Source organism: Tamandua tetradactyla, chromosome 1, assembly GCF_023851605.1.
Source record: "Tamandua tetradactyla isolate mTamTet1 chromosome 1, mTamTet1.pri, whole genome shotgun sequence".
NCBI classification, from domain to species: Eukaryota; Metazoa; Chordata; class Mammalia; order Pilosa; family Myrmecophagidae; genus Tamandua; species Tamandua tetradactyla.
In genome coordinates, this window is record NC_135327.1 from 26160228 (window position 1) to 26232316 (window position 72089).

Here is a 72089-nt window from a genome sequence, read left to right on the forward strand (position 1 = left end):
GGCTTATCCCCCAGGGTCTGCCCTGCACAGTGAGCTCACCAGGGAAAGGTGCCTCGTCATCTCCCCCCAGTATCCTCCCAAGGCCCCTTTCATCTTGGGCAGAAGAAAGTCAGCTCAACTGATGGTCTGACTTGGTCATTTGACAAATGCTTATGGAGTGTTCAGGGATGCAGCAGTGACTGAAGCAGACCAAGGCCTGCTCTTGGGGATCATCCATTCTGGAAGGGGTGATGGACCCTGAACACATAAATACATAACGAGCCAGGTGACGGAAACGTTCAAGAAGAAAATAAAGCAGGCACATTTGAGCAGAGATCTAATGAAGGGGAGAGAGAGCCGGGGCATGTTTGAGGGAAGGAGGCAGTGTGGGAAGAGCAGAGGGAGCAAGGCGGGGGCTGGTGTGGAGGGCCTGGGTGCCGTAGAAGGAGCACGGACAATACATGGAGGGAGCGGGAAGCAGGGGAAGGTTTGCGTGAAGGATTTGCGCAGAAGGTTGGCAGCATGATTACATTTAAGTCTTAAAGGATCCTGCAGACTGCAGGGCATGGTGAGGCAGGAGAGGCGGTCGGGGACATCCATGGGGGTGACGGTGACCCAGACTCAGGCCTTGGAGGGGGTGAGGAACCATCGGATTCAAATTATGCTTCAAAGGCAGAGCCACTGGGATTTGCTGATGGAGTAGATGTAGAGCGTGAAAAAAAGGAGTGAAGGATCATTCCAGGCCAAAACGGGAAGAATGGAAGTGAAATTTACCCAAGAAGGAAATGACCAGGGGGAAGAAGCATCTCCAGGCAAGGAGTTGGGAGGCCAGTTAGAGGTGGCTGGGCAGCAAAGGGTGGACAGCCATTCGGCAGTAAAAGGTCCAAGTGGACATATCAACGTGGAGCCCGGAGCAGGCTGCTGGCATGGAGAGTCTCGCTTTCAACACCTCACCTGGGAGAGAGTCGGGGGGCCCAGCCCAAAGGCACACCCCCATTTAGGGACCCAGGAGATGGAAGACTTTGTCAAAGGAGAATGTATGTGGCCAATGAGGTTGATGGAGCACTGAGAAGAAATGAGTCCTGGATGCTGATGAAAGAGGTTTCTAGAAAAAGAAATGATAAACTGTGCCGACAGCTGCTGCTAGGTGGAGGAAGATGGAGGCTAAGGGTTGAATGAGGCAGTTGGTGACGTCAGGTCTCCAGTGAGCATCCTGGGGTGGTGGGGATGGATGCCAAATGTTGGTGAGTTTCAGGGAGGGTGGTGGACAGGTGGAAAAAGGGGAACGGTCCATGTTGAAGATAAAGGGGAGCAGAGAAACGGGGTGGTGTATGGAGGAGGCTAGGGGATCCAGGCCAGACAGCGTTTTTAAGGTGATAGAAATAATGGCGAGTCATGAACAGCTGGGGAGGGGAAGGGGGGCATAAGCAGAAGAGAAAGGAGGTAAAGTCGGAGAGAGGGGATGGAGCCCACCTCACAATGGAGAAACTGGCCGAGATGTGAATGGGTTGCTTGAGAAATTGCATTTCTTAATGAAATGCGTTACTGCCCAACACAGGTAATGATTAAAAGTAACTTTCTAACAAAGTGTTTTCTGCCAGCCGGGGACTCATGCATAAGGGACACTCAATAAATATTTGTTGATAGATTGATTTTCAAGTGTGGTTCCTGCTGTACTTGAAAACACAAAGGTCCATTTATAATTGGAAGCATCTTGTCGCATCCGCCTGGTGAGCTGGGGTCCTTAAAAACAGTTTTCTCTCAATCTCGCTCTCACTCCAGCCAGCCCCCAGGCTGGCCCCAATTTAAATTATCACTTTGAAATTGGTGAGGCCTGTCCTCGTGAGATTTTACTGTGCTCACAGCTTTAGATTAAAATCAATGCCCTACTCAAATCCAAGTTGATGAAAAATGGTTGGGTAAAGCAGAAACGAATAAACAAGTCTCTCATATTTTTCTTTGAGAGAACAGCCTAGGCCGTCCGTCTCCCTGAGCTATTTCCCCAGTGTCCTGACATAGCAGAGATGGACCTGCCGGAACCCCTAAACTCAACACCTACTATACTGTCTTGAGGGGAGATAGAGCCCATTAGTGTCAAAAGCCAACTCTTCCTCAATATGGCTTAGTGAGCAAAAGGTATACCCAGAAGGCTGGGCTTGTCAATCTTCAATTCTGTGCACAGGAATCACCTGGGGTGGGGGTGGGGGGTGCTTGTTGAAATGCAGATTCTGATGTAGCAGGTCGGGGGTGAGGCTAGTGGGGTGGGAGTTTCTGCAGCTCTCAGGAGCTCCCAGGGGACACTGCAGTTGTGTGTGGAGGGGACTGGGAGGCTTTGGGCTCATGTACCAGAAGCCAGCACTTGAAAATGACTGCTCATATAACAAAATGTCTGTTATAGTTTGCTAGCTGCCAGACTGCAATCTACCAGAAACGGAATGGCTTTTAAAAAGGGGAATTTAATAAGTTACAAGTTTACAGTTCTAAGGCTGAGAAAATGGCCCAATTAAAAGAAGTCTATAGAAACATCCAATTTAAGGCATCCAGGGAAAGATACCTTGGTTCAAGAACGTTGATGACGTTCAATATTTCTCTCTCTGCTGGAAGGGCACATGGCGAATATGGCGGTGTCTGCTGGCTTTCTCGTGGCTCTACAAAACGGACTCTCCCCAAAATGTTTCCTCTTTTAAAGGATTCCAGTAAGCAACTCCACCTTCAGTGGGTGGAGACACACCTCCATGGAAATCATCTAATCAAAAGTTACCACCCACAGTTGGTTGGGTCACATCTCCATGGAAACAATCAAAATGCTCCCACCCAGCAATATTGAATGAGGATTAAAGAACATGGCTTTTCTGGGGACACCACAGACTCAAACTGGCACAATGTCCCACAGTGGGACCAGGCACGGCAATTCCTAGCAGGGACCCCGATCCTTTCCACTGCTCTGATCTTGTGTCCCTGATGTGCCAGCTTTGTTCTGAGCACCTCGCTGTCACAAGCCACCTGATGTCATTCTGAGCATCACATGCAGCCCCGAGAACATCCAGCTAAAGGAAAGAACCACATCTTTCTTGAGCCTCTTTTGTGTGTGTGTGTGTGTGTGTGAAAAATAACATATGTTCAAAAAAAGCAATAAATTTCAAAGCACATCACAACAACTAGTTGTAGAACAGATTTCAGAGTTTGGTATGGGGTTCAATTCCACAATTTTAGAGTTTTACTTCCAGCTGGTCTAAGATACTGGAGATTAAAAGAAATATCAAGGGACTTCCGGAGAAGATGGCGGCTTAGTAAGACACGCGGGTCTTAGTTCCTCCTCCAGAACAGCAACTAAAGAAACAGAAACAATACGAAACAGCTCCCAGAGCCACGACAGAGACCAAAAGGACAGTGTACCCCATTCTGGAATGGCTGAACGGGCAGGGAGAATCCACTGCGGTGAGATACCCGAGGGGCGCGCACTTCCCCGGGCCGGGGTGGCTGGTGACCAGGGGTCCCTTCCACACACGTGGCTTCCCGGTCCGACTGGGAACATTGGATAGCGGGGCCCTCCCACCACGCTTGGCGTCTCGGGCCAGCTGGGCAATTTGGACCGGCACTCCCCCAAGCCGCGGTGGCCGGCGACACCCCCTCCACGCGCGGTTTCCCGGGCCGACTGCGAGATTCGGATTGGCAAGTTAAAGGAGCCACAGCATCTTTTACTGGTGGGACCCGCAGACAGACGAGCACCATGAGCGCCACCTACTGGGCAGGAAAAGAAAAACAGAGCCCAGAGATTTCACAGAAAAACCTTTCAACCAGCCGGGTCCCACACCCAGGGAAATCTGATCAAATGCCCAGACACCAGCAGAAAATTATGGATCATGCTCGGAAAATTGAAGATATGGCCCAGTCAAAGGAACAAACCAATAGTTCAAATGAGATACAGGAGCTAAGACAACTAATGCTGAATATATGAACAGAAATGGAAAACTTCTTCAAAAATCAAATCAATAAATTGAGGGAGGACATAAAGAAGACATGGGCTGAACAAAAAGAAGAAATAGAAAATCTGAAAAAACAAATCACAGAACTTATGGGAGTGAAGGACAAAGTAGAAAAGCTAGAAAAAACAATGGATACCTACAATGGTAGATTTAAAGAGACAGAAGCTACAATTAGTGAACTGGAGGATGGAACATCTGAATTCCAAAAAGAAACAGAAACTATAGGGAAAAGAATGGAAAAACTTGAGCAGGGGATCAGGGAACTGAATGACAATATGAAGCGCACAAATATACGTGTTGTGGGTGTCCCAGAAGGAGAAGAGAAGGGAAAAGGAGGAGAAAAACTAATGGAAGAAATTATCACTGAAAATTTCCCAACTCTTATGAAAGACCTAAAATTACAGATCCAAGAAGTGCAGCGCACCCCAAAGAGAATAGACCCAAATAGGCATTCTCCAAGACACTTACTAGTTAGAATGTCAGAGGTCAAAGAGAAAGAGAGGATCTTGAAAGCAGCAAGAGAAAAACAATCCATCACATACAAGGGAAACCCAATAAGACTATGTGTAGATTTCTCAGCAGAAACCATGGAAGCTAGAAGACAGTGGGATGATATATTTAAATTACTAAAAGAGAAAAACTTCCAACCAAGACTTCTATATCCAGCAAAATTGTCCTTCAAAAATGAAGGAGAAATTAAAACATTTATAGACAAAAAGTCACTGAGAGAATTTGTGACCAAGAGACCAGCTCTGCAAGAAATACTAAAGGGAGCACTAGAGTCAGATACGAAAAGACAGAAGAGAGAGGTATGGAGTAAAGTGTAGAAAGAAGGAAAATCAGATATGATATATATAATACAAAAGCCAAAATGGTAGAGGAAAATATTATCCAAACAGTAATAACACTAAAAGTTAATGGACTGAATTCCCCAATCAAAAGACATAGACTGGCAGAATGGATTACGACCCAGCAATACCACTGCTAGGTATCTATTCAAAGGACTTAAGGGCAAAGACACAAACGGACATTTGCACACCAATGTTTATAGCAGCATTATTTACAATTACAAAGGGATGGAAATAGCCAAAATGTCCATCAACAGACGAGTGGCTAAACAAACTGTGGTATATACATACGATGGAATATTATGCAGCTTTAAGACAGAATAAACTTATGAAGCATGTAATAACATGGATGGACCTAGAGAACATTATGCTGAGTGAGTCTAGCCAAAAACTAAAGGACAAATACTGTATGGTCCCACTGATGTGAACCGACATTCGAGAATCAACTTGGAATATATCATTGGTAACAGAGACCAGCAGGAGTTAGAAACAGGGTAAGATAATGGGTAATTGGAGCTGAAGGGATACAGACTGTGCAACAGGACTAGATACAAAAACTCAAAAATGGACAGCACAATAATACCTAATTGTAATGTAACTATGTTAAAACACTGAATGAAGCTGCACCGGAACTATAGGGTTTTTTTGTTTGTTTGTTTGTATCTTTTGTTTTTGTTTTTTTTTCTTTTTCCTTTTTTGTATATATATATATATTTTTATTATTATTATTATCTTAATTTTCTTCTCTATATTAACATTCTATATCTTTTTCTGCTGCTTTGCTAGTTCTTTTCCTAAATCGATGCAAATGTACTAAGAAATGATGATCATACATCTATGTGATGATATCAAGAATTACTGAGTGCATATGTAGAATGGAATGATTTCTAAATGTTGTGTTAATTTCTCTTCTTTTTTAATTAATAAAAAAAACTGTAAAAAAAAAAGAATAAAATAAAGTTTTGCTTTCACACACACACAAAAAAGAAATATCAATATAATGAGTCAGCAGTCATACCCATTTGTTAAAGCCTACCTTCTCTGTATAACTCCACCATCACCTTTGATCTTTCTCTCACTCTTTATTTGGGCGATGCCCATTCGAACTTTTCATGTTGGAAGGGGCTGCCAATAATATGGGATGGAGGATGGAACTAGTTGATGTTCTGGAGAGGTTGGCCCCTCCTCATTTTAGGACTTATCTGGTCCAGGGACCCATCTGGAGGTCGTAGGTTTCTGGAAGGTTACCCTAGCGTGTGGAACCTTTGTAGACTCTTATATATTTCCCTAGGTGTTCTTTAGGATTAGCTGGAAAGGTTTTTGTTGGGGTTTGGCAAGTTATGATAGGTAACAATGTCTAATTGAAGCTTGGGTAAGAGTGACCTCAGAGTCAGAATAGCCTCTTGACTCTATTTGAACTCTCTCAGCCACTGATACCTTATTTATTATACTTCATTTCCCACTTTTGGTCAGGATGGCATTTTTTTATTCCATGGTGCCAGGGCAACTTGATCCTCTTTTTAAGACAGACCTATTCCAGAAGCCCTTGGCAGACATCAGCTTGTGCCTCCCTGGCCAGACCTGAGATGCATGCTCACCCCAAACTTGGCACCAGTCGGAGGAATGGGATTGCCAGGACTGACGGAGCCATATAGAATCTCCCCTCAACTTACGGGTGGGCTCCTCCTCCCTGACCACATTCCCATCTTAGAGGAGGATGGACACCTGCACCAAATGGAGGTTCCACCTGCAAGGATGACAAGTGGGTAGCCAGCAACGCTCTACAATGGGGGCCATGATTATCCACATTGAGACTCTTAGAGGGTCCCTCCCTTTCCGTGGGCAGAAGCTGAGGCTTGGAGAAGAGTGATGGGATTTGAGTCCCCGCCTGTGAGCTCAGCGCCTCCTGTGTGACTCCACCTTGTTGGATGGTGAGCCTAGGAAAATAGTTGCTTCTGGACAAGCTGTAGCCAGGACACATCTGACCCCACTACAGAGTCTGCCCAGGTGCATCTGAATTCCCCAGCCAAGGGTTTAGAGTCAAGAAAACCTGCTCAATAGCTAATGACGGTGACAGAGCCTGAACTATCACAGATCTTGGATTGCTAATGCTGAAACAGATGGCGAGTCAGGGACACAAAAGCAAATCCTCCACGGCATTGGAGGATGTAGCTAAGGGACAAAGGAGGCAATAGTTTTATTCAAAATCAGAATCTGCATCCAGCTGTGCTTCCAACCAGTCTACACTGAGAAGAGGCCAGGTGAGGCAACCAACACGGCCACCATTTTTCTTTGCCAATGGGGCTTGAGGAATGACCCTAGAATTAGAGAACAGAAATCTGGGCAGCCCAGCAGCCTCCTCCCACGCGGAAACTTAGGAAAGGAAGTGGCCACAAGAGGAAGGTTTGTTTTTCCTGAGATGTTGGGTGATCACCCAACAAAGCCACCAAAACAGAGAAGAGTGTGTATCAGACACCCACCGTCCCACTCTCCCAACACCTGAACCAACAGCACTGACCTCCCAGGGAATGGGGACCCACTCTCCAGACAGGAGTGAGGTTTGGCTTGCCTGCTCTTACGAGCCCCAGCTAAGCCGGTAGAAGTGGAAACTTCAATCTCCCTTCGTCTGTCACCTACTTCCAATGGGCTTTGGGCTTTGCAGAGCTTTTTAATCTGGTTTTATGTTCTGTGAACAAGAAGGCTGATCAGAGCCCAGAAATGTTGCCATTAAGCAAATGCCCAGAATGGGGACACTCGCCAGCAAGGAAGACCCCCCAGCTGCTCTGCTGCCCTGGACAGTTAGAGGAATGCCACATGCCCCCAAGAATGAATGAGAAGCCCACTCCCCTCACTTCCATTTATCCTGTGGTTGAATCGCCTCCCTTCTCCCCCCACCGCCTTTGACCCCACCTCCTGCTGCGCTTGTCAAACGCAGGGGCTGCTGATTTGATCTACAAACCCACCCCTTCCCCCCAGATAACGCCCACCAGCCCGCTGTGCTCCAGCTGCGCTTGTGGCCAGGTGCGACCTCTTTGGACCTCTGTGGGGCTTTCCTATCCATCCTCCCGCAGGCAGGGTGCAGACCCCACCACAGCCAAGGCATGGGGACACGCCTCTGCCCCCCTTCAAAGCTTCTTAGAAGAGTTCAGGTGAGACAGGGTGTTCCCCTCAGCAGCGTGCCTTGGAATGTGGAGTGGGCATTTGCCCACCAGTTATTTGCCAGCCATGCATCAGATTCCCACATGCAGCTGGCAACTGGCTGTCATCAGCAGATGTCCCTAACTAACTTCCTTCCTCTCTCTCTCTCCATTAAGCCTGACATTTGGGCCTTCTGTGCAGCTGTGCTGTTCTGGGGGCGCTGTTCTAGGGGACCCGTGTCAGTGTGGGTGAAGGAAGAGGAGGTCCCTGGGCAGCTGCACCGTGGCGCCAGAGCAGACAGAAGCTTTCCCGGGGATTTTGGGCAAATCATTGAACCTCCTGGAAGGCCCCATTTCCTCCCTGAGAAAGTGAAAAAAAAAAAAAAAAGAAAGAAAGAAAAAAAAAATGAAGCTAGTGTTACCCCTGCCTGGCAGGGCTGCTATGAAGAGGAAATGAAAGGTGCAACCGCTCTGAAAATTACAAGCTGCCATATCCAACTGTGAGATACAGAAAGTAACATGGGGCATCTCAAAAGACACTATCAAGTCTCCGAAGAAGATTCTGGATCCAGTGGGTCACCCAGTCTTACTCTGATGACTAAAGAGTGGAGGCAGTATGATGTGATCATAGTAAAAATAAAAGCAAGCAATTGCTCACAAACTTATTAAAGTCTAGACACTGTGCTAAGTGTTTTTCATACATTAGCGCATTGAATTCTCAATACGCTCTGAGGTCGAAATTATTACAATCCTCGCCTTCCAGAAAAAGTCTCAGAGGCCAGCTGGCTTGCTGAGTGTCGCAAAGCGAGTAAACAGTGTCTCTAGGGTTTGAACCCAGGACTGCCAGAGCCCAGAGCCTGGGTGCTCACCCCCACTGCATGAGACTGGGATCCCAACACCATGCCAGACCTTAGGTATGTCCTTGCCCTCTCTGTGCCTCAGTTTCCTTCTCTGCAGAAGGAGACAGTGTTTAGCGACTGGCTGTTGCTAGACGCCTTCCAGCTTGGACTCTAATTCTTGGGATGGGACTTAGCCGAGAGCAAATTGCAAACTCCTACAGGAAGCACTTAAGTGCCTGTGCTTCCTGCTGCTCCCGGGCTGTGTGCTTTTCTCCTGCTGCGGGGCTCAGCCATGGAAAGAGGAGAGCTTCCTGTTGCTCATTTTATAGCTCCCAGTTCAGGCGATGCTTGCTTCCAATAGACTGACAGCTACATGGAGGCAAGGTGTTGTTTAGGAGGGGAAGGTTTTTAAGGCGAATTTCTCCCCTCCTCTTGATTCTTCCTATTTTTTATAGTCGTTTGCCTTACCAGACTCGGATTTTCAAACCCTGTTGTCAAGGCAACACTATGTTTCTCTCTTTGCACTCTAATGTCTCAATGGGGATCTCCATGGCAACAGGAATACCTTGTTCTTTCAGAGTCAGCGACCTCCCAAAGCTTTGAGGGACTTATAGAAGTAAATTACGTTAGACAACTTTTCACCACGGCAACCAAAGTAGTACCTAACAAGTGTAACTGATGATGTCTGTAACAGTTAGTTTTTGCTGAGTAACAAATAACTTTAAAACTTGGTAGCTTAAAACAATAAGCCTTTCTCATTGTTCTGAAGGTCAGGTGGGTGGGTCTTGTGGTTTCAGCTGGGCTCACTTATACCTCTGCAGTAAGCTGCAGCTGGAATACGCAGCCACCTTGGCTGGGTCTCCCTCACATCTGGGGATCTTCTCAGGCTTTTTCAAATGGAGGCAGCAACTTTCTGAGAAAGAGAGAGAGCCAGGAATAGCAGAAGCCCACCAGGCTCTGGAGGCCGAATTTTGGAACTGACAGAGTGTCATTTCTAGCACAATCCATTGGGCAAAGCAAGTCACAAGCCAGGCCAGCTTCAAGAGGTAAAAAAATAGATTCTACCTCTTGATAAGCAGAGCTGCAAAGTCACATTGCCAAGAGTGTGGATATAGGGTGGGGGGACAATTGGGGCCATTTTTGCAAACCATCTGCCACACCTCCCCACATTTCTTAAAGAAAGATTCAGTACCTCTTACTGTAAACCAAACTTCAATAGCTAAGAAGTAGCCTTGGTATAGATGAAATGGAATCCTCAGAGTTCTTGGATGCCCCCAGCTCCCCCTCTAGGAAGTGCTCTGGGGTCCCTCTTTCTCATGACCATTCAGATTTCAGCTGTAGCATTACTTCCATCTGTGCATGTTGATCAGACCACTTGAACCCCAGGGACTGAGAAGGCACTGGGTCTGCAGGGGAAAATAGAGATGTTGTCACAAGAAAAAGGGACACAAGTACTGGACAGCCCAAAGCAACAGATGATGATATTGGTCTTACCTTACCCCACAGGGAGCAGGAATTAGCCCTAGGTCTGCAGTCAGTTCTTTAGCAAGAGAAATGTAGTGATTTCTTATCACATAAAACCTGTTCCACCCATGAACCTATGGCAAATTAGGGAACTCTATCAAAACTATTTGTAAAAGAAACTCTAGAAATCTCAGCTATCCTGCTCTTAGACCAAGAAACCAGGAGCTGCTGTTCGTAGGATTCCACAGGATTCCATTTCCCTCCAGAAGCTGGTGAAGGATGCTGTGCTCCAGAACTGCTTCTCCAGAATGGTCCAGAATGGTGGATGCATGGGACTTTTCAGTGAGTCCCAATGGCAGCAGAAGATAACAGCTGCCATCCGTTAAATGCTCACCACACATAAGGAGCATTGTTGCTGAACAAATGCTAATGCCTGATAGGATTCTCTTGATGGTGACAGAAACCCAGCCCAGATTAGCTTCAATTCTGGTCAGTGAGAAGGTCAGAGTTGAGTAGGTGGCTTCAAGTCAGCCAGATCCAAGGTTTCAAATGGCATCAACACCAGCACCTCCCTGTTCCCCTCTGATCTGGAACAAGACCATTCCAATTCTAAGTTGATCAGTTGAATGTCTTGGGCCCACCAGAGTATCCCTACCATCTACAATTGTGCTGGAACCCAGCAAGTGCCTGGGAAATGAATGGCCTAGTGAACAAAAGGTGGTGAAAAAGAGTCTTCTTGTGCATCAGAATTTCTCGGGCAACACGGCATTACCACTTATACCTTGCAAACCATCCTATCCATGCACAACTCCAACAGGGAAGGGTGGGGAAGGACAAAGCTGGGAGCCCAAGGTCTCTCACGTCCCTCAGCTCCTCAGCAGAGGCTCAGAGCTGCTACTTGGTCTGCATTCTGTCACCCAGTGTCACACTTGCTGTTCTCTGTGCATCAGCTGAAATAAGTTCTTCTCCACCATTCGACCTTCAAAAGCAGAGGCACTAGCATCACATCTCAGAATAAGACAGGCGATGCGCTTCAAAGGCTTCTGTCTCTGGCAGCATGGCACCTTCTCCAAACCCGCGTGATTCACCCACTTTAAAATTCCCGCCTTCCTCCCACTGCTGGAAATCTCAGAGGTCCCATGTCGCCACATCATCAATTCCCTGATCCCCAGTTTGTAAACCAACTTTGTTTTAAAATTGGTCATTTTAAAAGAATATCAGAATGCGAAATCATGACAGTCTATGGAGGAAAAACTCCAAACACAAGAGATGACGGGTGGTATATTTTCTGGATACTTTTCTTTCAAGGTAACTTGCAAAATGTATCCGACAGCAGTGACATTTAATTCATGGTATCTCACTCACATGTGAAAAAAACCGTGGTTGGAAATCGTCACCCTAGATAAGCCCTGCATGGCCCCACATCCTGTCTGAGATTTAATTAGAACAACCCAGTCTAGTCTTTATTAATAAGGCAGCCTTTTAGGAAATAGACTTCAGATTGGTGGCAAGTACAAGGGTTACAAAGTTGACAAAAAAAGCAATATGTCAAAATCAATTCATCTCCTGCGTTTTTAATACTTTCAGATCATTTTCCAATTCACAAATGTGCTCATTTTCAACGACAACTCTCCGTTTTTATCTGAATCTAAAATGAAGACATTGGAGTAACAAGAGAATGCAGGACGTGCCACTACCTCACGGGTCTGGGACTGTTACTGGCTGTTTCCAGCAATAGTTGTTCTGACACTCGGTTATAGCTTCCTAGTTCCTTGGTTTTCATTTGTTTGTGTTTTGTTTGGTTTTGTGGTACAAGTAGTCTTTATATTTTGTAATAAATGGTGTAATAATGGGATCACCAGTTTGGGAAATGTCCACATTTATGAAGTGTGAGTCACAGCGCTAACACCGTCAGGATACTTGGGTATTGAGTGTGAAGCTCCCTGAAGGCAGCAGTGGGCTTTCTTTGTGACCGCACCCCAGCAACGGTGCAGCTCCCAACCCAAAGCCGGCTCTCAGACACCAGCAAAGGAATGGAACCTTCTTACAAAGGCTCCTTGAGTATCATTAAAAGTTGTCCTTCAGGGTGGGCCACGGTGGCTCAGCAGGCAAGAATGCTTGCCTGCCATGCCAGAGGACCCGGGTTCGATTCCTGGTGCCTGCCCATGTAAAAAATAAATAAATAATAAAAAGTTGTCCTTCAATTGATACAGTTGGGTAATCTCCAACTCTCCCGAAAGGAGCATGCCAGGGTGGGGAGCCAGCTTCTCACATTCTGGAAGGAACCAGGGCTGGGCTAGAAGGCAAACCCTTGGCACTTAAAAATGGCACCACCACAGATCACCTTTTCTACTTATTTTAACATAATATTCTCTCCATGCAACAGCCTATTGCATTAAAATAATTGCTGGATTCAGCAGTTCCTCAAAATATTAAACATGGAATTAGCAGAAGGATCGGCAATCCACTCCTAGGTATATACCTAAAAGAATTTAGAACAGAGACCCACACAGACACTTTTACACCAAAGTTCACAGGAGAATTATTCCCAACAGCTAACAAAGTGGAAACAACCCAGTGGCTCTCAACAGACGAATGGGTAAACAAAATGTGAAGACCCACATAATGAAATATTATTCAGCCACAAAATGGAATGAAGTTCTGATTCATGCTACAACGTGGACGAACCTTGAAAACATTATGAAAAGTGAAAGAATGACACAAAAGAAAACTTACATGAATCAACCAGAATAAGCAAACTCATAGAGACAGACAGTAGATCAGAGGCCATCAAGGGCAGAGGCAGGAAGAATGGGGAGTTATTGCTTAATGGGTGCAGAGTTTCTTTGTGGGGTGATGAGAAAGTTTTGTTAATGGATAATGATGATGGTAGCACAGCATCTCGAATGTAATTAATGCTACAGATTTTTATGGTTAAGATGGCAAATTTTATGTCTTATATATCCGTTATACCAGTAAAAAATTTTAAAAGAATGATAATAATTGTTGAGAAGGCATCACTTTCGGAGATGGTGCTGGAATTGTGGTGGGGGCGGATGGCGAACCTACCACCTGCTCCTTCCATCAGCCATGTCATAAATATTTTTGCTTGTGCTTCTTCTTTCTCATTTTACTTAATGTTCTCTAGACTGAATAGTGGTCCAGAATCCCACACTTGGCAATATAATGATTCTCAAAAAGCCTTTCCTCCAATTTTGCTTTCATCTATCAGAGCTACATTCCCCCACAAACAGAGTTAGCAATTCACCATCAAGAAGACGCAGCATCATTACACCTCCAGCGAGCACATAAGTCAGCTCGAGCACGCTCTAAATGCATATTGCATCCGGGCATCGAATCTGAATGCTTTATGCCCCGTTTAGGTACAGTATCCTCTGAGGATATTAAGGAAGAAAAATAATCTCTTGGTGGAAAATGGTAATTAAACCTATACGTGGCCCAGAGCTATTACTATTTATGGGCACTTATCAGAAGGCTCAAGGGTGATCTTTCCTTGGATGTGGAAGCTGGTGGAGGAGTTCAGAGAGGTTCATTTCATTTGACACGGTGCATCTTGACATTTCACATCCTTCCTTAACAAATGTCAAGGGGTAGGAACACGGAGGGGGAAGAGATGATGAAGTATCGGTCCCACTAACAATAAGATCTCCACTCCCCCCAGGGAGCCACAGCCCTCTAGAGTCAGCTCTGAAACATCAGGGAACTGAGGGCATTTGCTTTAAAGACCTACAAAGCAAAGAAACAGGGTGGGGGGCGAGGGGGCGTGCCTAGGCCATGAGTCTTTCACACAGACTCTCGGGGACATCTCATCTCTTTGCAAAGCAGATTTTGACACCCCACCTCTCAGCAGGGTAAACCTCAGAAGGACGCCCCCCCCCCCACCACGCACGCCGCCTCCAAATCAAAGTTTTCATGCACCATCTGCTTCCGGAAGGTGCACAAGCTCACTTCAACTCCTCCTTCCCCCAAGTAAATTAATTTAAAAGATTGAAGGTGCATTATCTCTACTCCTAACAACAAAGGCTTGGGTTTTTATCTGTTGTCAAGGCAACACTAGCGCCTTTCTCCCTGGCTTCTTAATGCCAAGATTTATGTTTCCATAGCTACAAGATATCCTAGTTCTTCAAGGTAACAAGCCGCTCTACCAAAACTTTTTCAGGGATCAAAATGTGGCCGCCAAAACCATGCCCACAGGAATTGAAGGTACATGTGCCTACCTGCTCACGAATCCAGGCGCTGGGAGTCAGCACCCCTTCTTGCTCTCAGGTCCTCCCTTGTACTACGAGAGGCTCTTTTAGTTACCTCCTGGGCCACTCCAGGAAACCAAGGACTCAGGAAATGAGTAGGGACCCAGGAAATAGAGCTCACTCAACCCCCAGGATGAATTTGTCAGAGACACTGATGCCAAAGAGATGGCTGAGAATTCTGCAAAGTAAAACTTACCACCCAAGGGCTTGGCAGAGCAAGGACATGGGGACAAGGTATTGGAGAAACTAAGCTATTTGGAGCCCACCACGGCACTCTTCTAGGACCTCAGCCCCGAAGTCTCAAGCTTAGTATTGTCAGTTTCTAAGACTTGAGAATTAGTTTCCTCTCAGGTGCAACCTCACATGGAACTAACCGTCCAGACATTTGTACAATGGGCTTTTGGTGCTTTGTTCAAGTGATTGTTTAGCAAACCATTTTTTTTTCACATCTCTAAGTGGCCTTGTTGGTCTGTCCTGAAGTTTTGCTGTGTAGAGAATAACCTGACAAATGGTTGAATACGATTGCTCTAAAATAGTGGATACAAAATCATGGGGTAGGAACATGGAGGGGGCAAAGATGTTGAAGTTTTCTGTCACACTAACAATAAGCTCTCCACTCCCTCCAAGTATCCACAGCCCTCTAGAGTCAATTTTGAAATGTGTGCATATGTGTATGTGTGTGTGTGTGTGTGCACGCCAGGGGTTGGCAGGGGCCCTCACCTGAGGAATTGGGAGTTAATGGTCCAGTTTTTAACCTCTTCCTTGTCAACATCCACACTCTTAAGAACAGCTTTTATCTCCCTTTGAGTCTGGAAAAGGTACTGGACAGCCGAGGAAGGTATTACATATTGAATTGCATCCCCCCAAAAGATATGTCCTGCTCCCAGTACCTTGGCGTGAAGCCTTATGTAGAAATAGGGTTGTTTCAGGTGGAATTAGGTAAGCTAAAATGAAGTCCTAGCAGAGAAGGGGTTCTTAATCCAGTATGACTGGTGTCCTTAGGAGGAGAGGAAATTTGGGCAGAGACCCACAGATCTAGAGAAAAGATGGCCATCTGATGGAGACTGAGACTGAGTTACTCTACAGGCAAAATATCACCATGGATGGCTGACAGCCACCACCGAGACACCACAGTCTTCAGGGGAGCACAGCCTGGCCAGCCCTTGGTTTGGGGCTTCTGGCCTCCAGCACCACAAGCCAATAACTCCTGCTGTCTCAAGCCCTCTGGCTTATAGGGGCTTATAGTACTTTCTACAGCAGCCATTTCGTTGAGGAACTTTGGTTCTTTTTAGTGGGAAATGATCTTTAAACACCACAATCTGGCCAGATGGGTGCTCGTTGTACTGGGTTGGTCACTGTCTCCAGGACTTTTCAAGGGACACAGTTAAGAAATATGTCTTTTCTTTAGAAAAAGAAGAAGTAACTCATGCATTCATGCTGATAATTCCAATTCCTCCTGAATCATCTTTTGACTCCATTTGATCTCTCTTGGCCACTGATGCCTTATTTCGTTACATTCCTTTTCTGCCTTATGGTCGGGAAGGTGTTGTCAATCCCACAGTGCCAGGGCCAGACTCAATGCTAGGAGCCATGCCCCATGTTGTCAGGGACATTTTACCCCTGAATGGCTTGTAGCACATAGAGGGGAAGACAAGGATTTTCCTCGCAGAATTGGGCTTAGAGAGAGAGAGGCCACATCTGAGCAACAAAGAGGCTTCCTGGAAGCAACTCATAGGCTTTTTCTTACCATTTCTGGTATTCTGGCAGCTAGCAAACTAGAACAAGAGGGTACCTGGGATTTCCCCTGTGGGAATGTTTAATACTTCCCTTTTTTTTCCTTCAGAACCTCAAGAGACTCTACCAACACTTTTTAATTATGAACCCACCATAGTCTCAGGTGTATCCTGGTATTAAATTAAACTATACAGAATTACAAGACCTTGCTCTTATTCTGGACTCCAGGAGTTTGGATTGTTTAAATGAGCTATTGAGAGAGGTTGATTTGGATTATGTGTTACAGAAAATTTAGGTTCTAGGCATAATAAAACTCTCTGCTTTTGGTCTCATACATCAGCTGAAGGTCTAGAGTACATACACTATCAGCTTTTACCCTGCATTCTAACTTACCTTAGACTCAGCCAGATTGGAGCCATTTTAAAACTCTAATTGAGGCCTGATCTCTTTTTTGGTTACTTTTACTGTTATTATATATAGTTATGCTAACGTTCAGGGCTGCAGCACTCCATTTCTGGGTCTTAGGTGTCACAGAGCTACTCAAAGTTCCAGAAAAATACCAACTGATATACACGTACAGCTCAGTGTCTCAGAATCCGGAAATACATCTATAACGTCAGACCAAATGTGGCTGCTATAAGAGCCCATAATCTACGCTTCCATTTTCTTATAAGTATTTTTTGAGAGAGACCTTAGCATATTTTTTTCTTTTGTTTCTGGCTTATTTGCACAACACATTGTCCCCAAGGTTGATCCAGTTCATTTTTTGTGCCCCTTGATATCCCTCCTTTTTGTCACCACACCAAATCCCATCATATAAATGTATCACCGTTCGCCACTGTGCTTCTCAGTCACTGTATCCCTCAGCTTCCTCCACCTACTGGGCATCATAGATAAGGTACAGAATAAACAAACCATGTCTTACAGTATCTTTGCAGCAATTTTAGACAATTTTCATTGGTCCATACTGACAAAGAACCCACAAATACAATGCCACCAACTAGCAAATCAAACCTACACGTTATCGCTTGTCCTTCCCAATTAGTTGCCTCTGTAGTGCTGTGGTACCATTGATGTCTTCCTGTTAACTCCTGGCCATAACATGCATTTTTAGTTTTCCCCCTGTATCCCTCCACTATTGGCTCTTTGTCTACTATTGAACCATTGAATAGTTAATATGAGAAATTATTTGTAATTGTAAATTTAATCAGTGGGATACAAGGCACTATACATCCCCTTTCAATCATATTCACCCTCAATATAGCAAGGTTGCTTATAAACCCACTAATTAGCTGCCATCACATCCATCCGTTCTCTTGCATTTGGATTCAACCCTTATGGTAGCCTTTCCTCAGTCTCTAGCTTTTGTGTACCTCTAGTCTATGATATTCTACAATGTAACCTCTGGATTACCTTTACCAACTTCATAATAGTGAAATCATATAGTATCTGTCTGTTTGTGTCTGACTTATTTCACTCAGCAGTATGTCCTCAAGGTTGTTATATGTGTTGGGACATCATTTCATTTTACTGCTACATAATATTCCATCATATGTTATGTACCACATTTTGTTTATTTACTCATCTGCTGATGGGCACTTGGATTGTTTCCATCTTTTGGCAATTGTAAATAGTGCCACTATGAAAATTGGTGTGCAAATGTCTGTCGATGTCACTGTCCAGTTCAAATTTTAAGATAATAAGGTTTTATTTAACTTCTTTGGCTTTTGTATGTGTCTCTCTTTATTTTTACACTGGAAATATTAGCAAAATTGCCTTTTGCTTTAACCTACATTATTCAAATAAGTATTTCAAAATAACAATACCATATCACTAAAAAATGAGACTTTTGAGTATACATTAAGATTTTTTTTAAGCTTCTTTCGCCCTTAGGATATATTCCACCAGGATGACAGAGGCAAATACTGTTTTAAAGTCACTTGTAGTAATTCTGTGCATGTGTGTGGTTGGGCATCAATCTGATATTCTGTCAGATTTGTTTATTTCAGATTATTTTCAATTTTTAGCTTATAATTTTTCTTTTCAATTACTTAAAACATGAGTAAGATTCCAAAATCAATTCTAAAAAGTAAGGTCATTCTCACAAGTTTCACTTCCATCTCTTGATCCTATTCCTTCTGTTATCCTCTAGGTATGTACATTAAGTCATTTTGGGATTTATCTTTTCATTCTTCCTTTTTTTTCTTTTTGAAAATACAAGCATATACATGTAGATTCTTCAAAGGTAGAACATTATAAATGCTCTCCTGCACATTGGTATTTTTTCCACGTAACAATATGTACCAGAAATTATTCCATATCAATAAATAAAGATAGTCATCACTTTTTAAACTGTAACATACATAGTACTCCACTATTTGACTTACCACTGTTTATTCAGCTAGTCCCCTATTGATGGACATTTGTTATATCCAGTCTTTTGCTGTTACAAATAACAATGAACCACACTGTGATGGTTGGGTTCTGGTGTCAACTTGGTCAAGTGATGATGCCCAGTTGTCTGGCCAGGCAAGCACTGGCCTGACCATTGCTGCAAGGATCTTTCATGGTTGGTTGATAACCCGGAAGGCTGATGCATAAAATCACCAGTCTGTTGATTGCACCTGTGGTTGATTACATCTGTGATCAAATAAGGCGATGTCTTCCACCAATGAGATAATCCAATCTGCTGAAGACTGTTAAGGAAGAAGAGAAATTTTCAGTGTTTCTTCAGCCAGCGAACCTCTCTTGTGGACCCTTCATTGGAGTTGCCAGCTTCAAAGCCCACCCTATGAATTTTGGACTCTTCCATTCCCACGGCTCCACAACACACCTTCATAAATCTCTTATTTATGGGTATCTCCTGTTGGTTCTGTTTCTCTAGAGAACCCTGACTAATACTCACATTAAAAATTGTGCTGTATACCTCATGAGAAAGGCATACATTTAGGAAACTTGAAGGATGCCAGTGGGAAAAACTATCCCAGTTTTCAGCCACTAAGACATTACCTTTTGGACATGCTGGAGAGATGGCAAGACAGTGGCAATTTGATTTCAAGAGGCATGACCAGGTGGTTATGAGCTCAGGCTTTGGAATCAGTGAGGCCTGGGATCCAGTCCTGACCCTATTGTGTCCCAGCTCTGACTTGGGGCTGGTGGCTCTGCTCTTTTTGAGTCTCAACTGTGAATGGGAGATGATAATACTATACATCTCCAAGGTTGAAGGTCAAGATTGGAATGCGATAGTCCCCATAGAGGGTCCTTACCACATAATAACTGCTTGGTAAAATTAACCTATTACAATCATTATTTCCTTAATTTTTCATCCAAAACAAGGAGGGCCCAGATGAAGAAGGAAACTGTTCTGTCCAGAGGAAAGCCAAGCGCATCTTAAGTAACTGTGAGTCCCCCTGGCAGCTGGAAGGGTTCAGGTGGAGAAGTAATAGGAGGTCAATGGGTAAGTGCTCCTGAAGGGGATTTATTCATCCTACCCTTATTTTGGAAGTAGAAACACCACTTCCACCTTCTTTATGCCTGCGGGGATTGATCTAAATAAAGATTGATCTTACCCCACAATTTCTTAGCTTTCAAGTCACTGGCCAACTCCATTCCCCTCATGCCCCTTCCTTTGCTCACCAATCAGAGCCAAAATCCTGAGTTAATGAGGGCAGCGGTCTGTCCCCTGACCTGCCTCCAGACATGGCCACATACGTTCAGGCCCTCAGAACCTGTTCACCCACAGTCTTGACCTCGGAGTCGCCTGGAGACACTTCCAGCTCAGGAACTTGTAACTCTACAAGAAAATAATGCTGGTTCCTGCCAAGAAAGAACACCACGTTGTCCCCTCAGCTGACCTTCAGGAGAGCTGGCGTGAAGAAGCGGTCATCAGGAGTCTCCCCTGGTTCTCATGATCTGGCAAAATGCCTCTAGAGCCTTGAACTGGACTTTTGGGCCTTTCAAAGTCACACAATCCTGCCTGCCCTGTGGGCAGGGCATTGTCCCTTGGTATGTTCATTCACACAGTGAAGGACCATGTGGGCTGCATATTCAACAGCCTACCACCCCTAAGCCAGGCCTTGCCAGTGACTGGCTGACAGAGGACACGTGACCCAATCCTGACACTGCAGGGGAAATCTGGGGAATAATTCCTCTGGAAAATAGCTGTCTGGAACAGAGGCCACCATCTTGCAGTTCATCTGAGACTGAAGCTATCATGTGGTAGAAGACACAAGCAAAGCCCAGGCTTGGACTTTCTGAGCCCAGAGTTGACCCATCTCTGGACTCCTTGTTTGGCAAGAAAATAAATTCCCTTACACCTTAGCCAATCTGAAAATCTAGGTTCTCTGATATTTAAAGTTAGAGACAAGCAACATTCACCGAAGTGTAGCCCCAGGGGTTAGGTGCCAGAGAGATGACCAAAACAGAGTTCCCTGTCCCCTATGAGGATTCAGACAAGTAAACAGGCAGCTGCAATGCAGCATTCATGCTGGAAAGATCAGAATGTGTTGAGGGCTCCTAAGAGGGGAAGCTAACTTGGTTTGGGAGAGGTCAAAGAAGGTTTCCCAGACGGAGATGCAGTTCAGCTGCCACTTTGTGTAGTGCTAGCCAACAGTCTTTGCCCCCTTCTCCTTTAACAGAACCATATTGGGATTGGGGTAGAAAGAACCGCATGATATGCCACCTTAAAAAACAAATACATTTCCTAACTCTTCTGGGTCTAATTGTGTCTCAAAAAAAGACATGTTCAAGTCCTAACCCCAATGCCTATGAATGTGACCTATTTGGAAATAAGGTCTTTGCAGATATAATCAGTTAAGATGAAGCCACACTGGACTAGGGTGGGCAATAATCCAAAGTAACTGCTGTCCTTTGAGGAAGAGGGACATTTGGACACAGGCATAGAAGGATGCAGAGGGACGATGGCTATGCAAAGAGATGGGGTTCAGTTGCCACAAACCAAGGAATTCCAAAGACTGCAGGTAAGCCCCGGAAGCTAGGAAGAGGCAAGGAAGGATCCTTTCCTTGAGCCTTCAGAGGGAGCCTCTAGAAGTGTGAGAATAAATTTCTATTGTCTTAACTCACCCAGCTTGTGTACTCTATTACAGCAGCCCTAGGAAAGGAAAAGAATACTCTTTCCCTGCAGAGTGAGGTGGCCCATGACACGGTTCTGACCAGTGAGATGTTGACAGCTGCTGGATGAGCTCCCAGGAAAGCTTCTTAAGAGAAACAGACCCATTTTGTCCTTCACCCTTTCCCCTTTTACTGTATGAATCAAAAGCTTAGTATATGTTCTAGTTTGCTAGCTGCCGGAATGCAATATACCAGAAACAGAATGGCTTTTTTAAAAAGGGGGAATTTAATAAGTTGCCAGTTTACAGTTCTAAGGCCGAGAAAATGTCCCAATTAAAACAAGTCTATAGAAATCTCCAATCAAAGGTATCCAGGGAAAGATACCTTGGTTCATGAAGGCTGATGAAGTTCAGGGTTTCTCTCTCAAGGGCACACGGTGAACACAGAGTTTCTTTCTCATCTGGAAAGGCACATGGTGAACACGGTCAGTGTTCCTCTCTCATCTGGAAGGACTCATGGCGAACACAGCGTCATCTGCTAGCTTCTTCTCCTGGCTTCCTGTTTCATGAAGCTCCCAGGGAGGCATTTTCCTTCTTCAACTCCAAAGGTTGCTGGCTGGTAGACTCTGCTTCTTGTGGCTATGTTGTTCTTCTCTACTCTCTCTGAATCGCTTTCATTCTCCAAAATGTTCTCTCTTTTACAGGATGCCAGAAACTTATCAAGACCCACCCAAATGGGTGGAGACATGTCATCACCTAATCCTGGAGAACAAGTTATCCAGACCTCCAATTGCCAACACAAAGGTCAATAGTTTTGCAAAAACCTTGGACCTGTCACCCTTGAGTTGCCACACCAATGTGTTGGCAATTGGAGGTGAGCTAGGATGCATGGATCATCCACTGAAAAGGGGACTGCTCACAGTGACTGCTACCACCCTCCACTGTCCATTCCTTGCTGCCCCCTCTGATTCTCATCCTTCCTCAATCCCTCCTTTCCCCTCTATATTATGGCTGGTCTGGAAGAGGTGTTTTCTCTCCTAAGAAGCTTAAGACGTCACTGTGGTATCTTCTTGAGCTGTTGATGAAAAGTGGCTCAGCTCCATGAGGGAAACTGAGACATGAGCTAGTAGACAAGGATAGGAGGCCATCTCGGGCATATGGCAAATTTGTCCCAGACCTGAGACCTGATTTCACTACTACTGAGGGTTCCAAGCCATCGTTTAGCACAATCTCCTTGCTCCAAACCTCAAAACATACAGGGAAATAAACATAACCAAAAAGGGAAAAAACTTAAGCCAACAAATAAAACTATAGCAGAAGGTTTCCGATAAGACCCAGAGAGAAGCTGAGGCCAGGAATGAAACCAAATAACCTTCACTGACCAGACAAAGCCACTTGTTCTTGTTGAGCCCATCATCCAGGAATCCACTTCCATCCATCAGTTTAGAGTTCTCAGCTCTCAAAAAAATTAAATCAGTGCATTTCACACACACAGCTGGGCAGTCAAGTGTCTGAGCCAAGCGGTGCCCAGCTCAGTTCGTGCCATCAGTGGGTGGTCCGCCCAGGAGAGGGTCCCAGGGCTGCGGATGCTTCAGGGAAAAGCACATGAGAGCCCCAACACTTTCCCAATCAGAAAGTTGGCCATGAGAAGAAAAGGAAATGTCTTCATATAGATTTTGGTGGCAAAGGCATGGCTATGTGATTATACCAGGAACCACTGATTTTTTACTTAGGTTGGATTATATGATGTGTAAATAAAATGGTTTAAAAATGAACAGAGAGGGCAGGCCATGGTGGCTCAGCAGGCAGAGTTCTTGAATACCATGCCAGAGACCCATGTTTGATTCCTTGTGCCTGCCCATGCAAAAATAATAATAATAATAAAAAAATAAAAAAAAAAAAAGAACAGAGGGATAAAAGTGCTAGAGAAAATGTTCTATTCACTGTTGGTAGGGAAGTTGAGAGGTGCAGCCCCTTGGAGGGCAGTGCATGGCTCCACAGGAGGCTGGGGGTGGGGTTGCCATAAGATCCTGAAACCCTGTTGCTAGGTATATACCTGGAGGAACTGAGAGTGGGGACTCGAATGAATATTTGCACACTGGTGTTTATGGCGGCAGTGTTTGCGATTCATAATGGATGGAGGTGGCCTAGGGTACAACGACTGAGGAACGGAAGGGGGAACTGTGGTGTATATATGCAACCAACTACTGAGTGGCCGAAAGAAGGAATGAAATTATGAGGCATGCAACTAGGGAAATGAACCTTAAGGATTGTATTTTGAATGAAATGGCAGAAACAAAAAGTCAAATATTATCATGCCTCACTCATATGGACTAACTATAATGTAGAAACTTGGTGAATTGAAGTCGAAAGCATGGGTTATCAGGTTGGGCCTATTGTAAGGGCCCTAGATAGTAAGCTCTTACAGCAGTCATGTGTATTCAGGGGTTGTAACTGTTATATCTAAATTCTGAGACACTGAGTTGTTTGTATATCACCTGGTTATTCCCAGAACTACAGGTATTTATGTGACACCTGAGACTCAGAGTTAAAAGTCATGAAAAGCCAGCAGTATCTGATACAGGAACTGTTTAAAAGGTTGAAAAAGTGATCCAACATTGAGTAGAGAGATGAGTAAAGCTGATCTGGATAAGACTAAGGTAAATAAAAAATAATATGGTCCATATGTGTAAAACTTCAACTTCTGTGTAAGACCAAAGGGACAGATGTTTATTTGGTACAAAATTTATATTTTGGGTAGTGCATTATCTGCTTTAACTTTGAGTTTATTTGAACACTATAATTACAAGGACTCTTGAATAGGAAGTGAGATCGTGTTAGTTTGTCCAGGTTAGTGTAATGTCCTGATACATCCCTGTGCTGGTTTGAAAGGAAGTATGCCCCCTAAGAAAAGCCATGTTTTAATATAAATCCCATTTCTTAAAGGTAGAATAGTCTCTATTCAATACTGTATGTTTGAAACTGTAATGAGATCATCTCCCTGGTTGATGTGATTTAGTCAAGAATGGTTGTTAAACTGGATTAGGGGATGACATGTCTCCACCCATTTGAGTGGGTCTTGATTGGTTTACTGGAGTCCTATAAAAGAGGAAATATTTTGGAGATTCAGAGAGATTCAGAGAGAGCAACACTACAAAGCAGAGAGTCCACCAGCCAGTGACCTTTGGAGATGAAGAAGGAACATGCCTCCCGGGGAGCTTCACGAAATAGGAAGCCAGGAGAGAAAGCTAGCAGATGATGCCGTATTCGCCATGTGCCCTTCCAGCCGAGAGAGAAGCCCTGACTGTGTTCGCCATGTGCCGTCTCACTTGAGAGAGAGACCCTGAACTTCATCGGCCTTCTTGAACCAAGGTATCTTTTACCTGGATGCCTTTGATTGGACATTTCTATAGACTTGTTTTAATTGGGACATTTTCTCGGCCTTAGAACTGTAAACTAGCAACTCATTAAATTCCCCTTGTTAAAAGCCATTCCATTTCTGGTATATTGCATTCCGGCAGTTAGCAAACTAGAACAATCCCAGAGTAATTTGGGCAGAGAATAAAATTGGGAGATGGGGGAGAAAACAAGAAACATTAAACTTCTGCATCTGGGGAATTCCTGATATTCTCACAAGTAGTGGGGACAACCAATTCAATAGGCTGAGTCCTCGATCTTAGGGCTCGCCCCTAGGAAGCTTATTCCTGTGAAGGAGAAGCTAAGCCTGCTTACAATTATGCCTAAGAGTCACCCCCCACCCCAGAGAACCTCTTTTGTTGCTCAGATGTGGCCTCTCTCTCTAAGCCACCTCGGCGAGTGAACTCACTGCCCTCCCCACCAATGCTATAAACCTCCCTGGCAACGTGGGACAGGACTCCCAGGGATGAGCCAGGACCCAGCATTATGGGATTGAGAAAGCCTTGATCAAAAGGGGGAAGAGCTCGACTTCCTGGAAGATGGCGGCTTAGTAAGACGCGCGGATCTTAGTTTCTTCTCCAGGACACCTACTAGGGGAGTAGAAACGATACAGAAAGTGCCCAAAGCCACAACAGAGATAAAAAAGACAGCGTACCCCATCCTGGAACGGCTGGCTGGCTGAGAGAAGCAGCTCGGGTGAGATCGCCGAGGCGCGCGGGCCTTACCGGGCGGGGTGGCAAGCGGCCGGAGTTACTCCCTTCCCCCTTCCCGGGCCGGCTGGGAGAATTGGAGAGGCGGTCCCCTGAAACCAAGGCGACTGGCGCCCACACCACGCGCAGCCCCCGGACCAACTGAGAGAATTGGATCGGAAACCCCCAGGCCGCGGAGAACGGTGACGGGTGGGGGAGGCCCCTTCCAAACCGTGACTCCCGGGGAACGTGCACTCTCTCGGGCGGGCGGCTGCCGCTGGCGCCCTCCCGCCACGCTTGTTGCCCAGGGCCGACTAGGAAATTCGAACGGGCTCTTTCCCTGGCTGGGGCGACCAGCAACCCTCCCTGCGTTCGGACACCCTCCCTGCGTTCGGACACCCTCCCTGCGTTCGGACACCCTCCCTGCGTTCGGACCCTGGGCCGGCTCAAGCCGCTTCGGCTAGCAAACCCCCAGGACGGTGAGAGTTTTCCAAAGTTAAAGGTCCCACAGCACCTTTTACTGGTGGGACCCGCAGACAAACGTGTGCCACGAGCGCCACCTACTGGGCAGGATAAGAAAAACAGAACCCAGAGATTTCACAGAAAAATATTACAACCTTGCTGGGTCCAACACCAAGAGAAATCTGAATAAATGCCCAGACGCCAGCAGCAGAAGATAACTGTCCACGCTCAAAAGATTGAGAATATGGCTCAGTCAAAGGAACAAACCAATAGCTCAAATGAGACACAAGAGCTGAGACAACTAATGCTGAATATACGAACAGAAATGGAAAACCTCTTCAAAAATGAAATCGATAAATTGAGGGAGGACATGAAGAGGACATGGGCTGAACATAAAGAAGAAATAGAAAAACTGAAAAAACAAATCGCAGAACTTATGGAAGTGAAGGATAAAGTAGCAAACATAGAAAAAATAATGGATAGCTACAATGATAGATTTAAAGAGACAGAAGATAGAATTAGTGATTTGGAGGATGGAACATCTGAATTCCAAAAAGAAACAGAAACTATAGGGAAAAGAATGGAAAAATTTGAACAGGGTATCAGGGAACTCAAGGACAATATGAACCGCACAAATATACGTGTTGTGGGTGTCCCAGAAGGAGAAGAGAAGGGAAAAGGAGGAGAAAAACTAATGGAAGAAATTATCACTGAAAATTTCCCAACTCTTATGAAAGACCTAAAATTACAGATCCAAGAAGTGCAGCGCACCCCAAAGAGATTAGACCCAAATAGGCGTTCTCCAAGACACTTACTAGTTAGAATGTCAGAGGTCAAAGAGAAAGAGAAGATCTTGAAAGCAGCAAGAGAAAAACAATCCATTACATACAAGGGAAACCCAATAAGACTTTGTGTAGATTTCTCAGCAGAAACCATGGAAGCTAGAAGACAGTGGGATGATATATTTAAAATACTAAAAGAGAAAAACTGCCAACCAAGACTCCTATATCCAGCAAAATTATCCTTCAAAAATGAGGGAGAAATTAAAACATTCTCAGACAAAAAGTCACTGAAAGAATTTGTGACCAAGAGACCAGCTCTGCAAGAAATACTAAAGGGAGCACTAGAGTCAGATACAAAAAGACAGAAGAGAGAGATATGGAAAAGAGTGTAGAAAGAAGGAAAATCAGATATGATATATATAATACAAAAGGCAAAATGTTGGAGGAAAATATTATCCAAACAGTAATAACACTAAATGTCAATGGACTGAATTCCCCAATCAAAAGACATAGATTGGCAGAATGGATTAAAAAACAGGATCCTTCTATATGCTGTCTACAGGAAACACATCTTAGACCCAAAGATAAACATAGGTTGAAAGTGAAAGGTTGGGAAAAGATATTTCATGCAAATAACAACCAGAAAAGAGCAGGAGTAGCTCTACTAATATCCAACAAATTAGACTTCAAATGTAAAACAGTTAAAAGAGACAAAGAAGGACACTATATACTAATAAAAGGAACAATTAAACAAGAAGACATAACAATCATAAATATTTACGCACCGAATCAGAATGCCCCAAAATACGTGAGGAATATACTGCAAACACTGAAAAGGGAAATAGACTCATATACCATAATAGTTGGAGACTTCAACTCACCACTCTCATCAAGGGACAGAACATCTAGACAGAGGATCAACAAAGAAATAGAGAATCTGAATATTACTATAAATGAACTAGACTTAATAGACATTTATAGGACATTACATCCCACAACAGCAGGATACACCTTTTTCTCAAGTGCTCATGGATCATTCTCAAAGATAGACCATATGCTGGGTCACAAAGCAAGTCTTAACAAATTTAAAAAGATTGAAATCTTACACAACACTTTCTCGGACCATAAAGGAATGATGTTGGAAATCAATAATAGGCAGAGTGCCAGAAAATTCACAAATACGTGGAGGCTCAACAACACACTCCTAAACAACGACTGGGTCAAAGAAGAAATTGCAAGAGAAATTAGCAAATACCTCGAGGCGAATGAAAATGAAAACACAACATATCAAAACTTATGGGATGCAGCAAAGGCAGTGCTAAGAGGGAAATTTATTGCTCTAAATGCCTATATCAGAAAAGAAGAAAAGGCAAAAATTCAGGAATTAACTATCCATTTGGAAGAACTGGAGAAAGAACAGCAAGCTAACCCCAAAGCAAGCAAAAGGAAAGAAATAACAAAGATTAGAGCAGAAATAAATGAAATTGAAAACATGAAAACAATAGAGAAAATCAATAAGGCCAGAAGTTGGTTCTATGAGAAAATCAATAAGATTGATGGGCCCTTAGCAAGATTGACAAAAAGAAGAAGAGAGAGGATGCAAATAAATAAGATCAGAAATGGAAGAGGAGACATAACTACTGACCTCACAGAAATAAAGGAGGTAATAACAGGATACTATGAACAACTTTACGCTAATAAATACAACAATTTAGATGAAATGGATGGGTTCCTGGAAAGACATGAACAACCAACTTTGACTCAAGAAGACATAGATGACCTCAACAAACCAATCACAAGTAAAGAAATTGAATTAGTCATTCAAAAGCTTCCTAAAAAGAAAAGTCCAGGACCAGATGGCTTCACATGTGAATTCTACCAAACGTTCCAGAAAGAATTAGTACCAATTCTCTTCAAACTCTTCAAAAAAATCGAAGTGGAGGGAAAACTATCTAATTCATTCTATGAAGCCAACATCACTCTCATACCAAAACCAGGCAAAGATATTACAAAAAAAGAAAACTACAGACCAATCTCTCTAATGAATACAGATGCAAAAATCCTCAATAAAATTCTAGCAAATCGTATCCAACAACACATTAAAAGAATTATACATCATGACCAAGTAGGATTCATCCCAGGTATGCAAGGATGGTTCAACATAAGAAAATCAATTAATGTAATACACCATATCAACAAATCAAAGCAGAAAAATCACATGATCATCTCAATTGATGCAGAGAAGGCATTCGACAAGATTCAACATCCTTTCCTGTTGAAAACACTTCAAAAGATAGGAATACAAGGGAACTTCCTTAAAATGATAGAGGGAATATATGAAAAACCCACAGCTAATATCATCCTCAATGGGGAAAAATTGAAAACTTTCCCCCTAAGATCAGGAACAAGACAAGGATGTCCACTATCACCACTATTATTCAACATTGTGTTGGAGGTTCTAGCCAGAGCAATTAGACAAGAAAAAGAAATACAAGGCATCAAAATTGGAAAGGAAGAAGTAAAACTATCACTGTTTGCAGACGATATGATACTATACATCAAAAACCCGGAAAAATCCACAACAAAACTACTAGAGCTAATAAATGAGTACAGCAAAGTAGCAGGTTACAAGATCAACATTCAAAAATCTGTAGCATTTCTATACACTAGTAATGAACAAGCTGAGGGGGAAATCAAGAAACGAATCCCATTTACAATTGCAACTAAAAGAATAAAATACCTAGGAATAAATTTAACTAAAGAGACAAAAAACCTATATAAAGAAAACTACAAAAAACTGCTAAAAGAAATCACAGAAGACCTAAATAGATGGAAGGGCATACCGTGTTCATGGATTGGAAGACTAAATATAGTTAAAATGTCAATCCTACCTAAATTGATTTACAGATTCAATGCAATACCAATCAAAATCCCAACAACTTATTTTTCAGAAATAGAAAAACCAATAAGCAAATTTATCTGGAAGGGCAGGGTGCCCCGAATTGCTAAAAACATCTTGAGGAAAATAAACGAAGCTGGAGGTCTCGCGCTGCCTGACTTTAAGGCATATTATGAAGCCACAGTGGTCAAAACAGCATGGTATTGGCATAAAGATAGATATATCGACCAATGGAATCGAATAGAGTGCTCAGATATAGACCCTCTCATCTATGGACATTTGATCTTTGATAAGGCAGTCAAGCCAACTCACCTGGGACAGAGCAGTCTCTTCAATAAATGGTGCCTAGAGAACTGGATATCCATATGCAAAAGAATGAAAGAAGACCCATCTCTCACACCCTATACAAAAGTTAACTCAAAATGGATCAAAGATCTAAACATTAGGTCTAAGACTATAAAACAGTTAGAGGAAAATGTTGGGAGATATCTTAAAGATCTTACAATTGGAGGCGGTTTTATGGACCTTAAACCTAAAGCAAGAGGACTGAAGAAGGAAATAAATAAATGGGAACTCCTCAAAATTAAACACTTTTGTGCATCAAAGAACTTCATCAAGAAAGTAGAAAGACAGCCTTCACAATGGGAGACAATATTTGGAAATGATATATCAGATAAAGGTCTAGTATCCAGAATTTATAAAGAGATTGTTCATCTCAACAACAAAAAGACAGCCAACCCAATTACAAAATGGGAAAAAGACTTGAACAGACACCTCTCAGAAGAGGAAATACGGATGGCCAAGAGGCACATGAAGAAATGCTCAATGTCCCTGGCCATTAGAGAAATGCAAATCAAAACCACAATGAGATATCATCTCACACCCACCAGAATGGCCATTATCAACAAAACAGAAAATGACAAGTGCTGGAGAGGATGCGGAGAAAGAGGCACACTTATCCACTGTTGGTGGGAATGTCAAAGGGTGCAACCATTGTGGAAGGCAGTTTGGCGGTTCCTCAAAAAGCTGAATATAGAATTGCCATACGACCCAGCAATACCATTGCTAGGTATCTACCCAAAGGACTTAAGGGCAAAGACACAAACGGACATTTGCACACCAATGTTTATAGCAGCATTATTTACAATTGCAAAGAGATGGAAACAGCCAAAATCTCCATCAACAGAAGAGTGGCTAAACAAACTGTGGTATATACATACGATGGAATATTATGCAGCTTTAAGACAAGATAAACTTATGAACCATGTAATAACATGGATGGACCTAGAGAATATTATGCTGAGTGAATCCAGCCAAAAACTAAAGGACAAATACTGTATGGTCCCACTGATGTGAACGGACATTCGAGAATAAACTTGAAATATGTCATTGGTAATAGAGTTCAGCAGGAGTTAGAAACAGGGTAAGACAATGGGTAATTGAAGCTGAAGGGATACAGACTGTGCAACAGGACTAGATATAAAAACTCAAAAATGGACAGCACAATAATACCTAATTGTAAAGTAATCATGTTAAAACACTGAATGAAGCTGCATCTGAGCTATAGGTTTTTGTTTTGTTTTGTTTTGTTTTGTTTTGATTTTACTATTATTACTTTTATTTTTTTCTCTATATTAACATTCTATATCTTTTTCGGTTATGTTGCTAGTTCTTCTAAACCAATGCAAATGTACTAAGAAATGATGATCATGCATCTATGTGATGATGTTAAGAATTAATGATTGCATGTGTAGAATGGTATGATCTCTAAATGTTGGGTTAATTTCTTTTTTTCCGTTAATTAAAAAAAAATAAAAAAAAAGAGAAGGGATAATTGGAGATGAAGGGATACAGACTGTACAACGGGACTGGATATAAAAACTCAGAAATGGACAGCACAATACTACCCAATTGTAATGCAATTATGTTAAAACACTGAATGAAGCTGCATGTGAGGTATAGGTTTTTTGTTTTTGTTTTTTTTGTTTTTTTTTCTTTCTATTATTGTTTTAATTCTTATTCTGTTGTCTTTTTATTTCTTTTTCTAAATCGATGCAAATGTACTAAGAAATGATGAATATGCAACTATGTGATGTTATTAAGAATTACTGATTGTACATGTAGATTGGAATGATTTCTAATTGTTTTGTTAATTCTTTTTTTAATTAATAAAAAAAAATTTATAAAAAAAAAAAAAAAAGGGGGAAGAGACAAATGAGACAACACAAAATTTCAAGGGCTGAGAGATTTCAAACAGAGTCGAGAGGTTATCCTGGAGGATATATGCATTACATAGATACCCCTTTTTAAGTTATGGTATATTGGAGTGGCTGGAGGGTAATATCTGAAACTGTTGAACTGTGTTCCAGTAAGCCTTGATTCTTGAAGACGATTGTATAACTATATAGCTTTTACAATGTGACTGTGTGATTGTGAAAACCTCGTGGCTGATGCTCCCTTTATCCAAGGTATGGACAGATGGGTAAAAAAATAAAGGACAAAAATATATAAATAAGGCTAGATGAGGGATAAAAAAATTGGGTATATTGGAATTCTAATGGTCAATGAGAGGGAGGGGTAAAGGGTATGGGACGCATAGGTTTTTCTTTTTATTTCCTTTTCTGGAGTGATACAAATGTTCTAAAAATGTTCTTGGTGATACATACGCGACTACATGATGATATTGTGAGCCACTGATTATATACTTTGGATGGACTGTGTGGTGTGTGAAGACATCGCAATAAAAATATTTTGAAAAGAAAGAAAGTCGGCTGCAAATGGCAGTAAGGAGAAGCAAGAGATGTGAGAACCTGCCTTCCTGGAAACTCTCCTGAAGGGGCCAGCAGCCTACAGCCTGCTGGTTTACCCAGCAAGCTTCGCTGCCTCTTTATTTCATTATAATAGGCTCCTGGAGAAAACACACACAAATATGCTGCTCTCAGTTAAAACAGAGTTAGACATTATCCTGCAGAACATTATAATAAAGGCAGGGACTATTTATGCACTGAAGGAAACTTGAGAAAGGCTACATTCATAGCCACGGGAACTTTCAGTAGGCCATGATTGACAGGCTGGTTTTCCCTTTTAATGGATTCAGAATGGAGGTGCGGATGAGAGGAGGCTGGTGCAGAGTAAGGCAAAGGCATAAGAGAGTGACAGGAATGTAGGACCTGTGGGCAGGCCAGCCCCAGAGCAGGAGGGGTTTCAATCTTGGCACCATTGACATTCAGGGCCAGAGGAGTTATGTTGGGAAGGGGGTCCTTGGCATTGAAGATGTTTAGCAATGTTCCTGGTCTCCACCAACTGGATGTCACTAGCATGACCCCCAACCCCAGCTGCGACAACCAAAAATGTCCCCAGACACTGCCAGATGTACTCTGGGGGGTGCATGGCCTTGGCTGAGCACCCACCAGCCCAGTGGCAACCACCTTTGCTGTTTACTAGCAAATCTCAAGTAAACCTTTTCACTTTCCAGAGCCTCAGTTGTAATAGAGAATTCCAGCTGCTCTGCTGACTCTGAACTTTCCAGAAGGTCAAATGAGCTCGTGATGGGCACTTACTTTTAAACCTCTGAAGGTCTACACCTTGGAGGTTATGGGAGTTCTATCACCAGCCACCTGGTAAGTTTTTAATATCTATAGTTACACGCTTCTGTCCTGAAAGCAAACATGAGGTTTCTGGAGCAGAGTTATCACCCACAGGACCCGATGAGAGCCAGGCATGACCCTACTCTGTGGGGGGCCTGCACCGCAGGAGAGAAAACCCAAACTTATGAATCCGGGGGTTTCTGAACAGGTTACACGCCGCCCCCCTCACTTCCTGGGGCTTTACAATCCTTTGCCATGCAAAGAATTCCCTTAGTAAGAGGGCCTGGGAGGTCTCTCTCCCCCAGTGCAAGTATTTTGGCTCCAGGGGAGATAAGTTTACTACTCCTTGAATGGAAGGGTAGCTCCAGGTCTAACACCCTCAACTCCCAAAGTGTGTCACTTAACCCAGATGTCAGTAATATTTTTTCAGAAAACCCCGATGGCAGCAACAGGGAAATGTTCACCTTGTGACATTCTGGAAAATCTGGATGTCCCCTGGTTCCTCCTCTCCCTCATCCCTCAGCCTATCGGTCCAAAACATCTCCGGCTTCGGTCCGTCCCACTTCATCCCCAGACCCTTCCTTTGTGGGCACTGCCGTTGTCCCCCCGCACAGCTGCCACAGCACCCTGGGTGTGTCGCTGGCCCCCGCCTTCCGTGAATCTCCCTGCTACCTTCCACAATGATGCCCCCACGGATGGTTCTGGAAGCTGCGACAAGGGATTTGTTCATCTGACTGCTTACGCATTTACAATCACAGAATTCAGGACAGGGAATCCTGACCTTCCACTGGGACGCTGGACTGCGGTTCTCCGTCTTGAAAAATAGATACATTTATATTAGAAGGTAAGTTTATTTTAATAGGAAATTTAAATAAATAGTTGCACTGGAAGTTTGTGATGTCTGCAAAGACAGGAAATGGTGTGAAAGATTGAAGTCTGGAGGTCACTGAGCTACAGCTGAGTGCAAACATCTTTGCACAAGGAAGGCCCTTCACCATCGAGGGCTCTCTTCCCTCCCTGACCTCATCACCCATCACTCCCCCTCAACACCATCACCCACCCACGCCCGTCCCCGCTGAACCCCAACACACTTGTCACTCAGCAAGAGAATATTGGAGAACTCTATTACTCAATAAGCTTCTCTGCCTCCCTGCTTTATCATAAGGGGCTCCTTGAAGGAACATGCTAAGAATGAGCCTGTGAGTGTCTGTGCTGACTTGCTGACCGATCGTCTCCCTACTAGAGTGAGGTGCCACAACAGTGGTGCCAGGGTCTGTTTTCCCCTCCAACTCCCCAGTACCTGGAAGCTGACCTGGCATGGAATACCCACTTAGTCAGTGCTGAATCCTGTGGGAGCTGCAGTTCCCAAACATGCCAGGTTGCTTCCCACTACTGTGCATGTGCCATATCCTCTGCCTAGAATGCTCTTCCTTACCCCTCTTGTGAACTCCTACTCATCCTCAAGGCCCTACTCAGATATCACCTCTTCTGCGAAACCTCAACAAAGATATGCTCACATCCTTCCATCTCCCAGAGTGCCCTGAGTATAAAGATGATCATTTTGCAGAACACATAAGATTTTCTGAGCAGTGACTGTGTCCTAAGCATCCAGCAACCCATTTAATCCATGCTGAAATTGAAACTATGAATATCCCATTTTACAGGTGAAGATACTAAGGAAATTAAGTCACATGCCCAAGATCACAGAAATACTAAGCAATACAACCAGGATTTGAACCCATAGAACCCAGCTCCAGCATCCACAAAGGGAGCCAGTTTTCTACTCAGCCAACAACCCTGGCTGATGTGGTAGGTACTGTGGGGTAACTGCTCTTCACTTCTCTGGGTTCCCTATTCAACGGGAAGCTCCCTGGAGCCAGAGGTTGTGTTACTCCTCTATGTAGCCTCATTGCACAGCATTGGACCTGGTACATACTAGGCAGTCAACATTTGTGGGAGTAATTGATTTTTATGTCACTGACGTTTCCTTGGGCTTTTATTTTTTCATTTTGAAAACCAGCATCAATTTATAACAGAACCAAAACCCAACAGGTAAACACCTATAATCAAATGAGCACCTAGACGTCAGAGATGTTTGCCATTTCTGATCTCATCCAAGGATGTCAAATTCTGGGAATGTTGAATTAACTCTGGACTGAAGTTAGAGAGGAGAATTCACTGGACTGGGAAAGACAAACCAGCAAAACAACAAGAATATAATCTGTTCCTGAGCATAGCAGCCAAAATCAGACAAGAAAGGATTAAGTTTCACAGTTGACTTACCTACCCAGAAATTCAGCCCATGGTTGAATAGAAAGAAGGAATCAGACTGTTTGCTCCTAAATATTTTTAAAAGACCAGATTTTCATCCTATAGCGTATGGCGAGAAAAGATAACAAGTTGATTTTCCACTCTGGAAACTGAATTTGGAAGGAGAGAAACATTTACTTTTATCGGTCTCTCATTTGTTCTTACTGGAGCTTTTCAACCCACCGGTAAGTCCGGAAAGGTTCCTAGTCATGCCTGATTGTCAGTCCCTAGTTGCCATCCGATACCACGTGAAAATTACAATTATATCATTCTGCAGAATTGACATCACACCTTGCCTCTGGAGGGCTCTAGGCAGTATTCAAATTACACTTAAACACGAAATTAAAATTTTAACTATAAAAAAAATAAGATGAACAAGAGCGAATCATATTATAATATTATATTAGTAAAAACGTGGTTGGGAGAAGGAAGTGGATTTTCTATATTGTCATTATACTAAATACAACGTTATTTCCATTAGAGCTTCAGGAAGCATATGGCCCATTTAGTATCAATCTTCATCAGTACACTGTTCTCTCACTAACATCTATGAAGTACCCATGGATACAGGCTATTCTCAGTATCACTAGAGAGTAAAATTCCTGTACGAGTTTTCCTAATGGTGTCTATGGCAGAGCTACCATTTCTTATTTTCCAAAGGACATTTTCAATGAGAATAGAAAAGGGCATCAGGCCTTGGGAACAGGCTGCCGGTGACTTGATTTTTTTCTTCCCTATATCTGGCTCATGTGCACAAAGCCACCGTCACACAGTTGTGCTGAAGAGGGGTCTCCTTTTCTTTCCTGAGCTTTCTCCTCTTCTTTCATTCTCTGGCCCCTCTTTATCTCCCCCAGTGCAGAGTCCATAGAATGCTTTCAAGCTACTGAGAATTTTTAAGTAGTGTTAGAAGAGATTGAAGGACACATTTAAAGGAGGATTTGGTCTCAGGACTGATTTATGTGAAATAATAAATGATGCCACTTGGCTGTTTACGGAGTTGGAGATAAAATTAGATTTTTGACAGTCCTCCCTTATGCACATGGGGCAAATCTGATGGATGACTGCCTTCATCATACTTAGGATAACAGCAGCTCATGGAAATTTACAAGGGGCTCCTCGAGAACACACTTCACAGCCATATCCAATAATTCCAAAGGATATTTCAGTTCCCCAAATGACTCAAATTTAATTTGGAAACAGCACTCGAAAAGAGTAAGATGATGAAAAGTAACAAGTAGTTAGCAACTGTGAAAAGTTACTTCACTTTTCTCAGCTAAGCAGTAATAGTTTCTACCCAGGTTCTCCTGTATCACCTCTGACTCTCTCCACGCCTGGCTCCCCCTCAAAAAAGTAAGCAAAGAAGGGAGTAGAGAGTAACTGTGGAACTTGGAAAGAGGAGCATTTCCTCAGCAGACCCAGAAGGAAGTAGTTTGGATTTTAGGGAGGTGATGCTTTCAGCCTTGGAGTTCTATTTCTTTTTTTTAAATTGGAGGTTGGAAATTTATTTCCTGAATGTAAGTATCTACGTAGGCTTTAAATTCTCCTTGACCCAAATTAAGCAATTCTCTGGCAATAGTCAGCTGTGTTGAATCCATTCATTTATTTAACAAATACTTTCTGGACAGCTGTTATCTGCTCAGCACTGTGCTAACGCTGGAGATACAAATGGTGATCAAAACCAGTAGCCTAAAAAGCAGAGTGAAAGGTGTTCTTGTGAGGTAAAGGCGGTTTGGGGATGGGAAGTGACCGGATGGCTTTCCCAGAGAAAGTGGTGGCCAAACTGAGACCTGAAGGAAGAGTAAGAGTGTATCAGGTAAAATTTTTAGGGTGTGGTGGAGGGGTGGGGTGCAGAGGTGGTATTAAGGGAGGTGGGAACAGTGAATTTCAAGCAGAAAGGCAAGAAGACTTGGTAGGAACATATCATGGGAGATGGAGAGGGGTGAGCAAGGAGACGGAGGCATCAAGGAGGGGCCAGCTTAGGAAAGGCCTGTCAGCCATATTTAGGAGCTTGGACTGTATGGAAATATTGTCATATGACAGCATCAGATTTACCCTTCAGAAAGAATACCCACTGGAGGGCAGGGTTTGGGTGAGGTAAAACTGGAAACAGAAAGACCAGTCCCTTACCGTCCCTTACCATCGTCCTGATGAGAAATGATGGTGGCTGGGACATAGAAAGGGAGACATTCCAGATCTAATTCAAAGGCAGAATCCAAAGAACTTGGTGATTGATTGGAGGAGGAGACGGAAGTAGAGGGAGAGGCTTAGACACTACGTGGGTTCTGGGATGCACAAGGGATGGAAGGACTTCCTGAGACTGACCCAGAGAAAAGGCAGGTTCCGGATGCGTCTGGAAATGAGTTTTGGAGAGACTAGATTTTGAGGTGTCTAAAGGCAGGGATAGGTGGGGATGCTTCCCCTACGCTACACCCCCGGGACACAAACTATTAGCAGTTGGATAAGTTTTGAGAAGCTTTAGCATCCTGATCCCAAAAGCTTTACAAACATCCTGTGGTGTGTGAACAGCCTGGGGTTGGGGGGTGTGGCGTTGAGAGTGATGGACAGGGCGTCTCTGTGAGGCGGGACTTCCACTGAGGCCGGAAGAAGCCTCTCCCCGGAGCCGAGTGGATGGACAAGATGGCTGCCAGCTAACTTCCCCTGGCAAGACTTTCATGTTGGCACTCGGCCCGTGTCTGTGCCCCAGAATCTGGAACAATTATAGTCAAAAAAGTAAGGTCTCACAGAAACTGCTTACCCTATCGCTCTCACTCTCAGGCTGGGGTCTCCAGCTTTCTCCCCTTCCCAAGCTGACCCATCCTCAAGACCTAATGCCTTTTCCCAGAAGTTCCAGGCGTCAAGGTTTCTTTCCAGTCAGGCTCTGGGTCAACACTGAACAATAGAACTACTATGTGAGCTCCATATGTAATTTTTAATTTTCTAGTAAATATTTTGAAGTAAAAATTAAAACATGAAATTAGCTCTAATAACCCACCTTGTCCAAAATATTTTTAAATTATTGGCATTTTATAATCATTTTTGTATGTTAAGCCTTCAGACTCTGGTGTATACTTTGCACTTACTACATACCTCAGGTTGAACTAACCACATTTCAGACACTCAGTGGCCACATATAGTTAGTGGATCCCTTCAGACTGGCTCAGACCTTCTCCCCGGTCCACATAGTTAGAGCAATAATAGCTGACATGTATTAAGTGCTGACTGTGTACCATGGGCTGTGATGAGCACCTTATATGCAGTGTAATATGGTGAATAAGTGTGCAGGTTCCCAGGTGCCAGTCTGTCTGGGTTCTCATCCTGGCTCCAGCACTTATTAAATCAGGCAGGTGCTTAATTACCTGGCCTCAACTTGTTCCTATAAAATGGAGATGATAATAACACCCACCTCTAGGATTATTGAGAGGATTAAATTAGTGATTACATGTAAAATACTAAGAAGAAAGCCCGCCACAGTGCACTCTATATAAACGTCTGCTGTTTCTCTCATCACAGATCACAAGCTTCCTAAGAAGACAATGTGATAAAGATTGAAAACTCTCCATTGGATTTCCACTGGTGATGCTACCAAGACAGTTTGATTTGAATGATGATGAAAGCCAAAACCAGGAAAAATGAAAAAGAAGGAGCAAGCAGAGGGTAGGATGGATGATGACGTAGCGCTCTGACCCTTAAGACCTGGCTATCTGTTGCCTGTGGCCCTTACTCACAGTGTGCCTAAGAAAAGATTTAATTATCTTAAAAATGACCACTTGTTCATGAGCTTTTTATTTGGAAAGAATTTTAAGTTTTTATAAAAGTTACAAGGTTAATTCAAAGAGTTCCCTAAACCCTTGCCCAAATTCACTAGTTGTTAGCATTTTGCTGCATTTGCTTTATCATTTTCTCTCTCCCTATCCTTTCCTCCCTTTCCCCTTTCTTTCTCTGAACCATTTGAGAGTAAGTTGCAAATGTGATATCCCTTTATCCCTAAGAAAGAGGACATTCTGTTATATAATGACAATACAGTTATCAAATTCATGAAATTTTACATTGATGTAATACTCTTATCTAATCCCCACAGTTAGAATCAGGGGGGAAATGAAAGAAGGAAGAGCTAGAGGGAGAATGAATAACTCGGAGTTGCTCCATATTCCAATGTTACCAACTGTCCCAAAAATGTCCTTGATAGCGGTTGTTTTCTGGCCCATTATCCAGTCCAAGATCATGCATTTCCTTTAGTTGTCCAGCAATTGCTACATTTTTTTATTAGCCTTAACATTTGGGGTTTTGGCACTAAATATCCACTTGCCTAGTTCAAAAATTCTAAGAATGTAATTACATTGTTATAGCTTAAGAGGTAGCAGGGATATTACAAATGGGTGAAAAAGACAAAAAGTGCCCACAAAAGGTGTAACTGAGCATCTCAGTGTTTGCCAGGCATCATGAGTGCAGAAGATGACAAGAGCGGGAAGCTTGGGAACGTGCTGTTTAGACAGCACAGAAGCCTTAAGGAAACAAGGCCAAACCAAGCTGGCCCCTGCTCCTGAAGAGATGGCAGTCAAGGGATATGACAAATAGGTAAGCAGATCATGTCAATACAGTGTGGTAAATGACTTGATAAACATCAAGGCCCATGAGCCCTCCTGCAGAATTGGTGTGCTGCCGGTTCAAATTGTTCTCAGACACTCAGAGACTTCTAAGCACTTGGTGTGAGTCTCAGGGTATCAGTTGTGTTCACTGTTTTGCCACCACAGATCAGTAACTTCTCGTTTTAGGATAGAGGGAATCCTCTGGTCATCTACCCTACTGTGACCTGATAAACATATACACATCCCAAATTTCTTCTAAAGGACTTCTGCATAACCTTCCTCTTCGGACAAATTTTATTTGGACCAGGCCTTTTGTGTTTCAAAAATGAATACCTATTCCATCGGGCTCAAAGGATGCAAATAATGATTGAAACCCCGTCGGCAGGGTAGGGATGGCCTAAGAACATCTCTAGGACAGTGGTCAGCAATAAATTGAATAACTCCAAGGAAGAATACAGAACTCAAGAATTGAAGGTGGGTATCCAGAAGCCTTGACCAGTGATCAGCACAGGTTCATAGTAGCACACAAATTCTGGTTTCCCTTTTTATATAATTTCCCTTTGTCTCTTGAGAAACCAGAGAACGCTTAGTCCTGTTTTATTGTTAGAAGAGAACATTATTAAAGAAATATTTGAGTCTGTATTCTATATCTTTTGAGATTGCGTATGGTATAATTGAGATTAATGTATTTTGAGGTAGAATTTTCTTCTGTATTCCTATCAGAGCTAGTCTTGGTGAATCATCACGAGAGGAGATAAGTGTGATGTCCTCCTGTGGCACTTGAAGTGTGCACAGGTGAAACGAGTGTGACCCTTGCATCTGGGTTCAAGGCATGACTAATAAATTAAAAATATAAAAGGCCAGCATGTAGGTCAGTGTCCATTCAAATAATACAGCGAGCATGGCTTCGTTTACCTAGCATTACTTATTAGATCTTCCAGTCATCAGTTTTTCAGTATTTGAAGTATTGTGACAAAACATAGCATGTGGTTAGTATTGGGAGGGGATGCATTTCAAAGAGGCAAAAGAGAAACTTTTTGTGGTGATGGAAGTGTTATATCTTGACTGTGGTAGTGGCTGCAGTTGTATCCATTTGTCACAAGTCATGGCAGTGAATCCTTTAAAGGGCGAATTTTATTGCTTATAAATTATACTTTAAGAAACCTGAATTTCCAAAAAAGGAAAAAAATGTAAGCATTGTTGATAGAAGTCTCTCCAAAATGCATTTTGCTGTTCCCAGCTTTTTATCTTTAATTATTTATGGTTGATGAGCAAATTGAGGGACATGACAGGGTCTCTACTGGGGACTATCTCAGGAGCTGTGAGCTGCCAGATCATGAGTTGTGTTTGCCTGAGGAGTCAGGAGGTCATTTATGAGACTAATGAAAGGAACCTTGAGGACTCATGGGCCACTGGCCTATAGAGATAATTTCTATTTCAAGAGAGGACCAGATGCTCCAACTTCTTACAGTGTGCTGTGAAACTCATCAGGCAAGGAGCTCTGCCTGAGCTTGGCAAGCTCTATAGTTCGTCTATACTAACCAGGTATCAGGGTTGTGACTTCAATTGCAATCCTTTTGGTCCTCAGCAGTACCCCCTCAAATGCCTTCTGAGATGGCCCTTGAGAATTTGTTACAAGTAGCTTGGTGGAAGGAACTAAATAACTTTTTAAAATCCATCTACCTTAAAAAAAAAAAAAAGAACCCATGTACCTAAAAAAAAAAAATCCATCTATCTTTGAGTTATCAACAAGGTTATGTAAGCACTGCAAAGCCAGACTGTCCACGGTGCACCCAGTGAAATGCATTACTACTGGGAAGAAAACTACTCTCCAGTGCTGGGCATGAAAGCATCAAAAGAACAGTGAGATAATAGGGGGAACAAATATTCAAATAAATTTAGTTTGAAATGCTAGTGATAAATGAAAGCAAGGGGTAAGGGGTATGGTATGTATAATCTTTTTTTTTTTTTCTGCTACCGTTTTATTTCTTTTTCTGTTGTCTTTTTATTTCTTTTTCTAAATGATGCAAATGTTCTAAGAGATGATGAATATGCAACTATGTGATGATATTAAGAATTACTGATTATATATATAGAATGGAATATGTTAAAGTTTTTGTTTGTTTGCTGCTAATTTTTTAATTAATAAATAAAAAAATAAAAAAAAAAGAACAGTGAGAACGGAGAGGCAGAAGAGAGAAGATCCTTGCCAGCAGTGAGGACAGCACAAGCAGCATCCACACAACCAGCTGCCAAAGGCCTAACTAAGTGAGAAGATACCAGTAGCCCCCAAAGAATTTGAGGTCCAACTGGCCTCCAAGGGAAATCAAGAGGAACAGGAAGAGTAGACTCCAGGGGCAGGACCAGGTGGGGCCTCCAAGTGAAGGATGTTGCCATCTTCACTCATGACTGTGGCTTACTCAGGGTTCCAGGGCTCAGGGGGGAACAAACCTGTTTTATACCACAGGGTTACAGTTGGCCCTGTCCTCTTCGGCTAGGCTATAGACTCAAAAAGTGAGAAGGAAACACTGGTCCTCTGCCAGACAGAACAAATGGGTGAAACATGTTTCCTGGGTGAAACACGGACTAAAATGGGGAAGAAATTTAACAGGGATGAATGTAAAGACTTGGGTTTCTTTTCTTTTTAATGCAGTGAAAGGGCAGTAGCAGCTGTGTAAAATGGTATGACGTGCCTACTACGTGCCAGATACCTGACAGGGATTGTCTTGAACGTTTCATCCTCATAACAATCGCGTAAAGTGGCAAATAGGAAAACTAAAGCCCAAGGAGGTCAAGCAGTTTGCGCAAGATGTCATACTGCATGAGGCAAATCTAATCTAGGTCCCTAGAACGCGAAGATACAGTCTTCTGGTTTCCAGAAACAGTTCCTTGCAGAATGAATCTTATTCCAAATGCGATTTATATGAAAAAGACCCAGGGCTCCACTTGACTAAGGATGTTGAAAGCCTTTGTAGATTGAAGGCTGCATTAATTGAAGTACAAAGTCCAAATGCAGGGGACATACCATCCCACCATACCGCCCGGGTGCACTGAGACGTTGAGGTCCAGGCTCCAGAAGGAACTGAGCACTCAGAATTGATTCATCAGTGTCAGGGTCTCTCTGAAGATTCTGAGTTGGATCCTGAATCCAGGAGTCTTAACCAACTAGGAAACAACCCCTGGGGAAATCTTAGAAACAGGGCACCCCCTGACCATCCTCTTGACCAGAAACACGGCCTGTCCCAGAACAAGCCATCCGCCTACTGAGATGCCCCCAAGCATGTCATTCTGTTTATTAAATTATGATTTGATAATTGAAATTATTTTCATCTTAACCCTTATGACCAATATCTTGTATTTCAGAGAACACTTACTGTACATTTATTTACAGTTAAATTCTAAAGCTCAGAAAGCAGTGGTATTCACCTATAAAATTAAAACTTCAGCTCTCTATCATGAGTTGTAGTTTTCTCACAGACAAAAACAGCAAGGGAATATAGGCCATCTCCCATTCAGTACAAACTTTTAAAACTTTATTTGAAGTAAGAATGTTGTGATGCTTTGACAGGAATAAGCAGAATGCATTCTAAGTGAGACTAGTCATCTCAGCTAAGTAACTAATGTCTTAGCAGCTTCGAGGTGGTCCTTAGTTTTGAATTAACATTACGTTGTGTACATTATTTATGGTCCTATTTGTTCTCTGCCTCCTTTATTTTTATGAAATTAACTTGCAGAGTATTTAGACCAGGTAAATAGTTTTGCTTATTTTTTTTTAAGCATTGGTCAGCCATAAGTTTTTAAATAAACACATAATTTATCTTGAGTATAGAAAAGTAAAGAGAAGCAAATTAATTAATTTGTCAATTCACTATCATCAGTGAGTATTGAAGTACACGTAAATCATCACTATTCTGAATGATTCTATCATTAAGGGGTCAGCAGACTTCTGTAAAGGGCCAGATAGTAAACATTTTAGATTTTTGCAGGTCAGAAGTTCTCTGTCAAAAGTACTCGGCTCTGCTGTTGAAACACGAAAGCAGCCATAGGCAATGAGCAAATGAACAAGCATGGTCTGTGTTCCAATAAAACTTTATTTGCAAAGCCCGGCGATGGACCTGATTTGACTTGTGGGTCATAACTTGCCAATCCCTGCTGTGCAGTTTTTTTCCAGCAGTACCTTCCATTTTGGAAAACATTTCTGTGTTATACATACCAATTATGTCTAGTAATAATATGGAGTTCACAATTCCATTCTTACTTTACTAGACTTCATTTGATGTTTTTTTGAGGGTTTTGTATCTAATATTTACTAAATCTTAAAATTGTGATTACATCTAAATAAGTAACATAAGTTACATACCTTGTCACATGGCAAGCTAATTTACAGATTAGTAGCTAAGATTTATTAGCCCATTTTATTATTATTATGGATTATTATTATTATTATTATCTGGCTGACCTCCGAACAGACATAAAAATGAATAAATTCAGCCTTCTCTTCTGCTTGCAGAAATTCTTACCTTTCCAGTCCTCTGGTTGTTATTCCAAAGTTTTAGACAAGTACATATTTTTTGTATCTTCATTCTAATGGCTATCTTGTTCTATATAAAACCTCCTGAAGAATTTTATGGATTTTTTGGGGGGGGAGTGCATGGTTTGGGAGTCGAACCCATGTCTCCCACATGGAAAGCAAGCATTCTACCACTGAACCACCCATGCATCCTGTGTGATTTTTTCTTTTTTTAGTTTTCAGAGCTCTTCGACAGGTAGTTACAGGACAAATCCCAGAATTTGTCACGGGATACATACCGTCATCTCAGATTTTTCCTTCTAGCTGCTCCAGAACATTGGAGGCTAGAAGGAATAAACAGTTTTTTATCATCACAATTGACTTTTTTTTTTCTTTTTGTGAAAAATAGCATATATACAAAAAAGCAATAAATTTCAAAGCACAGCACAACAATTAGTTGTAGAACAGAATTCAGAGTTTGGTACAATTGGGGTACAATTCCACAATTTTAGGTTTTTATTTCTAGCTGCTCTAATTTACTGGAGACTAAAAGAAATATCAATATAATGATTCAGCAATCATACTCATTTGTTAAACCCTACCTTCTCTATATAACTCTACCATCACCTTTAATCTTTCTGTCCCACTCTTTAGGGGTATTTAGGCTGTGCCGATTCTAACTTTTTCATGTTAAAAGGGGCTGTCTATAACATGGGGTAAGGAGATGAAACTAGCTGATGTTCTGGAGAGGCTGGCCCCTCTACATTTCAGGACTTATCTGGTCCTGTGACCCATCTGGAGGTTGTAGGTTTCTAGAAAGTTACCCTACTACATGTAGGGTAGAATCTTATATATTTCCCTAGGTGTTCTTTAAGATTGGCTGGAATGGTTTTGGTTGGGGGTTGGCAAGCTATGATAGGTAGTAATGTCTTAACTGAAGCTTGCGTAATAGTGACCTCCAGAGTAGCCTCTCGACTCTATCTGAACTCTCTCAGCCACTGTGTGGGGATTTTATTAGAAGGCTTATAAGATTTCTGAATGATGTATCTTACATAATTTGCATTTAATTTAATGAGACTTTTGAAGAAAGTGCTATAAAATCAGATTTATTGTTTTTATACCACTTGATAGTTATTTCTGATCCATTTCCCAATACAATAATCAACAGTCTTTTTTTAACTTCTACTGTTTATTTTATTTAGTTTTTTGCACTTCAAAGACAAGACCAAAATAAAAACCACTGAATTTATAGTTTTCAACTTGAATGAATCAAAGAATGGTTGTAATTTAAAATAGAATCAATACAGCAAATATTCTTGAGTATTAATGGATGATACTGAAACATGAGAAAGTATAGACATCTTATTTTGTTCTTAATTTGAAGTTGCCAGTGAAATCAATTACAAATATTTATTCTATAAGATGCTGCTATAAAGACTACATAGTCAAATATTGATAATGACTGTTCAAACTTAAGTTAATGGAATACTTAGAAAATGGGTTTAATTGGAACCTATAGGCTGATTTATAATCATCTTTAGTAATGGTTTTCAAAGACTTAGAAGGCCACTGTTTTAATATAAATTAGTTTTAAAAGCACCTCCCTTTAGTGTTTTTGATTGTTACGTGACCATAAACCAAAGAACCAAATAATTTTAAATGATCACTGATATTATTTGGGCAAAAATTCTCATGTGTCAGTACTTTTAATGTTGTATACATCAAATCATGATAAAAAGACAACTATAACAAGATGCAGTCAACTCTATTTTCATTAACAGCACAACTGTATTACAGTAAACCAAGTTTATGGTCAACCATCAAGTGTGGTTCTCCCACTACTTCACTTTATAATGAACCATTAAGAATAGCTTCAAAACCAATAGTTTCATCGTTCTCCCTCAAAATGCCCATGTCGTACCATTTGAGCTCAGAAGAAATGGAAGCTGCTGAGCCTGTTATGCTTCCTTGAATTCCAGCTGTAATTTTAGTGGGGCAGATAGACCGTGGATTTTTCTCACAGTGGAAAAATTAATTTGATCATGGTTGAGCTGGAAATTCTTTTCTGACAATTCAAGAGGATGACTGGGCAAAATATCATTTTTCACAGAAGGAAAATCCTTCTGAAGATCTTGACTTTCCGAGGGTTCCTTGCTGTAAGCTCAGCAACTAGAGCACTTGTCTTTAGCCAAGATCCAGGCCCACGGTCCTCAGGAACTCAGCCACGTCCCTGGCAGTGGCCCCGTGAGTCTTTTTTTTTTCTTTGCAGTCAAGATTTTTTTTATTTTCAGAAACTTCAAACAAAATAACTTTCCCTGATGCTTAGTAAGACATGACACATCTGATGTATTTTTAATTAAGGAATAGAACTATACGAAGCAAAGAATTCCAAAATTAATTTAGGTTTTAGCGAGGGGAAAGAAACTTCTAAACTGAAAAACATTGCAAAAATGAAAGATATGTCCTATTTTTCATAAGCCTGGAGGAAAATAAAATGAATTTAATCAAGGATATGGCATAGTGATTTGATGGCAGAGTAAACAGATTCATAATGACAAGTATAAATTTAAATGTTATCTCCGTTATGTTAGCTATGACACTGAACTTGCTTTAATAACCTGAGCTTACTCAGTGTTTCAGTGGTTCAATAAGACCGACTCAAACTCCAAAGGATCCTTGTAAGAATTTAGTTAAAGTGCACAAGGTGACTTTCTTAACTCCATGGTAAGCAATTGATAAATGTGTTACTTATTCCCACCCCCTCTCTGTAGTATAAACAAATCCTTTATAAATAGGACAACATGACATGGTTTATAGAACACATTATTCAAATTTAGAAGAACTGGTAAATGATCTTGGGCAAGTCAATTCATCTCTTTGGCCTTTAGATTCCTTATTTACTAAAAGTGAGTATTGGTCCATTAGGTCTTTGTGGAATATCACAGAGCTAGCAAGTGTTAGATTGATACATATGTCTCGTACACAATTTGGACTGTTTCTTACTCTGAACTTGCTGTGTAGATCCCTTGGGACTATCATAAAAGAAATATTCCTCTATAAATGCCAACCCTAACCCCATCCCCTTCCCACCTAACAATAAAAGAGGATGAAATATTATGAGAGACTCTAAGTAGGAGCTGAACAGTGCTTTTCTTTTTATATATATATATATACATATATATATATATATAATAGTAATTTAATCACATGGCACTATACATCCCCTTTCAGTCATATTCATCTTCAATATGGCAATGTTACTTATAAACTGCTAATTAGTTGTTATCACTTCTGTTGTTCCCTTGCATTTAGATTCAATATCTTTGGGTATCCTTTCCTCCATCTCCTGCTTCTGTATAGGTCTGCTATATTCTACAGTGTAACCTCTCAGATTACCTTTACCAGAGTCATAATAACGAAATCATACAGCATCCTTTTGGACTGACTTATTTCACTCAGCATTATGTCCTCAAGGTTCATTCGTGTTGTTACATGTTTCAGGACATCGTTTTGTCTTACTGCTACATAATATTCCATTGTATGTTGTTCTAGTTAACTAGCTGTTGGAATACGATATACCAGAAATGGAATGACTCTTATAAGGGGGAATTTATTAAATTGCAAGTTTATAGTTGTAAGGCCATGAAAATGTCTCAATTAAAGCAAGTCTATAAAAATGTCCAAATTAAGGCACCAACTAGAGGTTATCTGCGCTCAAGAAAGGCCAATGAAATTCAGGGTTTCTCTCTCAACTAGAAAAGCAAGTGGCAAACATGGTGACATCTGCTGACTTTCTCTCCAGGGTTCTTCTTTCATGAAGCTCCCCTGGGGGCACATTTCTTCTTTATCTCCAAAGGTCTCTGGCTGCGTGGGCTCTCATGGTTCTCATGGCTCTCTCCTCTCCTGTGACTCTGCCATGGCTCTCAAGCTTTTTTTCCAAAAATTGAGTTGGCTCTTTTAAAGGAGTTCAGTAAAGTAATCAAGACCCACCTGGAATGGGTGGAATCATAGCTCCATCTAATCAAGGTTAATACCCACAATTGGGTGAGTCACATCTCTCTGGAGATAACCTAATCAAGTTTCCAACCTATAGCACTGAATAAGGATTAAAAGAAACTGTTGTTCCCACAAGAGTGAATCAGGATTAAAACATGACTTTTCTAGGGTACGTAATCCTTTCAAACAGGCACATATGTATAGATATGGGCCTATCTATAAACATTTTGTTTAGCCACTCGTCTGTTGATGGGCACTTGGATTGTTTCCATCTCTTGGCAATTGTGAATAGTGCCACTATGAACATCAGAGTGCAAATATCTGTTCACGTAACTGCCGTCAGCTCTTCTTGCTGTAGTGAGTATTGGTATTGCCGGGTCATAGGGTGAATCAATATTTAGTTTTCTGGTGACTCCCAAAACTGTCTTCTGTAGCGGCTCCACCATTATACATTTCCACAAGCAGTGAATATGTGTTCCAAGTTCTCCACATCCTCTCCAACATTTGTAGTTTCCTCTTTGTTTAATAGCAGCCATTCTTATAGGAGTGAGGTGATATCTCATTGTCATCTTAATTTTCATTTCCCTTATAGCCAGTGTGCTTTTTAGTCATCTCTATTTGCTCTTCAGAAAAGTGTCTATTCATATGCTCTGCCCATTGTATAATTGAGTTGTTTGTTCTTTTGTTGTTGAGTTGTATAATTTCTTTACGTATACAAGATATCAAGCGTCTATCTGATATGTGGTTTCCAAATATTTTCTCCCATTGAGTTGGCTGCCTCTTCACCTTTTTAACAAAGTCCTTTGAGGTACTGAAGCTCTTGATCTTGAGGAGTTGCCATTTATCTGTTTTTTTCTTTCACTGCTTGTGCTTTAGGTGTAAAGTTTAAGAAGCTACCTCCTATGACTAGATCCTAAAGATGTTTCCCTGCATTGTATTCTAGAAGTTCTATGGTACTACCTCTTACATTTAGATCTTTAATCCATTTTGAATCCATTTTTGTATAGGATGTAAGGTAGGGGTTCTCTTTCATTCTTTTGGCTATTGAAATCCAGTTCTCCCACACCCGTTTATTGAATAGACTATTCTGACCCAGGTCAGTGGATTTGTGGGCGTTATCAAAGATCAAATGTCCATAAATTTGGTGGCCAATCTCTGCATTCTTGATTCTGTTTCACTGATCAGTCCTTCTATATTTGAGCCAGTACCATGCTGTTTTGACCACTGTGGCTTTATAGTAAGCATTTAAATCAGGAAGTGATAGTCTTCCCACTTTGCTGCTCTTTTTTTAGGATATCTTTAGCTATTTGGGGTCTCTTTCCCTTCCGTATAAATTTTTTTTTTTTTTTTTTTTTTAGCTCTGGCAGCTTCCCTGCACAGCGCATGCATTTCATTTTTTTTTATTAATTAAAAAAAGAATTAACAAAACAATTAGAAATCATTCCAATCTACATGTACAATCAGTAATTCTTAATAACATCACATAGTTGCATATTCATCATTTCTTAGTACATTTGCATCGATTTAGAAAAAGAAATAAAAAGACAACAGAATAAGAATTAAAACAATAATAGAAAGAAAAAAAAAAAAACCTATACCTCACATGCAGCTTCATTCAGTGTTTTAACATAATTGCATTACAATTGGGTAGTATTGTGCTGTCCATTTCTGAGTTTTTATATCCAGTCCCGTTGTACAGTCTGTATCCCTTCAGCTCCAATTATCCCTTCTCTTTTTTTTTTTTTGTTAATTAACGGAAAAAAAGAAATTAACCCAACATTTAGAGATCATACCATTCTACATATGCAATCATTACTTCTTAACATCATCACATAGATGCATGATCATCATTTCTTAGTACATATGCATTGGTTTAGAAGAACTAGTAACATAACCGAAAAAGATATAGAATGTTAATATAGAGAAAAAAATAAAAGTAATAATAGTAAAATCAAAACAAAACAAAACAAAAACCTATAGCTCAGATGCAGCTTCATTCAGTGTTTTAACATGATTACTTTACAATTAGGTATTATTGTGCTGTCAATTTTTGAGTTTTTGTATCTAGTCCTGTTACACCGTCTGTATCCCTTCAACTCCAATTGGCCATTATCTTACCCTGTTTCTACCTCCTGCTGGACTCTGTTATCAAGGACATATTCCAAATTTATTCTCAAATGTCTGTTCACATCAGTGGGACCATACAGTATTTGTCCTTTAGTTTTTGGCTAGACTCACTCAGCATAATGTTCTCTAGGTCCATCCATGTTATTACATGCTTCATAAGTTTATCCTGTCTTAAAGCTGCATAGTATTCCATCGTATGTATATACCACAGTTTGTTTAGCCACTCTTCTGTTGATGGAGATTTCGGCTGTTTCCATCTCTTTGCAATTGTAAATAACGCTGCTATAAACATTGGTGTGCAAATGTCCGTTTGTGTCTTTGCCCTTAAGTCCTTTGAGTATATTCCCAGCAATGGTATTGCTGGGCCTTCCGTATAAATTTGATAACCAGCTTTTCCAAGTCTTCAGAGAAGGTTATTGGGATTTTGATTGGTATTGCATTGACTCTGTAGATCAGTTTGGGTAGAATTGACCCCTTAACGACATTCAACCTTCCTATTCATCTATTTAGGTCATTTTTACTTTTTTTCAGCAATTTTTTTGTAATTTTCTGTGTATAAATTCTTGACATCCCTGGTTAGGCTTATTCCTAGATACCTGATTCTTCTGGTCGCTGTTTTGAATGGAATTTTTTCCTGAATTGTCACCTCAGATGGTTATTGCTTGTATATAGAAACATTACTGATTTTTTGTACTGGTTCTTGTATCCTGCTGCTTTGCTGAATTTTGTTTATTAGCTTACGTAGCTTTGCTGTATATTTATCAGGGTTTTCTAAGTATAGGATTATGTCATCTGCAAATAAGGAAAATTTTACTTCTTCCTTTCCTATTGGGGTGCCTTTTATTTATTTCTCCTGTCTCATCCCTCCAGCTAGGACTTCTAGTACAATGTTGAATAGCAGTGGTGACACCGGCAGCCTTGTCTCCATCCTAATCTTAGGGGAGATGCTTTCAGTCTCTCACCATGAAGTATGATGCCGGCTATCGGTTTTTCATGTATGCCCTTTATAATGCTGAGAAAGTTTCCTTTGACTCCTAACTTTTGAAGTGTTTTTATCAGGAAAGGATGCTGGATTTTGTCGTATGCTTTTTCAGCATCAGTCAATATGATTATGTTATTTTTCCCTTTCAGTTCGTTAATGTGCTGTATTACGTTGACTGATGTTCTCATGTTGAACCACACTTGTATACCTGGTATGAATCCCTGTTGGTCATGATGTGGCGTTGGATTCAATTTGCTAGTATTTTGTTATGAATTTTTGCATCTGTGTTCATTAGGAAGATCGGTCTGTAGTTTTCCTTTCTTATAGCATCTTTATCTGATTTTGGTATTAGAGTGATGTTCGCTTCATGAAATGAGTTAGGTAACCTTCCTTTTTCTTCAATTTTTCGGAAGAGTTTGAGCAGAATTGGTGTTGGTTCTTTCTGGAATGTATGATAAAATTCACCTGTGAAGCCATCTGATCCCCTGGGCTTTTCCTTATGGGAAAATTTGTAATGATTGATTGAATCTCTACTTGTGATTGGTTTGTTGAGATCAGCTATTTCTTCTCGAGTCAGTATAGGTAATTTGTGTGTTTCTAGAAGTATCTAAGCTGTCTACTTTGTTAACATATAGTTGTTCATAATATTCTCTTATGATTTTTTTAAATTTCTGCATGATCTGTGGTAACGATCCCCTCTCATTTCTAATTTTGTTTATTTGTGTCTTCTCTCTTTTTTTCTTTGTTAGTCTAGCTAGGAGTCCGTCAATTTTATTGATTTTCTCAAAGAACCGACTTTTAGTTTTGTTAGATTCTTTCTATTGTTTTACTGTTCTCCAGTTTGTTTATTAAGAGTCTTATTTTTGAAAGCAGTTTATTTGGCTGTAATTCAATATTTAAAAAATTATCTAGATGAAAAGAATGAAAGAACCAAGATTTGTGCCTTTGAGATTTTCCTTTTTTAGGCTAATGGACTTTTAGCTCAATTTTTGTTTCTATCAAAATTTTGCTTTGAATCATACTTTTCCCTCATGATAAATTCATTAATTTGAACTTATTTATTGCATTATTTCCTTATGAGCCTTAAAGTGAAGTGGGGAAATAATTTGTGTATCAGGCAGGTTCATTTTTATATAGAACTGTGCATTCATTCCACCCAAAAAAGCTCCATCCAAAGCACTCTTTTAATAACTGCTTAGCAAGGGCAGTATGGTGACAGCCACTGGGGAACTAGAAGACTTAGGTGTAAGGTTTCTTGTTTCTAAGGTCCCATTTTTTTCAACAGCTAATGACATTTCACTGGAAGAAACTTGGAAAAAAAGTGAATAGGGAAAATTAATCCCATTAATGCAAAAAAAATTAAAGTCATCGGGCATTTTATCTTCAGAATATTCTATAACTTCTAAAGCTTATTCTCCCCGTGAATGTCCTAGTAGAAGGAAAGGGGTTCTGGAACTTACCATTTCTTCATCTCTATGTGGCAAGTTATTTGGTTTTCTAGAGTAACCTGGGATAGTTGATTAGTCATTGATCAGGTATTCAAAAGCAAACCTAAAGGAAAGAATTTGTCACCACTTCTGTTATGTCCCAGTGCCCAGAACAATTTCATAACCAGCAAAAGCCATGGTTATTACAAAGAGACTTAATAATGGCTGCCACAGAACACAGTCAGATAAAATTCTGCCCATTGGGTTACTCTGCTTCTTAGCCATTAGAGCAAAGATTTCTCCACTTTCTAATGAAACACCTTCAAAGATAGAGTGAGATGAAATTATATTTTGACTGTAAAGGAGCGTAAAAGATGTCTTGATGAAGCACTGAAATAAGGGTAAGCTGGTTTGTTTAAAAATATATATATATATATGGAATCCTATTGGGGTGCACAGCTGCAAATCCACGTGGTGCTGCCAGGCAGGACAGATTCCTCAGAGCACAGCCTCAGCCAGTGCCAGTCTGGAAAAACCCTGATACTCGGCCCCCTCTTACCTCACGGTATATATTGCTTTGGGCTCAGATGGTCCCACCTAGCCAGCTTCCAGCTTTGCAGGTAAAGCATTTAACAGTGCATTTTTCTAAAAATTAAATTTTAAATGCTTTTAATTAGAATGTATACTGCCTGGCACAATACTTTCCAGTCCTCATTCACCTGCACCCACCTTCACAAGTGTGGCCATGTCCCTACGCCATCCCTATTGATTTTCCATTAATGAACTTATTTGTTTTACCTAAACAGATTTCTCTTAAAAGGAAACTTTATGAAACTACCAGGAATGGAAAAAATAGTAGCACTAGCCCAGAACAGAAAATAACCATAGGAAATGAGCAATAACTGCTAGGTCCCCAGGTCCACTGTGGGAGGTGTCCTGCCACGCTGCCCATGGCCACCATTCCAGGTCTTTCTTCCCTGCCCCAGATCACGTTGTGAAACATTTCACCAGGATGAAAGCATCCTGCAAGAATGCTAGAAACCACCATCTCGAGCACTCGACCCCGCTGGCCTGAGCGCCTATACCCCTCACTTCCTAGCTGGACTACCTTTGGTCCAAGAGCCCTTCATAGCTGGATAAATAAAAAATACTTGGTATAATCCTTTAGCTGGAAAATGTTTAGTATGGACTTCAGCAGCAAAAACCCTGTTTGGTATAATCACTTCACTCCCGCGGCCTTGAATTATTTTAAGCATTAAAAAGCCCTTGTTGAAACAGTTTGCTGTTGGTATAATCTCAATAGAAAGTAAGCTTATTCTCTGTTCCCAGAAACCCTCCCTTGTTCTGCCTGCAGGAATGAAACATCTGATGAACTGACATCACGCCTTCCTTTTCTTGAAGGACCAGATCACAGGCCTGACTGGTCAACAATGAAAGAAGGGCCCACCAGATAGCAGAGTGTGCTGACCAAACAAAATGAAGCACACGACCTTTGCTCAATTTTAACGAATCCTGTGACTTTTACTTATGTTTTTTAAATTTTTTTCCTTGCTTTCTTCTGGACCTTTACCATTTCTTTGTCTGTTTGGGGTTATAAAAGCCCAAACCACCCTTCCCACTCTAAACTGGTCCTGGGAAGTTTTTCCTCCAGTTCCTTGATGATGCATCTTCAATAAACTCACCTTCTCACCAAAATAAAGAGATTTGTTTCTTTGTTTGATGCCGGATCAGACGGGCCTATCTATTTAGGACCATGTTTTCTGACGGTAACACCCTTGAAGTCCCCATTTTGCCCCCTAAAGTTCTCTGGATGCCTTTGCCCCTTTCCAGGAAGATGAGGATCCTTTCGTTCTTCTCTGCTGGGCTTGACCCTCGCTTTGACCAGGTGCCCTCAGCTCTCCTCAGATAGCAGGATGTGCTGACCAAACAAAATAAGGCACATGGCTGTTACTCAATTTTAACGAATCCTGTGACTTTCTTTCAGCACCATTTCTCCACGTCTCCAGCCTCTTGCCCTGCTGATTTTGTCCTAGACTAAAACAATTCTCCCCTGGATTCTTCTCTCCCCTAGAGACATCCTTCAAGCTCATCCATTCCTTTCACCCCAAGCCTCTTGCAAAGAGGAGTCAGAGTGGGGGGGTACAGCTTCCATACCAGTCCAGCCGGGTGCTCTGACTCTCCCTGCCCACGTTACTGAGGGGCTCCTTGGAAGGCCCCAGTTCCTAAACACCAAAGCTGCCCTGGAGCCTCCTCCTCAGCCCCATCCCAGACCTCTCTTTAGCACTGGCGCCTTGGGAGCCTGTTTGGCATGCCTGCTCCTGCCCCTTACCTGCTCCTCTTCCCCCTGGGTGTAGGAGGGCCCAGGGATCTACCTTGGAGCTTCATCTCTTTCCTCTCTTTCATCTTGGCAAACAGATGCACCCTCCAGATTTCACTACATATGATCTCATGCAAGTTATCATCCCCCCCAGGACTCGGTTTTCTCATCTGGAGAGTGGGGATAATAGCTCTCCCCAGATCAAAGCTCTGTTCAGAAGAGTGAATCATTTAGTACATACAAAGTGCTCAGGTGGTGCCCAGAATTTAGTAGGTGCTCAGCAAATGTTAGTACAAATCTACCTGCCATTCTGTAATACCCAAGCCACAGGGCTGGCTTGACCCTGCAAGAGGCTCGCGGGTATTTCCCGGCTCCTCCCAGACACCTCCTCCTAGAATCAATATTCAATAAATATTTTCCAAGCACCTGTCAGGTCCCTCTGATGACCTAAGGGCAAGGTCAAGGATGTCCAGTCCCCCAGCCTCTGAGCCTATGGAATGAGGGAATATCAGCCTGTGTGGTAAGAAAAAAAAAATCAAAGGAGGCCCAAAGACAAGTACTGGAATCTAAACAAATAATTGTAGACATGGACAGAAGCTTAAAGAGCTGAAGCAATTCTGTACAAATGGGAAAACTGAAAATTTTGAAATGCACTGAACGAGCTTATTTTTCCATAAGATCTTTTCTTCACTCTTTTAGCAAAATGATTGATAGCCATGTGACTTTCCTGTTTTGGAATTTTGAGTTTTATCAAGTTTTCTTTAAGCATGGAAATACAGATTTTATTTTTTCATTTTTAATAGCAATCTAAAGTATTTGTAGAAAAATAATAAACAAAATAGAATATTTTATTTCCCCCTGGTTAAATTGATCACATTTGATATAATTTATGAATAAAAGAATGAGTTCTTATTAATGATTTTAAGCAAATCATTTTTTATTAAAGCAGCATTCAAAGGTAGCGTGTAGGTTTATTTTTTGACATGACATTTCTTGTATGTATAATTCTGAGTGCCTTCAAAAGTCTTGTGATTTAATTGTGTTACTATAATTGCCTCAATATTATCTCAACTAAGAAATTTAAGTCTTTGAACAGAAGCCTAGTGGAGCCACTTTAGACAGTTGGACTTATCTTTTCAGCATGATATATCCAGCTTTTCACTGTGTTATTATGTTTCATAGGACATAATTTGCTCGATAATACAGATGACCTCATGTAAAAGCTGGCCATGTTATTACTGTACTCAGTGAAGTCACGTAATGAGCCAGTGCAGATAATCTGATTTTTCATTCCTGTTTAATTACAGTAACCTATATAATTTTTTCTTAATACAAGGTATTGTCTGTTCATTATAAGATATTTGGAAGTACAGATAAAAAAATAATAAATCCACCATAATCCTGCCACATAATCTTTCCATCCAAGAATTATCATGATTAATTTTGTGTGTAATGTCTCCCAGTCTTTATATAATGAGATATACACTATCATTTTTAGTAAGTATAACCATAAATTCCTATATCCACTATATTCTAGCCAACCTGTACACTTTTCCCCATGACACATCTTCCTTCACCATCAGTTATTCTTCTCCAACATCACTTTTAATACCCACATGGCAGGCCATTGTGTGGATGTACAAGCTATTTGCCTGGTGCTCTGATGATAGACATTTAAATGAATAATTTTCTGTTTTTATAATCAATGCTATGGTGAACATCCTTCTGGCACAATCTCTACACAAATGCACTATTAGGTCTTTAGTTAGACCCTGAAAAGTGGATTTGTTAGAACAGGAATAAAGTTAAGGCTTTGGAAAGGTATTACCAAATTGCTTTCCCAAAATATTGATCCAATTTACACTTTCTATCATATTTGGCCTCTTTTTTTGAAAGTTACTCATTTCTTCCAAAATTTGTAACAGACTCTAAAATAAATCACTACCTGCATTAAAACTTGCCTGTTCTATGGATGGACCTTAAGGACATTATGCTGAGTGAGACTAGCCAGAAGCAAAAGGACAAATACTGTATGGTCTCACATATGTCTATATGAACTGACATTAATGAAAATACTTGGAGAATTTCATTGGTAACAGAGATCATCAGGAGATAGAAATAGGGTAAGATACTGGGTAATTGGAGCTGAAGGGTTACAGCTTATGCAGCAGGACTGATTGTAAAACCTCAGAAATGGATAGCACAGTACTACCTAACTATAATACAGTTATGTTAAAACACTGAATGAAGCTGAATGTGAGAATGATAGAGGGAGGAGGGCTGGAGGCACAAATGAAATCAGAAAAAAAGATAGACGATAAAGACTGAGATGGTATAATCTAGGAATGTCTAGAGTGTATAATGATAGTGACTAAATGTACAAATTTTAAAAATGTTTTTGCATGAGGAAGAACAAAAGAATGTCATTACTGCAGGGTGTTGAAAATAGATGGTAATTAGTATTTTAAAATTTTACCTTATGTGTGTGACTAAAGCAAAAAGTGTTCATTTGGTACAAAATTTATATTTTGACTAGTGCATTTCCTAATGTAACTTATGTAGACAGCTTAATTGAACACCATAAGTACATGGAACCTTGAGTAGGGCATGACATTTTGTTGGTTTGTCCAGAGTGATACCCTGATAAATCCCAGAGTGATTTGAACAGTGAATAAAAAAGTATTTGCAAAGTCCCCTTCGGGGAATGATGAGAAAGAAGGAAAATTCAATTTCCCCAAGTTGAATTCTTGATATTCTCACAAGCAGTGGGGACAACCAAAGCAATAGGCTGTGTCCCCAATCTTGGGGTTTGCTCATATGAAACTTAACCCCACAAAGGATAGGTCAAGACTACTTAAAATTAGGCCTAAGCGTCACCTCCAAGAGAACCTCTTTTGTTGCTCAGATGTGGCCTCTCTCTCTCCAGCCAACACAACAAGCAAACCCACTGCCCTCCCCCGTCTACGTGGGACATTACTCCCAGGGGTGTGGTCCTTCCTGGCAACGTGGAACAGAAATCCTAGAATGAGCTGAGACTCAGCATCATGGGATTGAGAAAATCTTCTTGACCAAAAGGGGGAAGACAAAAATGAGACAAAAAAGTGTCAATGGCTGAGAGATTCCAAATGGAGTCGAGAGATTATCCTGGAGGGTATTCTTATGCATTAAATAGATATCACCTTGTTAGTCAAGATGTAATGGAGAGGCTGGAAGGAGCTGCCTGAAAATGTAGAGCTGTGTTCCAGTAGCCATGTTTCTCGAAGATGATTGTATAATGATAGTGCTTTCACAATGTGACTGTGTGCATGTGAAAGCCTTGTGTCTGATGCTCCTTTTATCTACCTTATCAACAGATGACTAAAACACATGGAATAGAGATGAATAATAGGGGGAACAAATGTCAAAATAAATTTAGATTGAAATCCTAGTGATCAATAAAAGGGAGGGGTAAGGGGTATGGTATGTATGAATTTTTTTCTGTTGTCTTTTTTTCGTTTTCTGAATTGATGCAAATGTTCTAAGAAATGATCATGATGATGAATATGCAACTATATGATGATATTGTGAATTACTGATTATATATATAGAACAGAATGATCATAAGTTAAGGATGTTTGTGTTTGTTGTTATATATTTTTTAATTTAAAAATTAATAAAAAAAAGCTCGCCAATTCTAAGCTGATATAAATCTTTGTCATTTATTTGCACATGTGGATTTTCCCCCTATATTTTAACATACAAACAATACTGAGTTTTAAAAGTATCTGAGGGATACAACACTTGCTTAAATTTGCATGAAAAGCCCTTTAGTCAAGACAGCTCAATTTATACCCAGTCATTTATAACCATTGAGTTGTTCAGGTTCGGTAATGTGAGTTTTAGCAATAACTCATCAGTTTGATTAAATCCTAGAAAAAGGTATTTTGCTTGTACAATTAGATGCCACCTCTGGAAATGTTATCATTAATTTTCTTTAGACCTGTCTGCTCTTCCCTTTGTTATGTGACCATCATAATGGTGGATTTCTTTAACCTTTTGTTAAGAACGCTATGGCAGTAAAGGCCATCTCTTTGGTGATGACCTAGATTTTCCTTTGTGCTGCCCAAAGTAAACTCATTCATGGTGTCGGTGACTTGTGTCTCTAGTTACCGAAGAAAAATATTAAATGGGCAAGAGGAATAGCCACTTTAATTTTTTTAATATTTGTTTTTGTTATTTCTGGGCATTATGAATAAATTATACAGCAGGAATTTGGATGTATCTACTTCCAGAAAAGTTCAATAACCGTGAATTGGTGGTATTTTTTACAGCATGTTATTTTATAATTTTGTACTAATAATGGGTTGCTATTTTTTCAGAGCATGGCTTAAAAGAGTCAATAGAGCATATGTAATGCAAAGCACTACAGTCACCATAAAGGCTTACTGTAGCCCAAGGTGTGTGCAGTGGTATAGGGTCACTAGTATATAGGAGCATTCATGTAGCTAATTCATGAAACGCATTGAAGAGGGAAAATAGGTTAGATGCATATCACAGAAATACATTATGATCACGACAGACAGAAAATTTCTACCCTAAGAAGAGCACTTTTGATTTAGTATGAGAAAACAAAATGATGTCTAATTCATATTCTCAGAATATTGGCATACTTCGGGAGCATACCTACTTCCCAGCTAGTCTTTATCTCAGAATATGAACCAGGTAGAGACATCACCGGGACCTAAAATAAGACGATATTTATTTTACCCTTCATCGGTTTCAACGTCATAAAACTTTCTTGTCAAAATTTTCTGGTTTCTATTCTGGAACAGTCCCCTATTTATTACTATTGAAATAAGAATAATTTTCATTCTTTAATTTTGATTTTATTATAAGTTTAAACTTTCTGTTATTTTGTATTGTTACTATGGAGCTTGTCACTTAGACTATATAATTTCTTAAGCTGCTTCTACACATCACTTAGATTTTTTAGGTAAATATATGCAGAAAAAGCTCATTTGTTTTTTGTTTGTTTGGGGTTTTGCGCACATTTGTTTGTTGTTTTTTTGTTGTTGCTTTTTTCCTGGTGGTTATTTTTTCTAAGATTTTAAATTCTTTATTCTTTAATGCAGTGCATGATTGCATTCGTTGTTTTTGGGGGGGGGGCATATTGCTTTGCATCTATTGTCACAACCAACTTTTTTTCTTTTTTTTGTGAAAAATAACATATATACAAAAAAGCAATAAATTTGAAAGCCCATCACAACAATTAGTTGTAGAACAGATTTCAGAGTTTCGTATGGGTTACAATTCCACAATTTTAGGTTTTTACCTCTAGCTGCTCCAAGACACCGAAGATAAAAGAAATATCAATATAACGATTCAGCAGTCATACTCATTTGTTAAATCCTGCCTTCTCTATATAATTCCACCATCACCTTTGATATTTCTAACCCACTCTTTAGAGGTATTTGGGCTATGCGCATTCTAACTTTTTCATATTAGAAGGGGCTGTCAATAATATGGGATAGGGGAATGGAAGTGGTTGATGTTCTGGAAAGGCTGGCCCCTCTGCATTTCAGGACTTATCTGGTCCAGGGACCCATATGGAGTTTGTAGGCTTCTGAAAAGTTACCCTACTGCGTGGAACCTTTGTAGAATCTTATATAATGCCCTCGGTGTTCTTTAGGATTGGCAGGAATGGTTTTGGTTGGGGTTTGGCAAGCTATGATAGGTAGCAATGTCTAACTGAAGCTACTGACCTCCAGAGTAGCCTCCTGACTCTATTTGAACTCACTCAGCCACTGATACCTTATTTGTTACACTTCTTTTCCCCCTTTTGGTAACAATGGCATTGTCGAGCCCATGGTGCCATTGTCATCTCCCATGCTGCCAGGGAGACTTTTACCCCTGGATATCATGTCCCACATAGGGCAGAGGGCAAATTTCACTTGCGGAGATGGGTTTAGAGAGAGGCCACATCTGAGCAACAAAAGAAGTCCTCTGGAAGTAACCCTTAGGCTTACCTATAGCTAGGCTAAGCTTCTCTGCTACATACATAAGCTTCACAAGAGCAACCCTCAAGATCAAGGGCTTGGTCTATTGATTTGGGTGTCCCTAATGTTTGATACAGTGTCCGGGGTTTCCCCAGTGGTAACGTTTAATAGTTTCATTTTTTTTCTTCCATCGCTCAATGGACTTACAGACTCATTTGTTTTTGAAAAGAGTTAGTTCAAACTGCTTTAAAATAGGATAGCTAACAAAATCAAAATATCTTCCCTTAGTAGTCATGTGTGTGCTGTGGACATCATCCCTCCCTCCCTCTGTCTCCTCCCCTCATGCAGATATACCCTTCATATCTTGGGGATACTCTCCATTGTGAGATCCTTGCCACCCAGAAGAGCAAAGGAGGGAATGCTGTCATCTGTACCATCTCCCCCTTTCCTAACAGGCAGGATATGACCCAAGCTTGGTGGAGCACAAGCTCCTGCCAGTGGCTTTGGTATTTTGGGTGGTGATCCTAAGAAGTACATGCACCTCTGGGTTACTAAAGAGGATGACTGCCGAGTTGTGCATCCAGTGGGCAATAGCAAGTGAACAGCCAGGCAGGGGCCAGCAGGGATAACCCTGCCAGACTCCCTGCAGCAGGAGCTCGGCTTCCTGCTCCGGAGATTCCTGCTCACTTTCCCAGACTATTTTGCCAGTCTTCTGGTTGGTTCTGTGAACTACTGCTATGCTTCCAACAAGTTCCAGTCCTCTTAAGTTAATCAGAGTCATCCTTTTAAGTTAATCAGAATCAGTTTCTGGTTTTGGTAATCAGGACCCTGACTGACAGGGTGTGTATCTCAGCTTAAACTTGAAATAAAAAATTTGGGTCTGTCCATGATTTTATCTATCAATAAAAAATTCATGACATCATAATTCTTTTTCTACAGGGACTCTAAATCTAGGGAAGACACATATAGTTACGTGACAAGGCAGATCACACAAAGCACCATGACGTAGGGACAAACGGAAAAGTGGGGAAAAGTAGCTCTCACTTGACTAATCCAGAAAAGGCGAGAGAGGCTTTGAGTTGGGCTACATCTCTCTGGTTCTGTCAGGAAACATCATCACATTTTCTTGTCTGTGACAGTGATGCGCTCAGAGCTCAAGTCTTTGAAAATAAATACCTTCCTGACGCCGCAGAGGGGCAGCTGGGGAGGCCTTGCGCAGACTCCCTGCTCCCACCTGCAGGCACCAGGCAGCTGGGCCGGGGCACCACCGTCCCGCGTCGCCGCGTCTTCCCAGTAGCGACCCCTGTGTGCGGTCCTCGCCGCGCCTGCGCCACGTGCAGAGGGGACCTGTCCGCTGCCATCCGTCTGCCCGCATCGTGCCAAGGCAAGGCGAAGCTGCAACAATGTCGGTGGTTCAATAAAAATATTTCACTCGTTTAAATAATCCACTTAGGATGGACGTAAGTTTGCGTCGACTGTCCTTGTGCCACTAGCTCCTTTCCTGAGGTGGCGTTGACATTACTTCCAGAGTTCTTGGAAACTCCAAAAATCTAAGTACTCTTTTTTCATGTTTCACTGGTGCCAAAAAAAATTACAGACATAAATGAAAGAATTTTAAAAATAGAATATGAGAAGGTCAGGTTAAGTTATGACTGTTTTGTACATGTGAATCACACACATCTCATTTCAACAGACCATTTCATATTGGAGCAGGCTAAAACCCGGAGCTGTTACTCAGCCCTAATTCACTAGAGCAAAGGACAGAAATATTTTTAAATAATTTGAAAATTATTACCATCTGTAATATGGGCCAAGATGAGGCATTTGATATCCTGTATTTTATTTGATATTCTATATTTAAAATTCATTTGTTTGGAGAGACCTCAGATTTCTCTTGAACGTATATAAAAAAAGTGTAATGTAAATGTTTGCTTCAAAGAAATTTCCCCCGATCAAGAATATGTATATGCAAGTCCAGACGCAGAGCTGATGTTGGGGAGGTTAAAGGGTGAAAGGACAGAGAGCAGACACTGAGGGGTCACAAAGGCCTGGACCTCATTTCAGGGATCCCCTCCCAGTAACTGTGAGAACTCCCCACTTGCCAGGTGTCAGAGCCAAGGCACAGAGAATTAGGGGACTGGCTGGCTGGCAGAGGGAGGGGCCCAGAGGAAATCAAAGCAGTCTGACCCCAGATCCCCTGGGCTTCATCCCTCTGTTATCCCCAGTGGGGCTGGAGTGTGGATCCATACTGTGCTTAGGGGGTAAAGGGACATTGAAGCCACATGTTGCTCTTGTGATGTAAGATTTACTTTATGTGATGTAAATGGGGGAGGGAATAACCACTTAATTAGGGGTAAGCACAGGGGATCCGGTTTCCCCTCCAACTTGGTTCCCCATTCTTCCTAGCTCAGTGAATGGCACCGATGGGAGCACAAGCCACAAACCTGAATTCACCCCCACGGCGATTGCACACAGGCACTGAGGCTGTGCACTGTACCACACATAAAGGGGCGCCATTCACATCACAGATTAACTCACACAAGATTGCAAGTCCCGGGGCAGCCCATACCTGTGTACACAGCCACACACACTAGGAAGCTTAGACACTGCAAACTCTCAAACACATGCATGCAGGCAGCTGTCTTCACCCCTGCAACACTGTCCACTTCCTAAACTCTGAAACTGAGTTGGTTCCCTCCAGGGCTGGCTGGACAGACACCAGACAAAGCAGCAAGAATGGACGCTGCCTCTCCTTCCTCTTAGCGCACACGCACACATAGTCTTTCAGGCCTCAAAGCTTTCAGCCCCACTGTCCCCCCTCCCGAAAGCTGTTTACCCTGCTGGCCTGGGGGCTAAATCCTTTTGACCCACTTTTATCTCAGATTAGATATTACCTCCTCAGGTAGCAGAACCAATTCGTCTAGGTGGGACGTATCTTCCACTTCTGTCCTCCCTGCCTGTCCTCTCCATCTGTGCCATGTGTGTCGCTCATGATCTGTCAGGCTTTGTAATTAATAAAGTGTTTGCCTGTTAAGAATCGTCCTCTCCTTCTAGACTGCTAACGCATATCAGTTTGCTCAGCTCTCTGGCTGGCACGTAGTAGGTGCTCAGTAAATACTGGTGGAATTAATGGAGGATTATATTAGAAAACTCAAAGAATCAACTCTAAAGAGATCTTGTACTGCCTCAGAACTTTGTAATTTATCCATAGAAGTTTCCTTTGGGGGAAAAAAAGAAAAGTTAATGGGTGCCACTGCCACACAGGGAAGCTGTTTATAATGATGGTGAAGCTGAATAATACTAGTATCAGGACCTGAATAAAAGCTCACCTGCTAACCTTCCGCGGATAAATCCATTAGAGGCTCTCTTCTCTGTTATAAATGAGGACAGAATGCAGAGAGCCACGGGTCTGTTTCTGAAGTTTTCCCCTTTGAAGTTTATCCTGCTAATGTAAAATGTCCATTTTCCATAGCGGAATAGGAAATTATAATGTAGGGGATCTGGCTTTTCATAAAGATGTTTTAAATTAGTGAGTAGAAAATTGTTGCGAGCTAGTAAGTGCGAATCAGCCTTAATTATTTAGGCTCCTCTTTTCCCATCCTAATGCCTTCTCATTGAAAATACACCCAGTGAAAAACCCATCATCTGATCTCTTCAGCCTCTGTGGCTGCAAAAGATGAAACAAATAAAGCCATCTAGGCTTTTCACACCCAGACATCCACATTTTTCACACAGTGTTTTTAAGAAATGCAGGGCTTTTAAATTATCCAAAATGTCTTGCGTGTACTTGGAGGAGAAATGAAGCCATTTTCAAAATTGCAGGCAAATAAAGAGCCCAATTTTTCAGTAGAGTTTTGCAATGGAGCCTACATATGAAAAAAGATTTTAAAATGGATCCCATAGCATTCTCTTAAGGATATGAATGCCCTCCTCAAGTCCCTATGCCACTGCCAAATGGGATTAGGCAATTGATTGCATTATCTTGTGATAGCATCGCTCGTTTAAATGATTGATAGCCTGGGCATTAACAATTTATTATAACCAAAGTTCCCTCTGCAATGCATATGTTGGGGCAAATTTTGTTATTCTGGAAAATCTATTTGAAACTGTAGTGTCAGTATGATGAGTCACCCAGGCTGGATACATAATCTCAACAAGTGCTATGAGTCATTTGGAATTATGTATCATTCATAAGCAGAAAACTTTTTAAATTCTGTTGTATCCCACCTACCTGTGACATTTTGATTTTCTATAGAGTGGAAAAAAAACAATATACATTGTAATTTGGTGTCTGTTTTTCAGATAATTGACTTAATAAGTTGAAATGAAATCGTGTGCCACCCAGTTTGCATAAGAGATGTCGCATTAAGCACTAACTTTTTTGAGAGTGGCATCGAAGTTCAGCGTGGTAATTCTGAAACTTGTTTTTTTCTTTCCTAGGGGTACAAAAGTTGGGTAGCTTTTTCCTAGCTCAGAAAAATGACTGAGTTGATCAAAATAAAGTAGGTAATATACCTTTACATTAAATTTTTTGTTTGTTTGTTTTTGCATTGCCAGGCTCCGGGAATAGAACCCGGGTCTCTGGCATAGCAGGCAAGAACTCTGCCATTGAGCCAACGTTGCCTGCCCATTTACATTAAATTTTAACCATAAGAATCCATTTGAGGACACGTAAAACAAAATGCATATCATAGTGGGTGCTGCTGGGTGCCAAGCAAGGGGTGAGCATTTTATGCAGCCCGCATTTTAATGTACTTCAAGCTACCTAATGAATACGCTGCTTACTTGGCCTCTGAAATAGGCTCAATTTTGTGTCTAATTTAAAAAATAATAATTCCAAGGATCAAATAATGATGGCTTCTAGGCAGAGTGCAGGAGAAAATCAATTCCACTTTTTCAGAGGAGGGTTTCTAAACTGATTTTAATTGCCCTTCATCAGTTTCTGGGAGATAAAAAGATGCAGATTTTACTTTCACTGAATCTGTATTGCCTGGTGACTCGTTTGTATTTAGTGCTTGTGTATTTAACCGTCAAAATTACCAATTTGTGACAGTCTTCCCCTGCTTCTCACTGACCATAATTTAAAGTATTAAATATCGGAACTTCCTCATTGCCCCTTTGTAAGCCTATACTTGTTTACAACTGACCTAGGAATTTTACTGCCCAAGCTCATCTTTTCCTGCCACCCACTTCCCCCAAAAAGAGGTTTATGAAATCCTAAAAGCAGCTCCATGTACTCAATAGAGCACTGTGAAATTCAATTTGTGCCTGTTTTTCTGAAAGATGCAATCTACAGTAATGTAGAACTGACCCTACATGATCAAATAATAAGAAAACCCTGAGTGTCTAAAAATGTCCTGTTTGGAAGAAGACACTATGTGAAATCAGAAAAAAATCGATGGCTTTTCTTTCAGCCAAGAAACATTTATTAAGCATCACTCTGTATCAGGGACAGTGCTAGGTTTAGCCGTACAGGAACAAATAGCAAGGCCTTGTGGTGTCAAGAAGAAGGATGGGGTTTTAGAGCCAGTAGATCTTCAAATTATTAGCTTTGACCTTGTCTACATTTTTTTTAAGTCTTTGAACTTGAATATTGGCCACAGCAGTGATGAAAATTGAAAGTCAGAGCTTGACAACTGTTTGGATGAAGGTGGGTGAAAGAGAGAGAGAGAGGGAAGAGTACGAGATCTGACCTAACCAGTCAAGTATTTGTAGCAAAATACTCTTTAAAGGAAGAAAGCAGAGTTTATCATCTGGGTAAAAAAATTAGCATAGAATAACAGGTTACTTTGAAATTGAACATCTCATTAATTAATTTAATGGGCAAAGGACTTGAATAGATATTTCTCCAAAAAAAATTCACAGATGGCCAATAAAATGTGAAAATATGCTCAACATCATTAACCATCAGGGAGATGCATATTGAAACTACAATGCGATTCTACTTCACACCCTCTATTAGACTGGTTATTATTTAAGAAACCGAAAATAATAAGTGCTGACAAGGATGCAGAAAAATAGAAATCCTCGTCCATTGTTGGTGGGAACGTAAAACAGTGCAGCTGCTGTGGAAACAGTTTTGACCATTCCTCAAAAATATTAAATAGAACTATCAAATAATCTGGCTATCCCACTTCTAGATATATATCCAAAGGAACTGAGAGCAGGGACTCAGAGATACTTGTACATCTATATTCAAAGCATCATTATTCATTTTAGTCAAAAGGTGGAAACAAACCAAGTATCTATCAATGGAAGAATGAGTAAACAAAAGTGATATACACATACAGTAGATTCTTAGTCAACTTTAAAAAAGAATGAAGGGTGGGCCACGGTGGCTCAGCAGGCAGAGTTCTCACCTGTCATGCCAGAGACCTGGGTTCAATTCTCGGTGCCTGCCCATATGAAAAAAAAAAAAGGAATGGAGTTTTTCCAGTCAACCAAGATGGTGATGTAAGATGCTCCAGGGACATTCTTCCCCCACAGAAACATTGAACAACTAGCAAAGGCTGGCAGAGTCATCCTCCTCAAAACTTCAGAAAATAAAGTGTAGCAGTAAAGGGGTGGGTGCCAAGTCAAGCAGCTTTAAAAATGGTAGGAGACACTGTGGCATTGACAATGCCTTCCTGCCCAAAAGGGGGAAAATAAACGTAATAGAATTAAGGCATCAGTAGCCAAGAGAAATCATATGGAGTCAAGAGGTTATTCTGGAAGCTACTCTTATGCTAGCTTCAGTTAGATAGTGCTAATTGCCATGGTTTGCTAAGCCGCAATCAACATCACTCCTGTTGACTCTTAAGAACATCTAGGGCTGGAACTGAGACTCCATAAGGTTTTCATGCATGAGGTTTGCATTCCTGGAACTTATAATTCCCAGAGAATTCCTATGTCAGATAAATCCTAAAACCCAGAGGGGCCAGCCTCTCCAGGATTATCAGTTAATTTCATCTTCCTGTTCTTTAGTGTGACCACCCCTTCTCAACATGAAAAAGTCAGAATTGCCCAAATTGGGAGATTTAGATTGGGAGAAGGATTAAAGGAGGAGGAGGTATAACAGAGAAAATGAGGTTTAAAAAATGAGTATGGCTGCTGAGTCACTATATTAATAGTCCTTCTAGCCACCAGTGTTTTGGAGCAGCTAGAAGGAAAAATTTGGGATGATGGTATGGTAGCCCATGCTACCATAGAACTCTTGGGATCTGTTCTAAAGCTACTTGTTGAAGTGTGCTTTGAAAATTATTGCTTTGTATATATATTATATTTTACAATTTAAAATGTTAAAAAAAAAAAAGTACTACACACTAAAAAAAAAAGGTAAGAGAGTATTTATACAACATAAACTCTTGGACATAGAATCTAGAATATAGCTTACGAGGAAATAGAATGAGGCTAGAGAATGGGAAGCTTAAAATGTGCAGAATGTTTAACTAGATTGAATTTAAATGCGTGGAAATGGATAGGGGTGATAGTAGCACATTATTGTGAGTATAATTAACAGTGCTGGACTGTGTGTGAGTGTGGTTGATAGGGAAAGTTTAGAGTCATAAATGCCAATGGAAGGAAAGCCAGAGGTTAAAATATGGGAATATATAACTCAGTAAATCTTGTGGTGGACCATGACTGTGATTAACAGTATAAATATCAAAAATTTCCTACATGAATTAGAACAAATGTATGAACCCATTATAAGGAATTAATAATAGAGAAGTATATGGGAAAAAATATACCTACTGCAAACTATTGACTATAGTTAACAATAATATCTTAATACTCTTTCATCAATAGTAACAAAGTATCACACCAATATTAGGGGTCAATAATTGCGGGGGAAGGGGATAAGGGGTACAGGTTGTTTTGGATGTTCCCTTTTTTAAATCTCTTTTTCTTTTTTTAAAAAAATTTCCTCCTGGAATAATGAAATTGTTTCAAAATTTATTGTGGTGATGAATGCACAACTATATGATAATACTGTGAGCAATTGATTGTATACTTTGGATGTATACAATCAATATATGCTGTGTGAATATTTCTCAATAAAATTGCATTTAAAAAAACTGGAAGCAGGTGAAAGGGTAGTTCAGTGGTAGAATTCTCATCTGCCATGCGGGAGACCCGGGTTCAATTCCCAGCCAATGCACTTCCCAATAAAACAAACAAAAATTCAACGAATGGTGCTGCAATAATGGGATACTCACATGGGAAAAGAATGAAACGTGACCCCTGCCATACAGCATACAAAAAAATTTTTTTAAGTGGCAGGAGAAGCTCTGTGGCAACCTGGCTGACCTCTTCCTCACCCCCTTCCTGGCACATGTGGAGCCAGCGGGCGCTCCCATAGTGGGTCCCTGGCCTGTTCCAAAGGGGTAGAATAACCCCTGTGCACATACTGGCGTGCCTGTATGTTAGGGCCAATCTATTGAACAGCAGCCTTAAAGACTGAACCTGGAAACTCACCTCTGGCTTACCCTCCCAGAAATTGCCCTGCAAACTTGCTGACAGCAAAAGCAATATAAGAAACAAGTGAAAGCAGCCTGCTTTAAGTGATACAATAGAGAACCCAGGAGGGAAAGCCTATTTCAGGAGTGGAGGGAACATGCGAATCGTTGTAAATGGAGGAACTCCTAAGGCCACAAGCAAACACAAAAAAGGAGAGGACCCTGCACTTTACGTTCATCTTGGACTGATTTTTTTGATGGGAGGGCTAAACTCTGAAGGGCAGAACCAGCCAATGCAGGGCCAATTTGCAAAGACTGTGAAAAGAGTTTTTTGCATTGATTTCTTTTTGTTAGTTCTTGGCATTCAAGGAACTCACTGTCATATGACTAGTTAGATACAAACTTAAGGAATGGATAGCTCAGGGACTAAATCCCAGAGTTGAAACTTTGAAATATTAAAATATACAAGATGCAATAAAAGATCACAAGACAAAGCAACAAGAAAAAATGGCCTATCCAAAGGAACAAGATAAAAATCCAGAAATCATCAATGGAAAATACCAGATTTTGGACATTCCCAACAAGGGGTTTTAAAAAGTCATCCTCAACGTACTTAAGGAAATAAAAAGAAAACACTGGGAAACAACTGTAGGATATCCGAAAAAGAATGAATGAACAACATGAGAAGCCCAATTAAGAGATACCGCTTTAAATAAGAAACCAAACAGAAATATTGGAGTTGAAGGGAATAATAATTGAAGTGAAAAATTCTCTAGAAGGTTTCAATAGCAAATTGGAGCTGGCAGGGAAAAAAGAATCAGTGGACTCAAAGAGAAGACAGTTTAAATGATTCAGGCTAAGGAGTTGAAAGAAAGAAGAATGAAAAAAAGTAAAGAAAGCCTAACAAAACTGTGGACTGAGGAACAATATGAAGAATTTGGGAGTCCTTAAAGGAGAAGAAAGAGAGGAAGAAATAGTCAAAGAAATAGTGGCAGAAAAATTCTCAAATTTAGTGAAAAACATAAATATGTACAATCAAGAAGCCAACAAAACCCAAATGAGATAAATTCAAAAAGAACCCCATCCAGATACAAAATAGTCAAACTGAAGAAAGGACAGGGAGACAGTTTTGAGAGCTGCAAGAGAAAAGCAATATGTCACATACATTGGAGTCTCAGTAGGATTAATTGGGACATATGTAAGCTTTATATCAGCATTAAATTTCTTGAACTTAATAACTGTACTTAAGATGGCTACATAAGTAAATATCTTTGTTCTTAGGAAATTTATATGGAAGTATTATGTGTTTAAGGAGCATAGTGTATACAACTTACTCTTAAATATTTAGAAAACAGATAGATAGATAGATAGATGGATAGATAGATAGATGGACAGATAGATAGATAGACAGAATGATACAACACATGGCAAAATGTTAAAATTGGTGAATCTGGGTATCGGGGGGGGGTATGTTGGAGTTCTCTCTACGACTTTTTTATTTTTTGTAACTGTCCGATAAGTTTGATATTATTTCAAAATAAAAAGTTTAAATTAAAAAAATCAGCCCCCCAAATCCAAGATGAACAAATTGTCAAAAGTTTAAACAAAGATAATTCTGATATTACCAATTTTTCCTGTTGCCATGGGGCCTGGTCTGGCTCACACTGTTACCACCCAGCCTAGGCTGCTGAGCTGGCAGGAGAAAGCCCAAAGATGCCGGTGGCCATTTGTGCCATCATGCAGAGAGCACCGACTAAGAATGAGACCAATGAGGAGGAAAATAGGACCAAAAGGGAAAGAAAAATAAAGTTCTGGTGGCATGTTTGAGTCCCTGAATCTAGCCAGGCTTAAAAGTAAGATCCACTAGGCCTTTCAGTGGTAGAAGGTTTGCTCCCTTTTTTTTGCTTGAGGCCATTTGTGTTAGATTTTGGTCCTTTCATTTCAGATAGCTAGGGATAGCCTAGCAGGAAACCAGCATTTCTATGCGCCCCCACCCCTGTCCCTACAAGTAGGCTATCCCTTTTAATTGCCTGGGACTGTGCCAGGATTTCCTCAACTTTCTCAGCTTTCTTTTTCATTCTCTCTTCCTGAAACAACATGGACTTCTTAGTGAATCAGGATATCATTAAATGTGGTTTAATTGTAACCACATTGTTTTTTACTATGTCCTTTGTAATTATAAACACACATCCCTTTTACATTATAAGATTATGGGTTGGCTACTGCAGGAAACTGACCACTGTTCCTAATATTTTCAGCAAGAA

At 41.2% G+C, this 72089-nt stretch overlaps 1 long non-coding RNA gene across 5 annotated transcripts; it reads left to right on the forward strand.

The window, feature by feature from the left end:
- The first annotated feature begins 38048 nt into the window (after nt 1-38048).
- Nucleotides 38049-54821, forward strand: LOC143644129 (uncharacterized). 5 transcript variants are annotated; one of them, XR_013156529.1, is made up of 4 exons: nt 38049-38200; nt 38981-39124; nt 39895-40045; nt 54453-54821. It is a non-coding gene; the product is annotated as an uncharacterized LOC143644129 (long non-coding RNA). The 5 variants fall into 5 exon arrangements; XR_013156528.1 differs by having other exon boundaries at nt 39905-40045; nt 54453-54819; XR_013156530.1 differs by lacking the exon at nt 54453-54821 and adding an exon at nt 40243-41728 and having other exon boundaries at nt 39905-40045.
- The last annotated feature ends 17268 nt before the right edge of the window (nt 54822-72089 follow it).